Source organism: Tauraco erythrolophus, chromosome 8 (assembly GCF_009769465.1).
Source record: "Tauraco erythrolophus isolate bTauEry1 chromosome 8, bTauEry1.pri, whole genome shotgun sequence".
Lineage (NCBI taxonomy): Eukaryota > Metazoa > Chordata > Aves > Musophagiformes > Musophagidae > Tauraco > Tauraco erythrolophus.
The window spans coordinates 13,728,832-13,791,994 of NC_141472.1; the positions used below are offsets into that span (position 1 = coordinate 13,728,832).

Here is a 63,163-nt window from a genome sequence, read left to right on the forward strand (position 1 = left end):
AATAGCAATTAGGTTGAAGGGACTGTGTGAACAATGAGTAGTTATAGATTAACTTATTTAATGCTTTTGTTGTTTCCTGGAATACCTTTTGTTAACATAGGAAATCAACGTTTTCCTTGGGATTAGAAAGGTGGGGGAGGAGAGGAAGGCTAACATTTGTTGTAAATCTGGGAATACCAAAATGTCAGTGGTATTGCTTCCAGTGTAGTGTGTGACTCTATGGGTACTGTTAAGACTGGAATAATGCTGGGGTAGTGTCTGGTTATCGTGAGTATACATCAGGACATTTAATAGAGGAAACTTGTAAGCATTTTTACGTGTATACATTTTGTGTGTGTACATATATATATATAAATAGTTTAAAATATTGTTCAAGGAAAAATTCACATCTTCTTTGAAGGACTTATATGGGGTGACTTGGTCTTAGAAAATGGAAGGCTGCATTTAATTTCAGTGTTCAGCTTTGGAAGGTTCAGATGGCTCTGGCACATTTAAATCAAGTACTTACCTTCAAGCATATGCATAACCTCACTGACTCGTAAAGTATGCTTACGTGTGCCTTCAATATATGTTAGTCACCTAAGGGCTTGCTACATAAGACTTTAAGTCTGTCTTGCTTTCAGATGAGTATCTGGCTTTATCAGTATTCATTAAAAGCAGTTTACTTCAGGGAGCTCTTTCAGAGCGCTGGTAAAGTTCTTCCCTTCCCCAAGCTCACCATAAACTTGCCAACTCGTCATCATGAGTGCGACTCTTCCCTACATGCTCAGCCAGGGCAGCTCCGGCAACTGTGTTCAGAGTGCCACTGCCCAGGGGCTTCTTCTCTATGTCTGCAGCCGGCAGGGGCTCTGCTGTGCTGTCCTGTCCTGTCCTCTGCGCCCAGCAAGCAGCTGGTGAAAGTCCACGCAGATCCGTGAATTCAAAGGAGTTGCTCCAACCTGTATTTGGTGAAAATCCATTGTGCACATCTATCAATGGTAAACAGGCTCTTCAAAGGTGTCTGAGCTGGAGAGAAGAAAGGACAGTGTGGACTTAAAGCACTTAATAAAAAGAAGGTGAAATGTGAATACTGAATACCTCCAGGACTTTCTTTGAACTTGAGATTTATTCTAAGATTATGAGAATTTACTGTAACAATTACCCTGTACTAGTCTGCTGGTGGAAGTTTGATTCCTTGTGATAATTTTATTTCTTAACATCTAAAACAAGTGTGAATTTGAACACTTACTGACATTCGCTTTTGTCTCCCTGTTCTTACAGTTTAGAGAAACCACTGTGATTGTCACAAGGTATACTACAACATTACATACTTTGCTGTTAGCATTCCCATGCCACACTCTTCTAGCAGTCCGCGTTTGGGCAACCACAGAAGCAAGTTAACTGGCACTGTCTCTTGGCGTGCTGTTTTGAGCTGAAACAGGAGCCAATGTAAATGACTCAAGCCCCTGGCAAGAATGGCTTGGAAGAAAATGCCTAGTTTGTAAAAACTGAAAGTATACTTTTTTGTTTTGCAGGAGTATTGAGTAGATTGTTTTGTACCATTTCACTGCTCTTTATCAATAAGTTTGGCAAGATCCTTCAGTTACTTGAGGAAGAGCAAGATGCTAGTGTTTATTTTGGCAAACGTTGTGGAAAGTGAGTTTTCTCAGCCTGAAGTCTTCTTTCCACATCCCACATCCCTTCCTCCTGTGTATGAGGGGGGGACCATTTTACTGGCCATGTAGCTGAGTCCAGCTATTCTGAGTTGGGCTCAGCTCTGCTAGTGAGATATATGTAGTAAACACGAGAATTTTGGGTGTCTTCAGTTTATGCTGAATCTGAGAGATGCTCTTCAGATCCTCCTCTAGATGCCAGTGTTCCAGCCAGTGGAACATAGGCTCTAGGCTCTTAGCAGTGACTCTGTTGCAGAGTGGGGAGGGTATAGAGCCCTTGGGTGCAGTCCCTAAAGTGGAGAGCATCAGGGTTCAAGCAAGTTGCTACTTTATCCTGAGCAGCCACTGGCAGTTGTGGTATTGATGAAGTGATGCTGGGATTCTTGCCTTTGCAGCTCTGGAGAGGGGAATTGCTTTTACTGGCTCTTAACTGGTTCTAGGAAACTAGTAGGTGGGTTTGAGAGGAAGATAAAAATATTTAGAGAAATTCCCCTTCTGCTCTTAAAAATGACCCAGGAGTTAAAGAACACTTCTAGTGTAGCAGGAGGCTGGTTTGGAACAGGCTTCAGTAGGTGTAGGCTAGAGACATTCCCCTGTCACTGGGCTGCTGGGATGAGTTTTTTCAGCCTCTTCTGTTTGAGCTGTTTTGTTTTGTTTAAATAAACATTTATCAGATGGATTTATAGAACAGGACTCCTCAATTCTTTCAGAAGTTCTGATTTTAATGAATTGATAATTTCCTACTCAGAAATGAAAAATTGTTGGGAGACTTCCTGGCTTATCATATTTCAGCATTTTAGTATTTTTTTGTAGATCAATATAGCTCCTTAATGTGCAGTAGATTTTTTTTACCGTTGGTGCGTCTTTCCACCTTAGGTAAAAGGGTGGTACAAATTGTATGGGTCAAAAAGAAGAGCAATGGGAAGCAGTCACCTCAGCTTTGAACTAAATGTGCATTCGAGCACTCACATCCTTTCAGTGATATACGTGATAGTTGTTCAGGTTGAATTAGATCATGTACCTCAGCAAAGACACAAAACCAAATGGACAGGGAGGTCAAACATGTGATGATACGTATACCAATTGAGGTGGGAAGCTGTTGGCTTCAGATTACTGGTGTTCTGCTTCAAATGGCAGTAGTCATGCAGCTTTAGAGAGGGTCTGACTTGAAAAAAAAAAGTTTGTCTGCTAATGAGTATGGTAAAGAGGATGGGAGGAATTTTCAAAGGTTGTGCCTAAGTCACTTCTGTTCGCTGGGAAACCACTTTTATATCACAAAAATACTGGTTCATGGAGAGGCCTTGTACTGTGCACAAGACTCCCTTCCAGAAATCCGACATTTTTGAATGTGAATTCTAGGTTTTCTTTAAGAAATGTACTGGTAGATGTGTTTAGGGGATGTTTTTCAGTGTTTAGAATGCTAGTTCTTTTTTTAAATAATTGTGCCTATTGTTTTGTTTTCAGGTTTATTTTACTTAAAGTATGAGTATATCAAAAGCATTTTATTATATTCATAGTTTTCACCCATCGAGCTACTACTGAACCAACTAGAGCGTGTTCTTAGAACACTCCAAGTTAAGTAAACCTTTGGTGTTTACTATTTAGCAAAGACTTGATTAGCTTTTCTATGGTAGGATGTTTTGTGACTTCATAAGGTTTGAACACCCCTTCATCCTTACTATCTCTTCCAAATAAAGATGACGGGTGGAAGATTGATCTGCCTTGTAGCTTTATCTTTGTTTTTGCCAACAGTAAGACATAATCCTTTGGTTTTAATTCATGGTATCATTAGAACTACCGTGATTGAATTTAAATGCGATTTAATACAAGTTTGTCAAACAACGGAAGAGAAAGTGAACAGTAATGAGAACTTTACAAGTCTCTGGACTTGTAATTGCTTGCCCACCATGCAAAAAGATGGAGGACCGCTCATCCTAAGCTCATTGCCACCCTAGAGTAGTTGACTGCTATCCTCTGGACTCAGTAAATGGATCGTAATAGACCACACAAAATTAGTCCGTTTGGATATTTTTCTTGTCTGTATTTTTACTGCACAGGTGCAGAATGTGAGGTAATGGATCAAAGGTCTTTTTATGGATGGAAGCCAAGTAGCCACCAAAGGAAGGAGTAGTCTTCATATCGCATGGAAGTAAATAATTGTTTACTAACTGGGTTAAGTACAGAAGGTGACTGCTGGAGTAAGAATGTATGTGTATTGCTATGGAATATATGCATGTATCATTAGAAGAAAAGCAGCTGTGTTCCAATAAGAGGATTACTGGACAGGGGAAATTAATGTCTTTTGTAGTGAAACGTAATGATGCTGTGATGATTCTTTGGCAGACAGTAAAAAATGAGTGCACGTATATACCTGATACGCCTTGTCTCACAGGTTGCTGCAGAACAACCTAGTGGAAGTAGCGTTTCTGAGTACCTGTATGTGCCTGCCTATATATTATGTCGTATTATCAGCAGTTACAGAGTATCTACTTTGTACTGGTACCCATCTGTTGCAACATGGATTCCTGACTTCAACACAGGACTCAGATGTGTCCCCTTCTGTGGCCCAGTTCTTCATTCCAATAATTTGCTGTAATTAAGGCAGAGCTGGCCTTTTGTCAATGTTGTGATTCAAGTGTCTCATATGGCAAAGTTCTTGCGTTTCATTACAAATATGGTAAGAGCAGGGATCACATTTTGCAATGGGAAAATACAAGGAGGTGGCAGAGATGGCTTTAGAATTCAGCCTGAAGCAGTAGTAAAAAGAAAAGTAATTTCTCATGTTTGGTATTCTTGAGCACATTAGGCTAAACTTTTTGAACAAATTGCTCAGAATTGCAAGAAAAATCAGCAAAATGTTACTACGCTATCTTTTTTTTATCATTATTACAAATGTAGGTGTATATTCTGCAGCTGTCTGGGTTTGACTGTTCTTAGTTTTCCTCCCTTGTGAGCCAGAGGCTATGAGAATCACTCTGATGTGTTTCAGTGCAGTGTAAATGCTGCTTACACTGTATTTAAGCTTGAACAGTATTTGCTGCATAAAGGCTGATTCTAAAGGTACCAAAATCTATACTTTCTTAGTTTTGGGTTTTTAAAAAAATTTACCTTCATTTCTCAGATGCAGGATGGTGTTAATGACCTAAATATAAGCAACTGCTTTTGATCCTTCTCAGCCCAAGGTATATTCTACAAAGTTAGCAAGTTCTTATGCTTACACATCTCTGGGATGGTAAATCTGGTGGTAACTGTCACATGGTGTCAGTCACTTGGCATGAGTGAACATCAGCTAGTACAGTGACCCTCACTGATCTTTTGGGGAAGCTGCACTGAAACTTGTGCAAAAGGGTTTGCAAGCAGCCTTTGCTGTTGAAACAAGGGTGTGGTGTTGTCTGTGAACCAAAGATAGGAAATACAGCCAGAATCTTTTGTGATGTCCTTATCAAAAGATATGGTCATATCGCTGAATACTTGTAAACTGTTTGGATGAAACGTTAATGGAGTTTGGGTAAGATGCTGGTCAAGTAGCTTTCTCCTGACCCTCTCTAAAAACTGACATGGTAAGGGCTGGGAACATTCCTCTGCAGGACTCTCTTACAGTGGGGAGCTGCAGCACAGGTATCTGGAGGACCTGAGGATCCATCACACATCACATTGTACTGTTTCCAGCATGAAAACACAGATGCCTGTGGACCCCACGCGTGTAGTGGCCTGTCTTTGCTCATGCACTGGAAATGGGAGAGGGAAGTGAGCTAGCTGACAGGAGAGGGGAAGCACAGGCTCTCGCTGGGTTAATAGCACCATTTCTGCTTAGGAAGAAGAGAGCACAAGATCAAAGAGCATTGTGGTAAGTCAGAATGGAATACAGGACTTACTGGTGCCTAACCATTTTGTTGTGATACTGGTCAGACATCACAGTGTCACTGTGGTACCTGCTTAGAACCATTCCTGCCCTTGGAGAAGTCTGAGAAGACTATGAGACAGGTTTCAAAGAATGCTGACCCACGTGTGAAGGACTGTCCTTCCTCTCATACCCCACTCTCACCTCTGTCCTTTTTATCTTTATAGAAGATAGGTCCATGGTGTCTCAGGTATGGATTTTATAGTGTTAAATAACATAACTGAGTTCCTGATGTGCCATTGTGTATTTTCCAAATTTCTATGCCTTACTGCTTGTTTTCAAGCAAGCAGTCTGCAGGGCTGTAGTATCTCTGAAACATCTGCTTCTTTCTCAAATTGTAATGTCAATCATTCCAGAAATCCTTAGGAAGGAGGTGATAAACGATGGGAGAGCGAAAGCCTCTCTTCTGTAGGAATCCAGACCTACATGTGGAATCAGTGAGACATTTTATTTCCTGCATCCTGTTTCTGGCCCTGCAGCCAATAGGTTTCGGACAGTGTGGTGGCCATCAGGGAATCAGACTGCACTGGCTGAGCAGTCTGGTAAAAAAAACCTATTTCATTCTGTGGTGTGAGACAAGTGTGACCAGGGGTTGGTAGTGGGACTGGGGCTCTGTTAATGGGAGAATATTCTGGAATATGTGTGCACTTCACATACATCTGTTTATGCATGCATTTATAAAGCATTAATTTATAATGACACAGAAGGCTAAAAAGGACGGACAGCTGGGAGGACACTTGTATATGTCTTAGATGCTCTTGACATTGGTTACGTTTATGCATTAGTTTTTTAATTATTGTATTTATCTTTAGACACTAGACTACAGCAGTAGTTCCAACAACATACCCATTGCTGATCTCAAGATAGTGAAGAGACGTGTCCAAGTCTCGGGCTATCTCTAGTAGTTTTGCAACCACAGTGGCAGGGCTTTGTGTGCAACTAAGGATGCTAATTTTTGTAATTAACAATCATATGCATGCTAATGTTTGGCCTTTGACTAATAAGGTACATTTTTTTCTTCTGATATTTAAACAAAAATCTGAGTGAAAGACTAGAAGAATTCTGTTCTGAAATAATTGAATTTCGGAATCACGCTCTTTGCAGTTTTGTCAGTCTTTCTGATACAAAACATTAAAACTGCATCAGAAAAGGTGTGTTCATCCCAGCCTTCACTGCAAATCTCTGGTAGCATCCCTTTACAGTCTAAGTCAAATGTGACATGAAGGCCACATGTCTCTGATTCTACTGGTTGTCTTTACCTAGGGCTTGTGGGGGTCTGCAGGCAAGACAGTGCAATATAATACACATGGGATAGATAGGAATCCCATTTAAAAATGAGATGTGATTCTCTTTTTGTGTGTTGAAACGCTTCATTTTACAAGGCAAGTAAAATGTTCTCATTTGGACGTGTGTAATAGGTATAGAAATAACACCCTCCTGTCAGTATTAGAGATTCGGATGTAACAAGCATCTGAGAGTAATCTTCTGTTTGAGGTATAGTATCAGGAAATTAATGACCCATTATATGAGGAATTCTGTAGGGGTTTGGGTTTTTTTTTTCATTTCTTTTTCATAGAAGTCCTGTTGGTATGATGTGCAGTGACATTTCAGGAGCACAAATACAAGCAAGAGATGTGGAGAAAGACAAAGCATGTAAGATGACATTCAAGTTGAGAAGCCCTCATATACAGTATGTTTTGCGCATTATAAATGTAGTGCTTGTGTTACCTTAATCTTAGCCCCCGCAGAAAATCTTATGTAAAAGATCTTTCTCCAAATGTTTTTTGTGTGCGTACTGTTAGCAACGTGCGAAGCACTGTTCTCCCTGGGCTTTAGGGCTCAGTTGAGGGCTGTATTCTGATGTTCCACAGCTCAGGCAGAAAGAAGCTTCTCTGAAGAGTTCAGGATGAAAATGTAACAGCTCAAATTTAGATCCAAGCCTGGAGCTAAAACTTCTGAACTTCAGTGCGACTATTTTGTTCATAAAATTATTCATGTGCTATAATCTTTTGTCATAGGATTAAAAGTGCAGTAATTGTTCAATACGGAAATTAAACAATCATCAGAGGAAAAATGCCAGGTTAATTCAATAATCAGTTTGTGCTACAATGAGAAAACTAAATTGATTAGCTATTCAGTGTAGCCATAAAGGGTATTTTAAAAATTAGTGCTACACTGACATTTCTTTTTAATGTATCATTTGTATTTTATGTAACACAGCAGTGCTGGACTGAGTTCTATAAATGAGTGTTTTATGCAGGTTATTTCAACTATCTGTCCTTGCAGAAGGTGAATGAAGAATAGCTCCAACTCAATTTTAGCATCTTCATTTTGACAGCTGTAATATTCATATTAAGGAAGAGTCTGAAGTGTAGAGGAATGAGTCCATTTGTAAAAACTGGTATCCTCTTAGTTCTTGATATTAAAAGGGGGAGGGGGAGGAGAAAGGAAGGAGGAGAAGAAACCAAGGGTATGTGTGGCTTGCCAAGTCTTTGTGAACAGCTTGCAGTTGCAAGCTAGCTGACTCAGCACCATGTTCATCAGTGGAAGACTATAATCATAGTAGCACCTGCAGCATACAGCAAAGAAGAGACGAGTCAAATCTGGCAAGGTGTTCTATGAAGTTTTTATGTCTGGTTTTAAACTGAGTCAGAGCATTGCTACAAAGAGTAACATTGGCTAAGAGCTGTAGTGGGGTTTAAACAGCAAATTGAATTTAATTTGACAAATTATTTAGCTGTTATCTTTGAAGCAACGTGAATTGAGAGGTGTGGGGCTTTCAACAAAGATCATTATTGGCATATATTTGCTTTGTACAAGATGCAGTTTAAAATGTAAGGGTTTTTGGCGCAAAATTAGTAAAATACAGCGGAGAAAGCAAACCTGAAGATTTCAGGTAGCAAAGATCTTTTCCTGTTATTTTATTGGTTTTTATAGATCATAGACTTTAAGGCTAGAAGGGTTTGTAGCTCTAGTCCTTCTTATACTTGTTTATGTGCTGTGTGTTGGTTCCTCAAGATCATTTTTTCCCTGTTTTTTTCTTAGTATTGTAATGTGTTGGATCAGATTAAGTGTATTTAAATTGATATGCAAGAGGGCAGGCTTCCATCGGTTGTCCGTAACATTACAAAAACTGCTAGATGGCAGACATAAGGACAATCTAGTCAAATAACTATTCTTTAATATACAGTTATGCATTAAACAGAGAATAATATCTTGACATCTTAAGAGGTGAGACCTTGACAGACTGGAGAGGTGGGCCTGTATGAACCTTATGAAGTTCAACAGGGCCAAGTGAAAGGTCCTGCACATGGGTCGGGGCAATCCCAAGTACAAGTACAGGCTGGGCAGAGAATGGATTGAGAGCAGCCCTGAGGAAAAGGACTTGGGAGTGCTGCTGGACGAGAAGCTCAACATGAGCCAGCAGCGTGCTCTTGCAGCCCAGAAAGCCAGCCGTGTCCTGGGCTGCATCCAAAGAAGTGTGGCCAGCAGGTCGAGGGAGGTGATTCTGCCCCTCTACTCTGCTCTCGTGAGACCCCACCTGGAATACTGCGTTGAGCTCTGGAGTCCCCAACACAAGAAGGACATGGAGCTGGACTGAGTCCGGAGGAGGGCCACAAACATGATCTGAAGGCTGGAGCACCTCTGCTATGAAGACAGGCTGAGAGAGTTGGGGCTGCTCAGCCTGGAGAAGAGAAGGCTCGGAGTGATCTTAGAGCAGCTTTCCAGTACTTAAAGGGGGGCCTACAGGAAAGCTGAGAGGGGACTTTTTACAAGGGTATATAGTGAAAGGACAAGGGCAATGGATTTAAACTGAAAGAGGGGAGATTTAGATTAGATCTAAGAAGAAATTTTCACTCAGAGGGAGTTGAGGCACGGAACAGGTTGCCCAGAGAAGTTGTGGATGCTCCATCCCTGGAAGTGTTCAAGGCCAGGCTGGATGAGGCTTTGGGCAACCTGGTGTAGTGGAAGGTGTCCCTGCCTGTGACAGGGGCGTTGGAACTAGATCCCTTGAGGTCCCTTCCAGCCTAAACCATTCTGTGATTCTATGATCAGCCTAGCATGGTTTTGATGTCACTAGGTAGAAGACATGCATTTCTGAAAGTGGTAAGGGAGGTGAGGACTTGCAGAGCAGTTTTAGAGCGAAGTTTTCTAGTCCGCCATGGGAAATTTGAGGACCTATACTCATGTTCTGTGCCCATTTGACGTGAAATAGCTGACAGCAAAAGACAGGAAGTACATTAAAAAATAAAAAGTTATATAGAGACTACAGACTACAGTCATTTCTCAACACTTTTCTTTAGTTGTTAGAACATACTAAGTATTGGAAATGGAGTTTCCCCAAGCTCATATTCTATGTGATCTTCCTGCCTACTCTGTCCAGGTATTTTATAAGTGTGCTTTTAGCCATTGGGTGAGTTTGACAAAGAAACTGATTTGAGCTCTTTCATCCTTGACTTAAGGAGGTGTGGAGGGGGAACCTTCTGATCTGAGATACCAGCAGACAGTAAGGCATTCAGAGTGACAGAGTGGCCCAGTTGCCAGGAAGAAGTCTTATCGGACATAGTGAGGCTCCAGCTCAGTGTCTTGGCAGAGTGATTGAGCCACTGACTAAAGACAGATATAAGATGTGTGAGTTTTAATAGAGAGTATCTGTTCATGGTATAGTAAAATAGAGATAACAGGAGGAACCTTAGTCATTTCAAGCCTTTTTTTTTTTTAATAACAAGCAATGGAAAGAGTTACTTTTTTCTTCTGACACCTTATTTTTGCGGGTTCTATAATTCAGTGTCTGCTCTTCATCAGACCAAAACTCAAAAATTCATTCCTTTTTCTTCCTCCTATTATCTTTTCCCCATTTACCACAAAAAAGTCACATTATTTTTTAAAATGTTCTTCCTTGAATCTCATCTCTAATTAGAAAACAGATGCATACAAAAATTAATAACGAGATTTAAATGCTGTCAGTGGATGCTGTAATGGAAGCGCTTAGTTTCTGGAGTTTGAACTCCACTGAAGTGCAATGTTTCAAAGCAGGAGTCAAGGGAGGATTGTTTAAGTGCATTAAAAGAGATTTAGAATAATTATGGGAAGTCTTATATCAGTCCGCATAGCATAAGTCTGGAATAGAGAAAAGGAGAGTGTTTCAACTTAAAAACTTGGAAAGATCTAAGATTTCATTCTCATTTATGTACATCTATACCTTCTTATCAGTGTACAATAGAGTTAAATTTGGTGACCAAATCAAGCTTTTATTCCTTTTTGACTTAATCTTTGCTGTAATTCTTTGTGTGTGACTTAAAATGTGAAGATTCCAGCCTGTTTGTCACAGAAATTTAAGGCAGTTGGTTTTGATGGAAGGAGGATTAGGCAACTGGACTCCCTTCCTGATATTAACTCTTCATCATGCGGTGCAGTGTCTCTTAGCCAGCCACATAACTGGAAATAGGAAGCATATTGCAGGGTTTCTTAGTCACATGCAAATTCCATTCATGTGCCTAAGTTTTCAGAGCAGACTTGGAGATTTAACTATACAGACTCTGTTAGTTTCAATAGGAGCTGTGTGGCTAAATCCTCTGAATTAGTTTGGAAAAAACACCCAACCATGCAGCACTTGTCAGCCTGACCTCCTGGCACATTTAGCTGCTTTTTAGGACGGGATCTTCAGACAAGTTTTCTGGCAAAAATTGAGCTTGCTGGTGAATGAGAGTACAGGAGCGATTGAGTTCATCTAAGGTATTCCTCCTCTTTAAAGCCTCAAAGGTATCAAGTAATGATGAATAGAGTCCAAGAGACATGGCTGGGAGAAGCATGATACCCCTTCTATCCAGATTCATGCCTATAAGGCATTTTTAAAAATGTTTTTGCAGAAGTAATCTGAGGAAAGTATGAAATTTGGACTAGCTTTGTTTTTTGGCAAGACTGGGCACTGCTGTGCAGGACCTTAAGTGTTCTCATGTTTCTCTAATGCTTATAGGTAAGCACATGCAATTAGTTTTTATAGGTATAGCTTTGACAGGTTGAGATTAAAACCTCCAAATGAATCTCTTTATTTTTGTGTTTTGTTTTTTTTTTTCTCTTTTTGCAGGCAATATTCTCACCTGAAGAGAGATGGCAGAAATCAATTCTCCTGTAAATATCAAGGAAAAGGTAAGTTCAAGTAACAGTACAGTGCAAACTAAAATGATATTTGCATACATCTTTCATCTCTACTCCTTCAAACACTGTTCACATACTTAACTTGAATATGCATTGATTCTGTCCAGTAAGTTAAGTACACAGGCAGACATTGATAGGATTAGTATATTAATCTTGGCTGGTGAGAAACGTTTTTGCTTTTCTGCAAAGAGGTAATGTTTTGTCAGATAGACTTCTCTTTTTCCTTTGTGATTCCTGTGCATGCTGATGCTGCGGAGAACAGTACTTTGTGATGGTTGCTGCTGCACAAAATAGAACCTTTGAAGAAACCCTTTAGAAAATAATTTTTTCTGACCAAAAATGTCATACCTGTAGTACTTAAAGGCAATTCCTAAAATTATAGGGCCTGAAAAGAGTAGAATGTTTTTCCTGTGTAAGTAGCTCTGCTTTTAACTGCATTCTATGTGCTTGAGTACGTTCTCTCCATATTCTGGCAGTTGCTAGAGCCTCACCACCCTTTCAGGAGCAGTAAAGGACCTAAAGATAATTAGTATACAAATATGAGGTAGGTCAGGAGATATTTTGTGACTCCGAGCAGGCACATTATGAAGAGACAATCTGACCCATAGATACTCCCCACCAGCGTAAACAGGAAACCAGGGCATTTGTCAAAGAATAGGGAAAAAGGACAGAGAGAAGTGTGAAGACTGTAGGAGCATAACGTGATAGGGTTGTATGTTAAAGGAAGACAACATTTTGAGGATTCTCCTCAAAAATCAAGTCTTGTTCTATTTCATGTTAGGAAAGAGAGATGGAGCTTTGCATTTAGGAAGATCCAAAAAGGCTGATGAGTTCCTTGATTTACAGCTTTATTAAGCCCAATGTACCTCTCTGATACAGATTTTAAGGCAGTGTAATTAATGTTAAAGGCCAGAATCCAATTGTATTGGTGAGCCCAAGTTTGTCCAGGCATCAGTGAAAAGCTGATTAGGCCCATTCACTTCATGAAAGATGTAAAAGGAGAAAGGATCAAGACTGATTAAATATCAAGGAAGTATAGAACAGTGAGGGCAATGTGAAACTGAGCAATGTAGTCATCTTTCACTGTATCGTAAGACCAGCCTGTAGCATGTTAACACATCCTGCAGGGAAGCAGGCACGTGAAATATTCTCCTCTTCTCTCTGAGCCTGTTAATGGAACGGAGAAGAATAAAAATTTGTGTATGATTCCTTGGGTTAGCTCTTTTCCTGAGCTGATGCTCAGGAAATTATATAGCAGAAAAAGATTTGCCTGGGGCAAAGGCTCCAAGGTGATCTTAGAGCAGCCTTCCAGTACTTAAAGGGGGCCTACAGGAAAGCTGGAGAGGGATTTTTACAAGGGTGTGTAGTGATAGCACATGGGGCAATGGCTTTAAACTGAAAGAGGGGAGATTTAGATTGGATATAAGGAAGAAATTTTTCACTCAGAGGGTGATGAGGCACTGGAACAGGTTGCCCAGAGAAGTTGTGGATGCCCCATCCCTGGAAGTGTTCAAGGCCAGGTTGGGTGAGGCTTTGGGCAACCTGGTGTAGTGGAGTGTTTCCCTGCCTATAGCAGAGTGGTTGGAACTAGATGATCTTTGAGGTCCCTTCCAACCCAAACCATTCTATGATTTGTGTGTCAACATGATTCTCGGAAACGAGCGTCTTCTATAGTCCTTAATAACAGCACAGGGTTTAAATATTCAATAGCATAATGGATTTTGCAATAGAAAGTAATGTCATCGAATTCTATTCCTAGTGCCTGAGTGCTGGAAGGTAAATTACAGTAACTCTCAAAATGCATCTCAGTAAATCAATTAAAGTTCTGCCTATTTACTGTGTAGCTTGGATTTTTTTTGTTAATATAGTCAGTTTTGCAAGTGCAGGATTTTACAAATCATCTGTTTGTCTTTTGCTAGTTTAAGGCAAAAGGACTTTTATTCACACTAGATATCTGCTATTCCAAGTCTGGTATCTGCTGCAAGTATCTAAATCAAATGTTTATGAGCATATATGTTTTAAGGCAGGAAAATAATTGGATCTACACTCTATTATAAATAGTTCCTCGCTTTGTTCCTATGTCTTCCATCAGTATTTAGTGCCACAAAATCCTTATGCCAAAGTGAAAATCTACATTAACCTCAATTATAATTTTGTTGCAAAATTGCTGGGTTTTATTCTGGAAAATATAGACTAATAACTTACTAAATAGCAGCTTAGTGACTGAACAGCATAAACCTCATGAACTCCACATACATCAGCTGAGAAGCTAGCACACTTAGTTTGTCATTTCACCTGGGTGAGTCTGTCTTGTTTTGAAATGAGATTACCATGGCACAGAACCTCCAGTTGACATCTCATATTTGGTTTACAGTATGGTGGCTTTTTCTGTCAGCAACAAACTGAGTAACCCAAAGCAGCTGTAGCTTTAGAACCCTCTGAGTAAGGCACTAGAAATGTGAGGAAAGGGTTCAACAGGTATGTCCTGCTGAGTTGTCTTTAATTATATTTGCACATAGACTGCTAAATGTAAGGGCTCTATTTGCAGGTTTGAAAAGCAGACATATTTACAGTGTCCTGGTGAGAGAGTCCACATCAAATCCCTTTCTCTCTTAGAAAACTTAGAGCGGCATAGTCATGCTGCATAACATTGAAGCAATGAGTTTAATGTTTACTTTTGTCTACCTATTTAGGGGGAGTATTTATGGGAAATAAAACCAAGATTTATATAAATGTTACTACTTTTGCTGAGCTCCACAAATCTATTTCCATCAACACAAATATAAGCAGGCCTTGTTAAAAAGAACAGAATAGAATACAGTTCCTTCCCAGTTCTCCCTTCCTTCTACCTCAGTGCTTGCAGATCATAATATATTTAAGACTTTAATCCTGCTGAGACTTGAATGAAGCCAAAGGAGCTGTACATCTGCACACAAATACTTATTCTTGTAAGTTTCTGCAAAAGTAGGATACAAGTTTCTCCTTAAAGTGAACATTTTTCTCTGTGACAAAAACGTAGCACAGAGCCCATGAAGTTTTGGCATAAATTGGTTTGGTTTTGTTGTGTTTGTTGTTTTTTTTTTTTTTAAATAGCGACCTTTCCCCATGTTCTCTCCATGATCAGTTCCTAGTTATTCAAGGAAACAAGACCTCTGCCACTGTCGTAAAGATGATGTGAGGCTGAGCAGACATTTTGGACATTATGCTCACAAACGGGCTCTGTAAGACCCTACCCCTAATTTGAGTCATAAGAGAACACTACTGTAGTACTGATGTTTGTATAATTCATGCTTGGCATTTCAGCTGAAATAGATCATAAAGTAAATAGTTCAATGTTCTATTTTATATCTTTTCTTTCCCCTCTCAAGAGATTTACATAAATGTTGGCCTGCAATATCATTAAGGCTAATGGAAGTTTCCTTAGTTGGCAGAGGCTCCTGCAGCTGTGATGCTCTTGTGGGGAGCCAGGACTGTTCCGATTACCATGTTTTCATGCGTATAACCCACAGATTTTCTAGGATAACACAGGCACTGCATTTCCAGCCGCAAGAGTTGTTACATGCCTGCATAGCTAGTCTAGTACAAGCAGAAGTTTACTATCAGGATCTGTCTTGGAATAATTCCCTCTGCCCTGACCCTTGCTATAGCCTTCCTTCACTATGCCACCCTCCCTCTTGCCTCTAATTATACTCGTCTCTGCCTGAAAATACAGTATAACTGAGGACTTGTTTTCTAGTATCAGGTTTTTCAGAGACTGAGGGTCACATGCAGTTCAGATCATATGCACACAAGTTCACTGGATTAAGGGATAAAATGGGCCAAACTCATAGGCTTAAATCCAAAATAATTCCATAAAATTAATGGAAGTATTCAAGCATTAACGTAGTACATCACCAGAAGAGGTGCTGAGATTCTGAATGACAAGGCCTCCAAAGAAGAAGCAATTGGAGCAAGGAATACAAGCGATGTATTGTCTCCTGCAACAATTAGACCCTCTTAGTTTAACAAGAGGAGAGTGAATATTGGGCACTCCCCAGGATAACCATTCAGCTCTGCCACGTGACTTTGGTTTTGATCCAAAGAAATACTGGGAATTGTTCAAACTTCAGGACTTACTGTTGGGCCTTCTTTTTTTTTTTTTTTTTTCATTTATTTATTTGTATGTCTAAACATGTTTGAACAAGTGAGATCTGGTGTTGGTTGGAATTAGCAAAATACACATTCAGATGAAAATAGTTATTTTGGGATTCTGTTAGGAGTGAAGTTTTGCTGAAGTTCTCCTGAAAGTCTTGCTTTTTCATTTGTCATTCCAAGCGTTAGAGCTGTAGGAGAAGATGAGCAGGTTTGTTCCATAAACTGCAAGAAGGAGATTTTGTTCAAATGTGTTTGGGGAGGGGGTTCACATTTTTGTTTACGTTACACTATAACTGTTGTTTTCCTAAGCAAGAGTCAGCATGCAAGGAAAGAGTAGGATTCATAGTGGAAGTACGTGGTATATATGAATATAGCGTGTGAATTTAAAATCATGTTACAAAAGCAGGTTGCTTCTAATTTATGATTTCACTAGATCATCTTAAAACTGACCTTTGCATCTGTTTCTTGCACATGTGTTGAAGTAGATAACTTAGTCCAAAGACCAGCAAAGTTAATCAAAATGCAGTTGTGTCACTTGATGAGCCATTTAACTTGCGTTAAGGGTATTATAGATTCAAGTCTTTAAATAGTGCTGTTATTATTCAAGCAAAACGGTTCTTACTGAGCCAAACTTTTTAATATGTTCTTTCAGAATTCCTGAAATGTCTTGTTTTTCCATTTCATTAGTTTAAAAATTTGAGGGACAAGGATGACATAGTAAATCCATGATGATTGCCTAAAGTAGTTTTACTGCAGCAAGTAGAGTTTGTTTTGTGCTTATTTGGGTTAAATGATCTGAAGGTATCAGTGTGATAAACAGGTCATGTAGTGGAAAAGAGGTGCAGACCTGATCAGAGCTATTGTTTTGCTAAAGGGAGTGTTAACAACACTTACTCAGTGTGTCGTGATGAACTCGGTTAGTAAAGCTTCTGGAAAAATGTCTCCAACATAGGAAACAGACTCTTAAGGCAGCAAAGTGAAATTGTATTTATGAAATATGTTTGTGTAGGAGTTTTCAAAACCTTAAAAAATTCTGCCATGAAGTGTTTTTAAAATGCATTTTCCTGCTTAATGTAGCCAGGACATCTGCTAATGCTAAATTCTTAGATTATAGAAACCAGCAGAGTTCTGCAGACAGCCCTCCTTTCCTGGTCCTCTTGCAGGATTTGGGTCAACTCCTCTTGGAGGCATAACCTACTTGAATGTGGCCTACACTGCTACCTGTCCTCAGTTGCAGCGGGTATACACAGTGTATACGTGTACAAAAAGATTTGTTACTGACATATAGTAAAAATAAAGTAGGAAAATGTCTGTGTATTCATTGATAACCATACTTCTAAATGAATTTAGCTCTTAACTTAGAGAAAATCTGTTGATCTTAATGTTTAGTAAAAAGCAAAGGTGGATCTGTGTTACTGTTCCTAACCAAGCGTAAGTAGGAATATTTCTAACTGAGTAGTGACTGTAATGGTAACTTACTTCAAGGGGATTAGAGCAGCTGTGTTTAGGGGTTTCCGAACAGCCGTGAGCTTTCAGCAAAGAAGTTTAATTTGTCACTATGTCAGAAATATATAAACAAATGCTCTGAACTCCGGATATGTTACTTATTCACCAGAAACATCCTCTTTGAGATGATGCCAAGGGGGAGCAGATGGAGTAGAGCAGCAAACAGGCAGCGATTGATTCCATGTTGTTACAGTTGTCTGGGAACCATTTGAAACTTGACAGAGAACCTAAAGGACTCAGTTGAATACACAGCAATGTCAACTCGGTTCCGGGTGCGGAGTAGGTAATCTGCTGTCAGAACTTTCAGGCAGGCTATATTTCTGTTTGAGCTTGACTTTTCAGGAAAGTCTCATGAGATGGGTGTTCATGAAGACTTTGAGTAAGATACTATGAGAGGTCAGAATTTCAGTGTCGTCCTCTCCTGTGTGCCGTGCCCCTCAGAAGTACCCTGTTAACTGAATTTAATTTTTTTTGTTTAGGTGAGCCAAAAATTTGCCCCAAGTGAGATTGCCTATAGTTTAACAGTAATCCTCAGAAAAATAGTCAAGTATATCTGATCAGACCTTGGGGGGTTTATTTTGGGGTAGAAATAGCTTATCCGAGGGGACTTGGAACCTTTTTAAATTTTTTTATTGCTTCTGGGCAGTCCTGAGCCATTTGTGTAAGAGACTGATAAAACACAACCTCATGACTGTGGAATTCTGGTCTTGAGGCGCACAACCTGGCTCAGATTGCAGCAGCTTTAACAGAGTTAAATGAGTAAGCATTTCAAGCTAAGTGTCTGCTTAAGACTTCAGCTCAGAAAAGTGGTTAAATGTCTACTAAACTGTGAACTAACTTTAGCCTTATTCAGAAGAGTAGCTGGGTCCACAGGAATTAAATGAGGGAAAGCCCAAGAATTTAACTACTGTCAGTGACAGCCTCTCAACTAATGCTGACAGTTATCTGCGGTTCAGAAGGTATGTTACTGAATTCTCTTCATGTCCTGGAATGCTTGTCTAGCATCCAAATGATGACAGAAGTTCACTGGGAATCTACACTGGATAAAGACAGGATGATTCACAAAATTGTTAAAATAGTTGACTTCCCTGTAGTCTGTCTGGTAATGTTGTTGTTCCTATGATCAGGTTTCAGCAAGTAGGGAAAAACTGTTTTCTCCCACATACATGGAAATAAATCTAAGTAAGTTGACTGCTAGGAATTTGTTCTTGCAGACTGTTAGGTATTAATGCAGTATCACTGCATGCTAGGAGATTCTTTGGCTCTTGTACTTTTTTTCATCCTTCAGGATGTTAAATATTTTTTTAAAAGGAACTTGATGAGAAGTCATACAGTACTGGATTTTTCCAGTTCCATAATCTGTTGCTTACATGTTGAGAAGGTGGACATTCTTGGTAAATTTGAGGACTGTAAGTTTAGAGAGATAAAGTTGAGTATTATCTCCTGCACTGGAATACTAACCTATCGCACCTTCACTAAAAAATGAACTCTCTATAGTTTTCTAGATTGGGAAGTGACTGACTTCTGTCAAGCAGCTGGAGGCTTGTAAGCAGTTGAGGTGTACAGCTGTACTGGCAAAAGGGCTGGTTTACTACCTGAACTAGCAGGTGAACCAGAGAGGAGCCAGCATACCTGGGTTGCCAAAATCCAACTCACATCCAGCCCTTTAATATATCTCCCACTTGTCATCTTGTATTTGTCAAGCATTTGTAGAGCTTTGCTGTGCCTCCATTCATCACACTCTGTGATATGTCTCTTATGACCTTCAGCTGTAGAAGCGTATTTGTGTTAGGCTTGTGCTGTAAGGAACGTTATCTACCCCTCCCTCCGGCTTTTTCTTTTGTATCGCTATGTCCCTTTCCAGATATATATGGGACAAGTTCTGCATGTGGAGGCAGACCTAAGCTTCAAACGTAGAAAGCTACATGTATTTTTGAAATCAGAGTGAAAGGACTAAGAAGTGGGTTATCAGGGACCATGAAATTTGCATTTCTAGGCTAAGGCTGTCATCTGGCCTTGTGTCTCTCAACATGCCTTATCCTCCTCCCAGATACACTGTCACATCACAATTTGAGTCATGTAGCTATTTGCCAATAATTTCTGAATGTCCAGAAGTCACTGACTTTTTCATTGCCTGTGTACGATAGTTCCAGTGTATTCTGGATGAAAACATCAGTCAAGCAGCACGTATGGTGGATACCTGATGTCTGACGCACAGTTCTGTCTGTCTTTTGAAATTCCAGAAGAAAATATGGTAACATTATTCCATTTTGTTCCTAAAAATTTTTGAGACAAAGTATTTTATTTCAGAACAAAACCTTTTGGGATTTCTCCTCTATTGGATATCCATGTTTATATCTGCTTTTGTAGTTTCTGAACAAAGCAGTATGTGTGTGTGTATGTGTGTATATATATATGTTGCAAATTTTAGTTTTCATCTATTGTATCCCACATAAGTCACTGCAGAAATCTGGAAAGCAGATTCATTAACAACTTGTAGGTATCCTGGGTATCACAGTGTGCATACACAAGGGAACCAGATTAAGGAAGTGTAAGCAACTTCTGATTGGGAGATTCTGAAGTCCTTCATGCTTTACTGTGCAATCTAATGTTCTAAGGAATTTTTTCATGACAATTCCTAACTTTTTTATTTTCTAAACGGGAAGATAAACAAATGTATATTTCGTACAACAGTCAACAAAGGAAGTTGTTAGGTTTTGGCAATAGAACTGTTGAGCTCTGCAGTACTTTGATGTTCCTTAAACCAACTTTTTTTGTTTATATATAGTCCAACTAAAACTGTGACTGTGTCCACAGTGTTGGTCATATGCTTAGTTTCTTTTCTCTATATTAGCAAGTATTCTTCCTAAGATCATCATCTTGCTTTTTTGGGGTTATTTCCACAGCTAGAATGTTTCCATAACCTTTTTGTATTTAATCGTAGTACTAGACAAATGAAGCACAGTTTAGCTTTTAATTCTGTTTTTTCTATTAATAAAAAAATTCGCTAACAAAGACCATACAGTGCAAACAAAAAGTCTTCAATAGATTCTGTAGTCTAAAACATAGTCTGCCTGGTCAAGTTCTTATTTGTCTGTGTTCTCCACCCCACAGATGTTGTTCTTAATGTCTTTCAGAAATTTCCAAACTGCAGTGTGTGGCGGGTTGCCTGATCATCTGGTGGTCTTGGCCTCATTTTGTTGTTTCCAGATACTTCTTGAGGCTTCCAGACCTTTCATAGCAAAGAAGGACCTGGAAGCCATATGAAATTCCCATACTTATATTTAAAACTGGTTAGAATACACTAGATAATTCCTTTTATTATTTGTCCTGTAAGCAATTGCCACAAGGAGATTATGCAATTCTGAGTAGGCAGAGAGATGATCCACATGATTGTGAAAGAAGAGGGGAGGTTTTTGTGAGAATATGAAGATGTAATCCGCATGGTGGAAATGTTTGGCAACCCAGCAGCTTGAACATAAAATGGACTGCAGCTTGTGGCCTGCTCTACTCTAGTGTCTTTGCCAGCTTTTGTTGTATGGAGCCAGCTCAGTTTATACTGTTGCAGCTTTATAAGAAATAGCATGCCTGTGCCCACAATCAGAAAATGAATATAAACTCCTTTTCAGGTCTTTTTCTGCACATCCTGTTGATTTGATGTGGTTATCACTTGAATGTCTGCAGTGCATAGAGAGCTATACTCACTACTTCCCTCCTCACGCATACACGTCAGCTGAAGAGATAAGCTCGAGCAGACAGAGTTTTTCTGGATAGTGTCTGGCAACAACAGCCGTTGGTTTAAGCGGTCTAGTTGATGGCGTAGCCTGTCTGAACTTCCAACATAAAGTTACCTGTGTTTACTAGAGACTCCAGAGCAGCTAGCTGTGGGTTGGGACCTAGCTTGTTGGCAAGCCTTGCCCAACATTAGACAAATGATTAGATAGGCCTTTGGAAAGGATCCTTGGAAGTGAACAAGCAGTTTAACACCACTGCCCTCCAAATGATGGTTGTGACCTAATTGTCTAAGGCTATACTTGCTACTTGAAATGTATGTGGGCAAATGTGAAGCTGCAGAGATGTGTGATAGGATGAGGACAGGTTTAGAGGTAAACTGTACTAGGCAGATGTACTGAAGTTGTGTGCTGAAGTCAGAAACTAGCCTTCCTTATGCAGTGAAAGAGATGAGCTCATCTAGAAAGCATCCTCCAGAAAGTTTGGCCCTGTGTGGATTTAGCTGAAGCAAGTATCAACCTTTTGCAGTGCTGAAGCTAAGTCCAGCAGGCATTGTGAATCAGAGGCCCTCAGTCACTGTGCATTAACGGAACCTGAAATGTTGTGGCTTATGTTAGTATACAGGACAGGGAAATACAGTGATTGAGGAGTGGGGTGAACATGCTGCAGCAAAAGAAGATTTTTTTGGTCATAAATCTGAGCACTTAAGTGTTCTGAATGAACTTCTGGTGTCTCCACTGATTGAGACTTCTTAAAGGAAATCTAGAAAGATTGTTGTTCAGCATCTAAATGCTCTTACCATGTAAACCTGCCTAGTTCTCTTAAATGGATCTATCTTCATATTATTTTTTTTATAATTATATTCACAGTACAATAAAAAGGCTACCAGTGCTTCACAATCAGAAATAGTGTGACGACGTTGTGATGCAGTAAATAAAGTACACCCTAATCAAGGACGTATTCCCACAGAAAGACAGCAAAGAAGGATGTCCGATAAACATTGCAATACGATAACAAGTTTCTAGTAGTGAATAGGTGCTGGATATCTTGATACAGATGCTTAAAAAGCTGATTTGGCACTGATTGTCGGTGGTTTTTTCAGAGTACTTCCGTAGGCTTTTGTTAGTTTTGCTAATTACATTTACCAAGTATTTTATTTTGATGTACTACTTAGTCAAGCTTTTCTGGCATTAAAACAATATAGTAATTAAGTTTCATGTAACTATTTACTTTGAGCTATGGTACATGGGCATGAGAAAGTAAATAACATGATTCTTGTAGGAATATTTTATTTAAAACATAGTGGGTTGAATTACCATTGGTATAAGCGGATACCTGAAGACAATGCATCAGTAGCAAGTGCTGTGAAATTGAAGCATGGCATGCCAGAATCATCTGTGGGTGTAAGACGTCATCCATCAGCAGAGTTTACTGAAGGAAGCGTTTGGCTTCCTATGTCCTTTGTTCAGGATTTTGTTACACAAGCTTCCTGCTCACACGTACGTATGGAACAGCAAACTGAAATTATGCTGAGCAGCCACTAGACCTTTTAAAATTTACACTGTTTTCTTTTAGCCTGCGACTATTTTCATGCAAAAGTCTGTTTTCCAGATGTCAAAAACCCACCGATCATAACTTCGATGTAGCAAGGCCATGCAACATCGTTGAAGTAGTTGTGTACTCTGTAAGTTTGTGTAGGTGATGTGTGTTGTCAAGTCGCATGGCAGCAGATAGAAATTTAGGAAAGAAACAAGGCCAAATTCTGTCAGTTTAGTTAAACTGATTCTCACACTGTGACTGAGGGTAGGGTTTGGTTCCAGGCTTAGGTCGCTACCAGTTCTATGAAGTTCTCTTGAAGAAATTGTTGTTGTTATTTGCATGGGCCAGGTAAGGAGAGGATGGGTATTGCTTCATACAGATACACTGTTGTGCACTTGTAAGCATGCGGTATATAGCATGCATTTATATAACTTGCATTGGCACAGAGGTACCGTTGTTGTTTAAAGAAGTATCATAAACCCACATGTTATTCTCTTCCTTTTTTTTTCCTTCCAGATCAATGCAATCCGATCAATTGTTCCGAACAAAAAGCAATAATGAGATAGTTCTGGTGTTGCAGCAGTTTGATAACAATGTAGACAAGGCTGTTCAAGCTTTCATGGATGGTGAGTACCATGTACCTTTTTCACTAAGGCATGAGGGATTCAATAATATGCTAAAGTATTCATTGTCTCTAGTGGCTCAAAATATATTCTGTTGTTCTGCTGAAATTCAGATGATTGTGACAGTTCTGGTGGGTTTTTTTATGATTGATCATCCTGTCTGCGTCTTTTCTGCTTCGCAGAATGAGTTTGACATGGCTGTTTATCTTTTCTACCTGACTACCATTTTTCAGTGCTGTTCTTGTTGCAGACGTTCTTTATTCTGCATGAAAGTTAATGGTCTTTAAAGTAAACATGTCAGAATATGATGCAATATTGAAGATATGGTAACTAATAAGAACTTGGGATAGTTCTGAAGCAGTTAACTGGGCCCCTAAACCCCTGAACTTGATGCATACATTGACATTCAACCCTCAATCTGAATTTGCAAATAGCCTTGACATTATAATGGCTGAACCAAGACTCCACTGAAAGTTCGAGCCATTCTAAATCCGTATCTAAGTTTGTATTTTGCATCATGAGACCATCTCTAATAAAAGGTCACTTGTATTTAAATAACACTTTTCTGATAAATATATAATGGCAAGTATTTTGAACTTTCACCAAAGTCTGTAAGAAACCCTTTGCAAGAATAATACCATACTGTGAGCAAAATCTTTGTAGTTTGGGTCTGCTTAAAGATACTAGAAGTTCAGTGGTCTCAAAAGCCCAGTATTTCTTTAACACGCCTCATAGTATTGATTTGCCATCTCCAAGTTGCTTATTTCATATCTGTTTTATTTCAGAATAGTTTTGGTTTTGATTGGATTAGTTTATTTAAAACGTACCAGCCAAAAAGCATCACAATGTACTAGGAATTACTTATGAATATCCTAAAAGCAGATGCAAGAAAATTGGACTATTTACAAATGCATCAGAAATATAGAATCATAGAATGGTTTGGGTTGGAAGGGACCTTAAAGATCATCTAGTTCCAACCCCCTGTATTGGGCAGAGAAATCCTCCACTACACCAGGTTGCCCAAAAGCCTCATCTAACCTGGCCTTGAACACTTCAAGGGATGGGGCATCTACAACTTCTCTGGGCGACATTTCCAGTGCCTCACCACCCTCTGAGTGAAAAATTTCTTCCTAGATCTAATCTAAATCTGCCCTCTTTCAGTTTAAATCCATTGCCTCTTGTCCTATCACTACACACCCTTGTAAAAAGTCCCTCTCTCCAGCTATCCTGTAGGCCCCCTTTAAGTAGTGGTACTGGTGAGCTGCTCTAAGATCAATCCGGAGCCTTCTCTTCTCCAGGCTGAACAGCCCCAACTCCTCTCAGCCTGTCTTCATAGCAGAGGTGCTCCAGCCCTCTGATCATCTTCATGGCCCTCCTCTGGACTCGCTCCAGTAGCTCCATGTCCTTCTTGTGTTGGGGACTCCAGAGCTGAACGCAGTATTCCAGGTGGGGTCTCACAAGAGCGGAGTAGAGGGGCAGAATCCCCTCCCTCGACCTGCTGGCCGTGCTCCTTTTGATGCAGCCCAGGATACGATTTGCTTTCTGGGCTGCCAGTGCACATTGCCGGCTCATGTTGAGCTTCTCGTCCACCAGCACTCCCAAGTCCTTTTCCTCAGGGCTGCTCTCGATCCATTCTCCGCCTAGCCTGTATTTGTGGTTGGGATTGCTCCGATCCACGTGCAGGAGCTTGCGCTTGGCTCTGTTGAACTTCATGAGGTTCTCACACGCCCACCTCTCCAGCCTGTCGAGGTCCCTCTGATGGCATCCCTTCCCTCCAGCATGTCCACAACACCACACAACTTGGTGCCATCTGCAAACTTGCTGAGGGTGCACTTGATCCTACTGTCCATGTCTCCAACAAAGATGTTAAATAGCACTGGTCCCAGTACTGACCCCTGAGGAACACCACTCGTCACAGGCCTCCACGTGGGACATTGAACCATTGACCACAACTCTTTGAGTGCGACCATCCAGCCAATTCCTTATCCACCGAGTGGTCCATCCATCAAAACCCTGTCTTTTCAGTTTAGAGACAAGGATGTCGTGTGTGGGACAGTATCAAAAGCTTTGGATAAGTCCAGGTAGATGACGTCACTTGCTCTTCCCCTATCCATCAATGCTGTAACCTCAGATTCTTCCGTCCAATCTATATGGTGCCTCTTGATTTAGCCATCTGCATAGAAATTGGAGTTTGTGCACACACACACAGAGGAAAATCTGATGGATCCAATGAACAGTAATTTTGTTTTCCTGTAATACACATTCTGGGGAAAATAGTGGAGGGTTGCTCCATGATTATTCAGTAAGTTCCTTTAATTCGATTTATTTTGTCTTAAGTTGCCATTGCTTGCTGGTGGTCTATGAGTTGTTTCCAGAGGAAGAGCTTTCTTAGGCAAGTGTCATCGCCTGCTGTGAGGAAGAAATAGGGCAAAAGCAAGTCTTGAAGAAAAGCAAGTTGTTGTAACCTGAGTTCAGATGATCTTTGCTTACGCTTCACCGGTTTATGAGCATTGTGCCTTGAGTTCAGAAGTCTTTGCAAGTGAGTGTTTGAAAACAGCCCATATTTGTTACTGTCCAGAAACAGAGTGAGAAAAGACCTGTCTATTCAGCTGCCTCTGTGGATAGAATGAATCTAGCACTTCGAGTATCTTTTCACACGAATGACAAAAATTTCTAAGATTGAAACATCACCGTCGCACAGAACACATTGCTGCATGGGGGACAGCCATGCTGAGTGAAAAGGCTGAGCACCTCCATTTAGCGCTTCTCTCAGAGGTGCTGCATGCTGACTCAATAAATGTTCAAATGTAGTTTCCTGAAGCTCCTTTCTTGCTTCCTACCTGAAGTGGCATATAGGTGATGTCTCTATTATGAGTTTACTTCAGTATGTGAAATTTGAGTTAAATAAAATAGTGGTTCCAATGTTTTATTTGCTATGTTAGTGTTTACCTAATTAAGCACAATTAGAAGGTCTGTTCAGCTGCTTTGTAGATGTATTCAAGAAAATATAATGGTGGGTTCAAATGAGGGCTTTGGGACTTGCACAGTTAGTGCATTTTCAACGGGAGGAAACTGGGGTTGTTTGGTGAATCCCTAACATAACCCTCACCGTGCATAGTATTCACAGGGAAACTGATGGAAGCAAAGCTACACCAGCCAACACAAAAAGAGTGTTGGATGATACTGTTGAAAACGGGTTAACAAAGCTGTCAAGTGAAATCTTGTATTTTCAAGCAGCATGTAGTAAAATGGGCAGCAATATCTGGGTTTATTTCATCATACTGAAACATGTATCTGTGAAAAGATAGCATGCCTTTAGGAGAGGGGGTTCTATTTATATGTACATTAGTATGTATGAATATAACTACATGTAGATACGTGTATAATTATACACATAATAGAAATTTTCTTAGTCTTCTGTCTGCATTGTCATGTCATCTAGGAAACAAAATATGGCTTTGATGGATTCCATACACATTTTTTCACAATTTAACAAATTGCACTGTTAGCAAAACACATAATCTCATCTGATGTGGGTGATAGACTCCCCAGATAATCTTGGATCTGGATTATTGTGATAGAAAAATAATTTTTGTACATTTGAAACCTCACGCACCTGGCTGAATACAAGTTGACATCTCATGGTGGTCCGAGAACAGCATTACTTCTTAATACTAATATCATGAAGAGTTCACTGACATGAGTGAGAAGAATGGCTGAATAATGAAACCCATTGGAAAGGATAATGAATGAGTATTTACTGGAGTTGTGCTGTGGTAGTAAAGTGGATTCTTAATTCAAGCAGAATACCTTTAACCTGGTTGCAATTAAAAGGATTATTGTGGCAGATACCCGTAGTAGTTTGGATGACAATTCAGACTGCGTGCTTATCATAAGCATCTGTTTCAACTTAGAGTCCAGAAGAACAAAACGATGTTAACTAGATGCAGAAGAGTTTTCTTCTAACATGGCAGCTAGCACTGGTCTGACCAAAGTTCTGCTTGCTTTGCCCCATGAATTTATCTAACCAACTCATTAGAGCTGCAGACAGAATTTCAAGTATACAAATGGTAATCATTTTTCAATATAGTTTTAACTACTCTTTCTGCAAGGTCTAAGTTTACTGTGTTTGTGTGATGCAGAATTTCTGCAGCAGTCCATGAAATTATTCCTCATTTTTATGTCTTAGGTCTTCTGAATATGACAGACAACACGTAGGAAGTATGTAATAAAATTACCAAGATTTTAAAACTTTCAGAAGCTCTAGAGTCAGGGTGGACTATCTAGTTTACCCAGTGTTTATACTAGGGTGCTGAGATGCTCCTTTTCATGCCAAGAGATTTGAGTGTTGATTTTCTGGGGCTATGCTAGTGCTTTAATTTAGGCACCCACTTAATCACTTTGTGGAATGACGGCCATAGAAAGCAGTAGTGACAAGTAGCCCATCCACTGGACGTGGTGTCATCCAATATAATGGGTAACTAAAAGGAGAAAGGCCAGCAGTTTCTCGTTTTGTTCTCCCACGTAAGAGAATTCGCAACAACAAATAGAAATGCTGCCCAGCTAGGAGACTAGACGCCGTTCTGAAGACACTGTTCTTTTTTGTAGCTGAACTTTTGTTGAAATTCTTTATCTTTCCTTTCTCTAGGCAGCGCAACTCAGGTCTGAAGGAGTGGAATATGACAGGGAAGAAGAAGGTAAGAATTTGATCTTGACTGTCGAAGCATTCAGACCATTTATGTGCTGTCTGTAGTTGAATGTGGTACTTTTATTTTGCCCAGTACTTTGTCTGCCTTTGCTAACATTGGTTGACTTCATTCACACCTGTAGCCAGAATACTTGAGAGCGAGTGTGCGTATTGTTTTTATTCCTATTCATCTGTTGCTGTCTCTGTGTTCTGAGAGAATTTCGGGACAGCACATGTGTGTACATCTGTGTGGGAGCCAGACCCTGGCCAAGTACAGAACAAATCCAAAACAGCCCATGTGCAGAAACACTTTTAATAAGCAGTTGTATCCTGGATGGTCACAGCCACTTACAGTGCTAGAGTTTTTGCTGCTGCCAGGTGTAAAAATAATTTATGCATAGGAGTCATCCATTAGGAGTTGCGTGTTAGTGACACTATCAAGTCAGATACTTCAAGCATATACTTGGGATATGATCATCATTCTTACGTATCTCCAAGCCTGAGGTGTACCAGGAGGCTGCCCTGTGAGTTACTGTCATAGAGGCTCCTCTTTATGGCCAGGAGAGCTACAGTAGCATTGGCCAACCTATGTCCTCTGTGATCACTTTCTTCCTGATCAGAGTGATAGGGTTAGGGTTTGTCTATGTTACTGCGCAGATGTTCCTTGTATGGTTAGGAACTACGTGTCCTGAGTGACTGCAACATTTTGAGCAGCATCTTAGCAGAGGCTCTGTTACCATTTTGCAATGCAAGTATTTTGCGTGGAAGGAAGGGGAAAACCAGTTTGGAGCTTCAGGTTTTATTTGAAACGGTTTATATATTCAGCTGAACGGATGCAATATGGTGCATAGCACAGCATGGCCTGTAAATTGCGTTACACTGATGTCAGTTGTATGGCATTTTAAGAGCGTGGGCAATTTACTGATAATATTTTGAGTTGAGTTGCACTGAGTGATGTCTCTGTTCTTGCAATATTTCTCTGTTTAGAACAATAGAAGAAAAAGAAGCAAATCTAAACAGCAGCAAGGCAATAAAGATCCTAAAAAATAAGAATGGTGGACCTGAGAAGGCATCTCAAGAGCCCCAGGGAATACATGGCTGCCATCTGAATGGATGCTCTAGGGCCAGGTCTTGTACTGGTTCTGCCAATCAGAAACTGGAAGCTGCTTGTCTTGAGAGCAAAGGCTCAGGATTTGTAGAGTCAGCGCTGGTCTGTCCAGAAATCACAGGTCAGTGCCTTTGACACAAGACACCTTTTTAACTAGCAATAGCCAAGCCTCCATTACATAAAGATCATGGTATTTTTATTGCCATAAAGTAGAATATAATAAAAGAAAGAAGCTGGAGATGTGTGTGCAAACTAATGCACATAGCTGTTAAAGTCATGCAAGTAGATCTATATCTGGGCACAATTCATCCTGCAATATGTTTACTTGCAAGATGTCTTTTTTATTCTAGAGACAAAAGGATCAATCTATAATGAGAGGCCCAGCTGATACAGAATATACAGATATAAATACAGAAGAATGCAGGATTAGAAAATGAATTGAGTGTAAAATCTTTGATAGAAGCGATGAAGTCCCTCATCTGGAACAAAGTCAATTGAAACAGTATGAGCTTGAGGCATATTACAGGATTTATTTATTGCCTAGTCCAGACTAGTCCATTTTTTTCTTTTCTCATCTTCCCTGAATAAGCCAGTCACACTAGATCTCCACTGGCTTTCCCTAACAGGGAAGGGAGGAGGGAGGGCCTTTGTGTTGAGGGAGGGCAGTCTGATAGCTTCTTAGTACTTATGTGCTTCTGCGAGAGTGCAGATGCTGATTCTGAAACTCTGGGGGACAGTAACACAGAAAGCTCTTCCTCACTGGATTGTAGTAGGTACGGAGTTACAGTTATATCAACATCAATGAAAATAAACCTTCTCCTCTGGGGGAGAAGATCAGTGAAAGCTTTTTGCCTTCAAGTATCCTTCATAAAGCTCAACTTTAATTGCTGTCAATACTGGTAATGGTTTTTCAGCTCTTCACATTTCAAACTTCTGACAGCTCTAGATTATTGCTGCTGTTAGTATTTTCTTCCTGTGTCTTAAGCAGTATGTCAGACTGCATTAAAAGAACGTTCCTTGAAATCCCTTTTTCCATGATTGCAAGGATGGGACATGCCTTTCTCAGAGGGGAACCAGGGTCTTAGCTCAAAAGCTAGCAGGGCTCATTGGCAGGGCTTTAAACTAGATTTGAAGGGGGAGGAGGAGGAATATCAAGAATGGTAAAGATATGCTGGAAGTACCTGTAGAACGAAGAAGGGAATTCCAGCCAAGAAGTCAGATTCATACCGCTGTCAGCATGGCACCAGTGCCAGCACCGAGGGTCCAGAGGCTGAGGAAGGACTGCAGGTATGTTCAAACGAACTTACACTGGCCGTCCAAGAGAACTCGTCGCTCCAGTCAGCGAGTCGGCTTTGTCAGAGGCCCAGCTGAAGTGTATGTACACCAACGCATGCAACATGGGAAATAAACAGGATGAGCTGGAGATGCGTGCACATGAGCAGGGCTATGACCTTATTGGCATCACGGAGACGTGGTGGGACGACTCCTATGACTGAGTGTCAACATGGAGGGGTATAAGCTTTTTAGAAAGGACAGGAAGGGGAGACGAGGAGGGGGTGTCGCTCTCTACGTCAACAACTGGCTGGAATGCGTGGAGCTTCGCCTGGGGTTGGAGGAGGAGCTGACAGAGAGCTTATGGGTCAAGAATAGAGGACGGGGACGGATAGGCGATGTTACGGTAGGGGTCCTGTTACAGGCCACCTGGCCAGGAGGACAGAGCAGATGAGGCGCTTTATAGACAGATAGGAGCAGCCTCGCGGTCACAAGCCCTGGTCCTCATGGGGGACTTCAACCACCCTGACATCTGTTGGAGAGACAATACGGCAGGGCACAGGCAGTCCAGGAGGTTCCTGAAATGCGTGGATGACAACTTCCTCCTGCAGGTGATAGAGGAGCCGACAAGGAGGGGTGCCATGCTCGACCTTGTGCTCACCAACAGGGAGGGACTGGTGGGCGATGTGAAACTTAAGGATAGCCTTGGCTGCAGTGACCACGACACGGTGGAGTTCAAGATCCACGGGGCAGCAAGGAAACTATACAGCAAGCTCTGTGCCCTAGACTTCAAGAAGGCGTACTTTGGCCTCTTCAAGGACTTGATGGGCAAAGTGCCGTGGGAGGCGGCCCTGGAGGGACGAGGGGCCCAGGAAAGTTGGTCCACATTCAAGGAGCACCTCCTCCAAGCTCAGCTGAGGTGCATCCCGATGAAGAACAAGTCGGGCAAAAAGACCAGGAAGCCCACGTGGATGAGCAAGGAGCTCCTGGACCAACTGAAAATGAAGAGGTTAGCCTATAGAGGGTGGAAGTGGAGACAGATAGCCTGGGAGGAATACAGAGAAGCTGTACGAGTGACCAGGGATCAGGTGAGGAAGGCTAAAGCCCTGAAGGAATTAAATTTGGCAAGGGATATAAAAAGCAATAAGAAAAGCTTCTATAGGTATGTAGGGGACAAAAGGAAGTCCAAGGAGAATGTAGGCCCCCTCCGGAAGGATACTGGTGCTCTGGTTACCCGGGACATAGAGAAGGCTGAGTTACTCACTGACTTTTTTGCCTCAGTCTTCACTGATAAAGCCTCTTGTCTTACTGCCCAAGCTGTGGAAAGAACTAGCAGGGACTGTGAGGATGAACCACTGCCCACTGTACTTGAAGAGCAGGTTCGAGAACATCTGAGGAACTTGAAGGTGCACAAGTCCATGGGACCTGATGAGATCCATCCGCGGGTCCTGAAGGAACTGGCGGATGAAGTTGCCAAGCCACTGGCCATTTTATTTGAGAAGTCGTGGCAGTCTGGCGAGGTCCCTGATGACTAGAGGAGAGGGAACATAACCCCCATATTTAAAAAGGGGAACAAGGAGGACCCGGGCAATTACAGGCCGGTCAGCCTCTCCTCTGTGCCTGGCAAGGTTATGGAGCAGATTCTCCTGGGAACCATGCTAAGGCACATGGAGAGCAAGGAGGTGGTGGGTGACAGCCAACATGGCTTCACCAAAGGCAGATCGTGCCTGACCAACTTAGTGGCCTTTTACGATGGGGTGACAGCATCGGTGGACAAGAGTCGACCAACGGATGTCATCTACCTGGACTTGTGCAAAGCTTTTGACACTGTCCCGCACGACATTCTTCTCTCTAAATTAGAGAGTCATGGGTTTGATGGATGGACCACTCGGTGGATAAGGAATTGGCTCAATGGCCGCACTCAGAGAGTAGTGGTCAACGGCTCGATGTCCAAGTGGAGACCAGTCACGAGTGGCGTCCCTCAGGGGTCCGTGTTGGGCCCGGCCCTCTTCAACATCTTTGTCAGTGACGTGGACAGTGGCATGGAGTGCACCCTCAGCAAGTTTGCCGATGACACCAAGCTGTGTGGTGCCGTCGACACGCTGGAAGGGAGGGATGCCATCCAGAGGGACCTCGACAGGCTGGAGAGGTGGGCCTGTACCAACCTCATGAAGTTTAACCAGGCCAAGTGCAAGGTCCTACATCTGGGTCGTGGCAATCCCAGGCATAAATACAGACTGGGCGGAGAACGGATCGAGAGCAGCCCTGAGGAGAAGGACTTGGGAGTACTGGTGGACGAGAAGCTCAATATGAGCCAGCAATGTGCTCTTGCGGCCCAGAAGGCCAACCGCGTCCTGGGCTGCATCAAGAGGAGCGTGGCCAGCAGGTCGAGGGAGGTGATTCTCCCCCTCTACTCTGCCGTTGTGAGACCTCACTTGGAGTATTGCGTCCAGTTCTGGAGTCCCCAACATAAGAAGGACATGGACCAGTTGGAGAGGGTCCAGAGGAGGGCCACGAAGATGATAAGAGGGCTGGAGCACCTTTCCTATGAGGACAGGCTGAAAGAGTTGGGGCTGTTCAGCCTGGAGAAGAGGAGGCTCCGGGGTGACCTTATAGCGGTCTTCCAGTACCTCAAGGGGGCCTACAAGAAAGATGGGGAGAGGCTGTTCAGGAGGGCCAGTTGTGATAGGACAAGGGTAATGGTTTTAAAAGAGAGGGAGGTAGATTCAGGTTGGATATTAGGAAAAAATTTTTTACCATGAGAGTTGTAGAACACTGGAACAGGTTGCCCAGAGAGGTGGTGGATGCTCCATCCCTGGAGACGTTCAAGGCCAGGTTGGATGAGGCGCTGAGCAACCTGATCTAGTTGGAGATATCCCTGTTCCTTGCAGGGGGGTTGGACTAGATGACCTTTGAAGGTCCCTTCCAGCCCTAACGATTCTATGATTCTATGATTCTAAGTACAGCTCTCAAACCTCATTTTAAAGGAATGTGCCAAATGGATAATTGTCCTGAATGAATTCTCTGCCCCTTACATATGATGGTGGTGGTGCCAACCTCTGGTCAATTAAATCAAAACTCTGCAACATATAGCAACAAAATAGACAAACTACTTGTCAAGAAATTTTGTCTTAAGGCTGATGCCTTGCAAAGGATCAGAAATACTCTCCCCACCTTGCTAAAGACTACCACTTACTTTGGATAGAATATGTCATAAGCCAGGAAGCTCTGCATTTCCATAATACTAAAATTGTGTTCATTGTCCTCATCAAATTTGAAAATTTGGTTGCAGAATACTAAGCTACTGTTTGCTGGGCTGTGTTGGTCATCTTGCATACTTGGGTTTCAAAGTAGCTCGTGTGTCATTTTGGAAGAAACAGTGTCAGTATACTGCAGACAAAAGATGATTAAAAAGTTTTTAGAGCATAACTGTTGTTCTAAATTACTTTCTTTAGGCAAAAAGCTGTGAGTTTGTCATTTGTCTTGACAAGTATACCAAAGCTGCTAATTAAATGCAGTAAATAACGATTTTGCGCTTTAACAACAATTTCAAAAGATCTCATCTTGAGGACAAAACCCAATAGCCCTGGCCTTTCTCTGTGTGTTAGTTAGAAACTAGCACTCTATCAGCTATCTATTGGAGTTTTTTAGCAAGGCCATCCCCAACTGAGAGTAGAAAGAACATTCTTTATAAATTAAAGCTGTCTGCACTAATGTGAGATGCAGCCAGGGTTGCATGAGATTAATGGCGTTTATCTCAGAACAGAGTTCCTGGCTGTGTGTGAGACACTGAACCTTTGATATGTTCAGAGTGCTGCATACCTGGTGTTTCTGGCTTCCACAGATAACATAGGCTTCTTTAGCTTCTTAAGCTATTTCTTACATACCATTTTACATAAAATACTTTTTCTGTTTGCAGACTCACCTTTTAAATGCCATAAACAAAAGCCATTTTAGAAATGTGGGCACTAATGATCCTCCTTGTTCCTTTGGCATTATGCGACTGCCAAGGAAACATACCTAGATGTACTTTACACCCACCCTAGTGCCCAGCCAGGCACAAAGAAGTCACTAGTTGATATCCTGGAGCTGTCCAGGTGGTATCCCTCAGTCCCAGCAGTGTTAATCCCACTCCATGGGCTATAATCCAGCTGTTAATCTGACAAATACCTTTTCTCCAGGCACCACAGAACACCACTTGAGTATAGTGGTGCATAAAAAGCATCTTCAGAACAAACTGTCTTTCATTCATCAGAGTACAAAGATTAGAAAAATCAGTTAACGAAACAAATCACTTTCTATACATGTTTCCTTAACTAAAATTCCCAGTGGCAGTAATAGCTGGCCTTACCTGTCAGTTTTCATAGCCATTCTTTGGCTGCTTTTCCTTGTTTCATCATGCTGGTGTCTTGAATCCCTTTGAAGTCTTAGGAAGAGTAAACCAGGTCATCTTGTGGCAGTCAAACAGGCTCAGGCCTGTTGTTATTTTATCCCTCTGAAGCTGTTGAACCCAGGAGCCTGATCTTGGGCATTGTTTCATTTCCTGCTTGGTCTCTCTTAGCAGCTGCTTTTGATGGAAATCTGTAGTCAGGCAAGGTGAGTATTTCAGGCAGGAATATTTAATCAGTGCTTTTAAAATGCTGATTAAATGATGAACATTTTTGTGTGTGTGAGAAATATATATTTTTCTCTCTGTTAACATTAGAGTCTCATGCTTTCCATAGCAGACTTCTCTAGTTCTGTTCTCTAATATTTGGCAAAGGTTACAATTGGTAGTGCATTTTCTATGTTAGGAGGTATTTTTTCAAACCAACATGGAAAAGTTTTTTGGTTTTCCTCATGGGTTTTTCTTTTTAGACTGTTGAAACATAAATGTGTTCAGATGAGTATTTAATATCCAAAACCATTTTATTTCTGTTCTGTCATTGCTTTCTGAGGTTCTGCAGAATATGTGCCAGTGAAAAAAAACACCTTCATTTTTCCAGTGTATAAACATGAAGTTATTCAAACACGACAATAAGGCTTCATATCTTTCTTAATCTTATAATTCCCTGTTTTCTACCATAATGTTTCTTGCAGACAAAGAACAAGAACACCAGAGAGTATCTGTGGAATTAAACCCAAAGACTATGAATGGAGTAGAACAGCATGAGTCTCTTCAGTCATCAGTTCAACTCCAGTGTAACCTAGGCAGGCCAAAGTCAAAGTCTTCCTCAGTTAAATCATCCAATGCTACAACCCAACTTGAAACAAAGACAGATGATTCGGTCAAAAAAAGAGGTAATTGGATCCTTGGTTGCTGAGGCGATCAGACAGCTGAGACCTCTAGGAAAGAAAGAAAGCACATATGTGAAGAAGAGATGTGTTGGAAAGTGAGAGCAGAATCATGTTCAGCAAAACAAAAATGAGTAGAACAATTTATGGTCTATTTAACATTATATTAAATGAAATTTAAAATAGGTAATTTGAATTAATAGTGCTGTTTTAACATTGATTTGATTTGAGGAATAAATTTAAGCAAAAATGTTTAGAACTGAAGAACGCTACAAAAGGACTATGGAAAAGTTGGATTTATGGACTTCAGTAGGAAAACCACTTTTTCCTAATCTGGGCAAATAACATGTTGAACTATTCCTGCACCTTATTCAGAAAAGCCAAAATCAGGTTTCTGAATTTTGTGCAATTTTGCTTTCTATTTTAGGGCCGAACATTGAAAAATCAGTAAAAGACTTGCAGCGTTGCACTGTTTCTCTAACCAGATATCGTATGATGATCAAGAGGAAGTGGATAATTCAGTGAAGAAGATCAAAGCTGCTTTTGCAGAATTCACAGCTGGTAGGTAAATCAGCTTGAGAGATCCATCAGCACCACCTGAGAAAAGGGAGACTAATCAGGCCACCGGCACTGGTGGGGAGGGATCACTTACACCTTGTTTGTTCACGGTGGTTTGGTTTAATCAAAAAAATTTGTGGTGCCATTAAGTAACTCCTCACCAGCTAGGAGGTAATATATGCATAAGCGTATGTTTACATACATTCATAAAGATAAAGGTGCACTAAACTACAGTTCTTTGAAAAAAACTCACTATGTTTTTCTTTCTTCCATCTTGACCTAATTTTTTTGTAATCACGTTCAGTGGCAGCATATCTGAGCAAATGAAAGCTTTCCAAAAGTCTTGCCTATGGGGTTTTCTGAAGTCTCTTTTACCTCCTTTAAATCTCTTCTTTCTATACTACTTTGATCTTTTCTTTTTTTGGCAGCCAGTCCTTTACTGTCTCTTCATTTCCAGTCATCTTTGCTTCTTATCCTACCATTCTTTTTTTTAATTTCCCTCATGGTTTCTTCTAACTTTCCCATCCATCACTGCATTTCCAGTTCTCATCTCTAGTTCATTCTTTTTCCTCATTCTTTTATCTCTTCTTTTTTTCTAATTTTTTTCCATTACAATTTTAGTTATTCCTGGTCCTCAGTATATATGCCTACACCCTTTGAAAATTTGTAGCAGAAATAATTGCATTAGTAGCAAGTTGCGTATTTTGTATGTATTTGTCATAGAAAAATATTTTCTGGTTTGTTTTACTTGGCCTTTTGTTAAGCATAGATGCCATATAAAACCTGTGTTTTATGCAATGTTGCAGTAAACAGAAAAAAAATGCGTTAAAATGTGCAAGATTCAGTTACAAATCACAGAAGAGTACAAAACCTTTCTCCCTTAATCGTCCACAGTATTTTTCAGTATTTTTATGAGCATATCTTATGAAAGTGCTATAGTATGGGCACAAGTTTAAATCTGGACCTCAGTGGTGTATGCATTGTCTTCAGTGATGCATCTAAAGTGACTTCAGTGGTGCTGGGGCTCCAGTTCTGTATGGGCAGACAGTCCAAGCACCACTGAGCTGATTTAGTGGAAGACTCTGTTGCACTGAGCCACCGGCCTACGTTGCTGTCTAGCAGAGAGAGCTTTTGTTTCTGTCTGTGTACTCCAATGAGCATGGGCTGTGATCATCAGTTGTACTAAACTGTGGTGTTGTCAGGAATGCTCTGGAGCCAGTATAGTGATGTTTGCTTATGAATTAAATTGCAGCAATTGTATTGTTAGTATATAAAAATTAAGTAAAGCTCATCAGCCCTTTGCACCTTTTTTGGTAGTTCTCAGAGATCTTTTAGAGATTTAGAAAAGTTATAAAGTGTTTATAGTTTCTGCTAAGAAGTCTCTGACCTTTTCTCTGAGTAAACTCATAGTTGGGTCTTATTTGCTGTGTAGTTCTCATTTTCTGGCATAACAGTGTTAAAAATATATAATGTCACACATCTAATCTTGTTTGCAGGCAGTCACAGTCAAGTCATTCTTTAAACGATAGTCACTCTGGTCATGGAACAGGCTTAGAACTCTATCATGATCTAAGAATGCAGGGGGAGATGCTACCTTAGTAAATTCAGAACTGAAATTCTTCATTTTTCATGTATTCATGTTTTAGCTTGAAAAACACCAAAGTGTATTGCCTAATGCTAAAATGTGTTACTTAGTAGGTGAGCTTAATAGAGGAAAAGACAAAATTACCCCAAAAGAGTATGTAAATCCAAGTAGACTTAAAGTGATGAAAAATAGTGATGAAAACTTTTGAATAGGTGTCACTTAATTTTACTTCCAACCAGCTTCAATGCCTGAATTATTGGAATGGAGCCTGCCAGCTCTAGAATGCAACAGATCTGTGCTCTGAATATTCAGGCCTCACAAAGGAATTTAATGCATGTGGCATAATGTTGCAACAAGGACAGTATGATGTCAGGACATGTTTATGGAAATCTCAGTGCGGGCTACATTGCTCTTTGGCAGCTCATAAGCCTAATATTTAGGTTTTTCTTCAAATGAATGAAGGGAAGATTTGGTTTAAAGAGTAACGTGCATGACTTAACACCTTTTTTGCTAAAATTAAAAACAGGTTTGGGATATTTCATATGACCTTTTGGCTTAAACTCTTAAAGATGGGAGGTGCTGCCGTTAGTGCCTAATTTACAAGAACTGACTGCCAGCTGCTGTAGATTTGCTAGATTTGAGTAAAAGCCATCAGAACCAGTGAAACGTACAGCTTCAAACCTCAAACAGTCAACAACACATCATATTCCTGGGCTGAATGGTTTAGTTTATCTTATTTACATGGCAGTTTCCTTGCTTCAAAGTTGAACAAAGTATCACCAGTGGTAGCAGGAGGGTAAGGTAATTAAGTGGACGCTTAGCCTCTTGCATATTTATTACCCTTCTTAGGCATGGGAGTTTTGCTGTGGCACAGTCAACTCGTCTATCACGGGAAAATGAAGCAATTTAGCTAAACTGTTGCTCCGAGAATGCTATGGAGCAACGAAAGCAAGGACATGACAACAACGATACCTGGTCTCCTTCGTGATTGTGATTCCAAAGCTTTTTGCAAGTTGCTGCTGGAGGGTGGACTGGTTGAGATGTATAGCAGATAAACACACAACAGCAAGTGCTCCCTGTGGTCAGAACTGCAGGCAATGCCTGAATGGGCTCAATACAGTAACCTAGATGGGAGCTTAACCGGTTCCTGTTACACACAGCTGTCACCACTTAAGGAGTTCTAGTGAAGCTAAGTGAAGTCAGAAGCTTTAATCTTGTGTTGCAGCTGAATGCTGAAACACATACTACTTTCTTTTGTCTCTTGGGTTTGTTTTCTTTTTCTTCCTTTGGCAATAGGAGAAAAGACCCTTTTTGTGTCCTTCTTTTTGCATTTACTATCAAGGTCAAAATCAAAACTGAATTTCAAGAGTCAGTAATCTTTTGGACTTTCTAATAAATATATATTTATTTTTCTTAAATCTTGTCATGATTTTTATCAGTCACAGAAAGGATGAAGAAATGGCAGAGATAACATCATATATCTTCCTCCTACCTCCAGATAGCACATTAAACCATTATGATGGATATAAATGAATAGGACATGTGGCCTAAGATGTCCTGAAAGCTTCAGCAGAAAGATTCACAAGAACTTTTCCTTTTAGCAGCACAAACTGTCAGATGATAGTTGCCAATGGAAGTCTATGTCTCTGTCTGGCTCAGTATTTCACAGCTTGACCTAACTGATGAAGGGAAGTTACGCTGGACATGCTCAGTCAGTACTATGCTGCTATTTAAAAAGTCATCTATCTGGCAAAACACTACATACCACCCTCCCACAATCTAAAAAAGGAGTGGTATAGAGCAGGTGTGCTCTGAACACCTGTAAATGCTTGGAAAAGAAAATGCAATGTTTGCTTCTGCATTTAATGAAATGGGGCTAAAAAACAATCCCAGAAAGATGTTTGTCTAGCAACACTGCAGTGGGCTCACTTCCTCTTCAAGAGCCTCTGAGGAGTTCTTGCCAACTGGAGTCATTCTCTTCATGCCCAGAACAAGTGATAATGACTTGCTTTTATACAGTGCTTTTCATGTCGGAAGTCACTAGAGCATTTTACAGACCATGGGCTGGACGAGGCAGGACACTTTGCTCCATTCTGTGAAAAGTCTTTTGCAGTCTCATGTGGATTGTGCTTCTGCTGTGATCAAGCACTCTCGTGACCTCTGCTCTCGCAAGGCTTTTTGTGGCATTGCCTTCCTCAAGGCTCTGAGAGCACTGGGCAGAGCAAGCTGAAGGACACTGTTTCTCAGACTCGTGTGTGCACCTGAAAGTTATGAAGAAGATCCTTCTAACAGAACTCCTAGAGCCAGTATTTCCTCATTGCATCCAGCTTTAGTGTATGGTTTTCAGGAATGCCTTTGTGTGAGTGAGAACATAAGCTGCTCCACTTACCGCTTGGATGTTAAACATGTCAGAGCAGAGCCATGTCTTGCAGTAGCGTAGGGCTAAGGAAAAGAACATGGCCAAATAGTGCTGAAGTTGCAGTGGAAGGTCAGAAAAGGTGGGTGAACTCCCCTCACTGGAGTGTGCCTGAGATGTTTGTTGCCAAGGTTAAAACCTGTATGCTATAGCTGTATTCTTACTTTTCCACCAAAGAGACTGAATAATGATCTTGTGGACAAAAAGAGAGCCCCAGGAAATCTGACTGAAATATGTAGAGCACGAAAGGAGCCATAGTTCCCCACAACACATCTTCCTAGAAAATAATTTTCTCCATGTTACTGTGTGGATGCCCAATATGTGAACTAAAAGGAAACATCTGCTACTTGCCCATACAGTCTGTTTCCAACCACGAATGGAAAATAGGCTGTAGAAAGTAGTAAGGGCCAAGTTTAATTACACTGCATGCAGAACTGGACCAAAGACAGACAAGCTTCCTCTGCTCTTTGCATCTCAAACACACTGATACATCCAGTGCTTTACAAAGAGCATGAAAACCAACACGGTGATTTTTTTTGAGTGAACAAAACACACTTGAAAGCTCCATCATAGGCTGGATAAAAAGTTGAATCTGACATAATGCTGGAAAAGTGGAGTTTGGCAATACTAAGAATTTTGAAATATATTAAAATACATTCAGGGAACAACTAGAAAGCACGCACTGTATGTTTGGGGAAGATGAGGCAGTTTTTCTGTTGTTTTCTGAGTTAAAATCAAAGCGGAGGAGGGGTTGAATAGGGGAAGAAGTAATTTAAAAGAACATGGTTGTGTCTGTACTAACTCAGTGCCAGATGATGAGCAGCGCTGCCAGTGCTCACAGTTGCATAGCAGTGAGTGAGCGCAGTCATCTCTTCTGGGACCCTGGCTTGACAAACTGTAAAGATGATGGTTTTCTGTTGCCCATAGCCCAGGATCGGTGGCACTAGATGTAGAGCTGCCTGTTTGCATTAGCAATGTGGAAGTATAGAGCATGGGCAGATGCCTGGAAAGGCCAGGACTGGTATTGCTTTACACTGAACAGAGTTCCTGTGCTGTTTCTCTCTGCGTTTCCAGGCAGTCCTCGTTAGCTTTCTGTCTGTCTGCCAGCTGACCTTTGGTAGTCCTTGTGCTTCTAAAGTACAGATTTTCAAATCCTCTTGCAGGTCGTTCTGATATCTGTTTGCCCATCAGTCACGCAATGCAGTCCAAAACCTTGCCAGTGCAGAGAAGAAAAATATGGTCTCCCAAGTATTTAGGTTTTCTTGGGCCCAGCTGGGTTTTCAGGTACCTTCAAAGACCAGTGCTTTTACTGGGGCCCCAGGGCCCTGCCCCGACTGCCTGGGGAGTCTGGGAGGACCCAATCCAACAGCTCTGGCTTCAAGCAGAAGAGGGGCTTGCTCTCTTCTCGCAACCTCTAGCAGTTTGGGATTGCCCTTGCTGTGTATTAGTGGAGAGAACAGATGGAGCTCATGAAATTGGGGGGGGTAGGTTCCGGTGAGATATATAACATCCTCTTCTGGCTCCTTTGTCTTTTACAGATACTTGCTTCATTCCTGTTTTTTTTACTAAGCTTGCAAAGACAGGTTACAAAGGTGAATTACTCTGTCTCTCAGCCTGTTGTTCATACCTTATGGCCTTGCATCTCCCCTTTTCCCTCCTAGTCATTCATAGGTGTGTTTGTCATCCTCAGTAAAATAAGTAAAAAGATTGCTGCTTTTTTGCATGTTTTTATAGGTGAAAAGTGAATACATCCTTTCTGATTGCATTGTTGTCAGACCAAGGAGAAATCTAACTTACTACATGCATATAGGGAATAGTTATGTCAAAAGATTTCAACAGGTGTTAGACCAAAGAGCCAGACTCTTCCCCTTTCTTTGTGGCCACTTTCCAGGGTGCTTTTCGGAAAGCTACCTCTTCTCTGTAGCAGAAGCCCAACAAAAGGGACTACAGTCTTCTGCCTTGCCAGAGTGTTTTTAGGCTAAAGTATATAAAACTAGTGAAATAGTCAGATGCCTCAGTGGCTGGATCAGAATTGAGGCTCAGGGAGAAAATACTTCACAAATTTATGTAAAAACATGCAGAATGCTAAGAAGCCATGGTACAACTCATACTGAGTTGTTAAAACTCTGCCAAATCCAGAGGTGATGCCTTTGTATTTCTAAATAAATAAAATTTAGAAGTGTTCTTTCAGGAAAAGGTTTTCCATGTCAGTTTTCAGCTTAAACAAGTTTTTTATGATCAGGCAATAGATTTCCAATTGTTTGTAAAGAGATCTTAAAAGAAAAATGCAAATGGACTTAAAATTATGATGGCTTGACCAGACCCGACTGTGCTAGCTGGCTGCTAAAGAGAACAATATTAGTGAAGGTAGATAAAGAATAACATAAAATAAACTTGAATAACTGGAAGCAGGCATTTTTAATTTTACTGGATGCTACATTGCAGAGGGAAGGATTTCAGTAAAATTTATTTGTTTTTTCTTTTGTTTATCTGCTTGTTGTCAGACCGTATTCCTGGTCAGAGTGAAAATTCATGTAATCTGGTTTGCTGTGCAAACACTGTGCATGTGCTAATACAGTGATTAAATAACGACCTTCAGCACCATGAACATTTAAAGGCTACTGAGCTAATACTGAAAGAATATAATTTACTGAAGCATTGCAAAATATGTAATGTAACAACAGCTTTTCCTACAGGTTTATCAATATAAAGAAAACTTGGAAGGGTCATTTCTCCAATTACAAAATAGCATGGCTATTCAGTAATCCTATAAAACTTGTAATCACCCATTACAGGTGATTGAGCGTTATATTTACATTCTCATCACATTGTTCTAGTTCCTGGTGCTAAAAGTTTGACAGGGACAGTTCTTTTTGGATTGAGGTGGGGGATTATTTCGTGAAATACGCAATTGGCTTAGAGGTTCTTACCAGTTGTCTTTTCACCCCATCTGAGGGTCAAATATGTTCATGCTAGACAGGGAAACGTGTACATGAAATAAGGCATAATACTTAAAGACCAATGCTGAGCTTATCAGGACTATCTCATGAATTTGCATGTAATCTCAGCTCAGATATAGCAGAGACAGTAACAGTACTAATATCCTCCAAACTTGCTTGAGTTTGTCAGCTGATTGTTAACCATTGCAACTTTAAGGAGCTGCTGGGGTCTGTTCCAAAGCTCACCAACAGAGCAAAGTCACTGGAGAATGGTGTGTTGTATTTTTTTGAAGCCTAAGCTGTCAAATTCCAGCAGTGTCCCACAACTCGCTCCCTTCCTCATGAAAAAAGGACATGAATTGTACCTCAGTGTTCCTGCATCTCACCTGCAGAACCAGACCCCAGAGGATGCCTATGAAAAATAGCTCTTTACCCTTTCCAGATGAAGAGCCTGGCTGCAGTTGTTCAGGATGCCACAGCTGACTGTCTTCCTCAGTCTCCATAACAACATTTATTCTCCAACTATGCACAAAGCTGGTTCAGGGGAGAGTGAAGCTTATTAAATACCTCAGGGAGAAAATTGGCGTGTTGTGGGGTTTAACAGGGTTTTGAAAGGACTCATTTGAATTACGCTCTTAACAGTAACCTCTGTGCCATGCAGCTGTGGCTTACCTTTGTGAGTTGTGTCAGCATGCTTGCCTCCATGTCAGCTCGGTCTTTTTATTTCCCCATCTCTTCAGGCACAATAGGTTTATCATAATGCCTAGAAGAGGCAGAAGGAAAGAGAAGATTCTGGTCATCTGGAAGCCTTGTGATTCTCATGAGTAAAGCTATAAATCAGCCAGCATGGCAATCTGAAGCAGTTTTTCTGAAGAGGCACTAATAACTTTAATCATTTTAGTGGGATTTTGAGGTATTGCAGCTGACTGAAAGTATCTTTTCTTTTTCACTGTGCAAGCACTAAATTTCATGCAGTAAACTAGGGGAAGATTAATTTGTTTCCACTAATGTCAGAACAAATTCAGAATTTGTTCTGAGCATGAAACTGAAATGAAGCAGCTGTCAGCATAATTTACCCCTGTCATTGCTGTACCAGCAACTCCTTGCAGTTTGGCATTTGCAGTTCTTTTGCCATTGTACGCTAGTGTGAATTCTGCCAGCCTGCATAAGTGCAAGGCATGAGTACTGTCCGTTTGACCAGGAACAGGCCACTTATGCTCTTGCCTTCAGAATCGCTTCAGCAAAACAAATCCTAGAGAGCTGCTCTCTCTCCTGCTGCATCTCATATCTCTACAGCATGAACAGTGGCTCTGTGCTAGCCCCATGTGCATGTCCTCTACGTGAAGCATCTGTTTTGCTGTGATCCTTCAACAGAATTGTCTCCTTCCTGAATCCCATCTCAAAATTTCGTCTGGATATTAAAATCAAACAGTGCTGAATCCTGTGTTCCAAACTACAGATGTTCACCTGTGGAGAACCATGATACAGTACTGATAGCTAGAGTTTGGTACCCAGGCCCTGATCCTGAAAAGTGAGGGGTAAGAGAACCAAGAGAGTCAGTCTTTTCAGAAGAGAAGTGTGGCAAAGGGAGACAGAAAAGAAAGAGGTAGTAGTGTTACTCTGTTTTGGCTCCAGCATCAGTCATGGAGTATAAGACCTACTTGATTGAGATCTGTCCTTGAGCCTGGTCAGTGGGAGAAGGGATTTGAGTCTCAGTATTTGCTCCAGTGAGTGTTATAAATGTATCATAAAAAACTGAACACCTATAGCAGAACTGACAGATACTACTACAGCAGGGGATCCTACAGACTGATGGTTAGGGCATGGATTCAGGTACATTCAGAGAGGGAAGAGGTGGTGCCAAGTTGTGTGTTTGTTGGAGGAGTCTCAAATAGTATAAGGAATATACTCAAGTGCTGATGTTGAAGGGAAGGAGAAGGGATGACTGAAGCCTGATAGAACATTAGTGGTGGCAGTAAGCAGAAAAAATTGACAGGGGTATGACCTCTCCGGAACCTCAGCTAAGGAAGCATGTTTGTTTATTTTAACCCTGGTTCCTAACATCTATAGAAGCCCCAAGAGAAACAGCATGACTAGAGAGGAAGAACTTAACAGAATGTTTTCTGAGAGGTGTCTTTAGATCTGAAATGCATTCTATTCCTTGCTCTACTAGAGCTTAAATCTGGTGATACGTGAGTGTGTGAAAAGTTCCTATAGCAGCCAATATCCAATTCTCCACAACACACCAATGGCTGCAGACTGTGCACTGGAGTGTACCAGCTTGATAAAACATTTCGGTATCAAGTGAATACTAAGAAGCATTAAAAGAAAATTCCCAGGAGCTCTTACTGAGCAAAGCTTTGAGCAGTTCTCAATGATGGTCTGATCATGATCATCCTATTGGGGCTGAGTAGAGCATTATTCCACAAAATATATTAAAACCAGTTAAACTTCTCCTGAGTTAAGAAGCTGTTCAGCTTAAGTGGCTTTCTGAGCTCCGTGTGAAAAGAGTGGGATCTTAGGAGGAGCAAGAGAAAAGATTTGATCTATTGGTTTTTCTGTAGTGTTCTTGTCCTTTCTCCTTCTATACCTGTTAGTAGTTAGTTTTCTTTTTGTATTCATTTAATCTTTTTGTTTTCCAGCTTTCTTTTATCATTTTCAGTTGTTTCTAACTTTGCCAAGTTCTTGATGGAAGAAGAGTTGGTCAGTTTTGCACTGACTTGCTCTATTTGACTAGAAAAGAAATCAAATTGATTCCTACTCCATTTACCTTAATAATTGACCCTTATGTGAACAAAGAAGAAACATAGCACTGGTTGGCCTGTGACATTTCTAAAGAAATGCTAACTTCCCCTGTTATTCTGTGACCTATGGCAGTTCATGATTTTTAAGCTGAGAAATGTGGCTGTACACTTCCAAATGAGAATTGGTATGTTCCTTTCCTTTTGTCAAGTGAGAGTCCTTGTCCTCAGCGGTGTCAGTACAGCTGCATTGTCTTCTGGAACAGGCAACTGCATGGATATCTGTCCATTAAAGAAACTTAGTTTATTGTCTTAACTAGTCTCATACTGACAAATTCACTGAACACTTTTTCTCTTGTTTTATTCTTTAGTTTTCACAATGTTAGTTTGTAGTGACAAGAGAAGTACTCAGGTGGTGGTTCTCCATCAAATTCATCAGAGTCCTGGCCTCTGCTACCACAACATCCAAATGCTTTCCTGAAATACTCATCAGAGACCATGCTAAAACATTATAAGTGGAAAACTGTCTAGTAACAGATGAGATCTGACTATGAAATATGATAAATATAGAACTACTATGGCCTTGTTCTCATTCTGGTATTAAAAGTGGTTTTATTTGGCATCAATATAAAATGTTAGGGGCCAAGCACTTTAGCAAGGATTGGTTGTTGGAGTGAGGAGAGGACAGTCATGGAATGAACTGGGCCAAAACACAATTCTGATGAGCTCTGCTGTTGTGAACTTGTTGCTTGAATATTTTTTCTAACCAAAAGTTTACGTTTATATAACTTGTGTAGTACGCTAGGGAGGTACATTTGTAACAGAAACAGCAAATGCAAAAACATGCATACTTTTTAAATTTAGGGGAAAATACTAAAGACCATTAAAATCTCTTTTTTGTGTGTGTGGAGAGTAGAAACAGGTGAGAACTTACAAGATCCGTTTCAGCCTCCTGCTGTGAATGCCAAGGAAGTTTATTATACCATGTAGTTACAAAAGCTAATTGAAAAAAGATTAATTCTGAAAAGCTATCGCTGTTTAGATTAGCAAGCTGGAATCATCACTTGCCTATTTGGAGTCCAAATTTAATGCTTATGCCTGGAGAATATTGAGGGCCAACTGGAACAAGTGTGTCCTTTCATTGTAAGTGTATGCCTCTTAACTGATTTGCTGTACCGTAAAAAAAACCTGCTATTTTATTTCCTCTGATGTATTGATCACACTAAATTGATCTGGCAGGCCAAAACAGTATTTTTAGTCTTGTTTATATGTATGAAACAGAAAAATGTTACGCTGCAATTTTATTGTCTTGCTGCATCCTTTGCCATCAGCCAGCCTGCTTCTGTCCCTCTCGTTGGCACTTGGAAGGCAGCGTAAAGGTAGTAGCCTCACCTCCTCTAAAGGTGTCATGGTTCATTGGTAAAACCCAAGGGTAGGACTCGGCAGAACTTCTGCTGCAAACCTCCTGTATGAGCTCAGTTAATTTATGGGGAAATTTCAAGGGGAAATTTCAAGGAAGGCTGCATGGCATTTGAACATGTTCTAGCTGGTAGATTCTTGGTTGAGTCAGCTGTATATCTGCCGTGTGTTCCTCACGCTGCCCACTCTCTGATCTTTCCCTGTTTTAGTTAACAACTCATCAGTCCTCTCCTCTGTAAGTCTTCTGTCTTTGATTGCTGCCCATTGAACTCTGTAGGGTCTTTCCTTTATTGCTAAGGGCATTCTAGACAAATGTTTTCTTCCTGAGTTTTCTGTAACATCTTCCTTCTGATGGAAGCTAGTTCACGTATAACTCAGTGTCTTCACTGGGCACGAAAGCTTGCATTTAAGAATGATTTTACTGAAAGGGTTGAGAACTCCACTCTTCCCTTGAGTGTGTGACTGGATTTACTCCTGGTGTTTGACCTACTTTTTGTGTTTTCCCCCAGCTGCTTGAGTTTACACGCTTATGCAAACATAAGCATTAACATTCGTGGTGTTTATTAAAAATGAACATGACTAAGAGTAATCTAGTGAAGGGAAAATGGAGAGCACCAGAGCACCATCCACTGGAGAGCATTCTGCAGTGGTGTTATTTCACTGAACCATGTCGCTGGGTTGATAATAGGAACAATTTACCAGACCCCACTATCTGCTCTGAGTAGACCAGCCTGGTCAGTTTGCACTTTGACATCTTAAAAGCGCTGTCAGGGCTCACGCAACAGAGATTTGTGAAAGGAGTGGCACATGAGACCTTTAGGAAGTCCAGGTAAAAGTGGAACCTCACCTTCCTGTTCCTAGAGAGAATGGGGGCAAGGAAGCTGACCTCTGTTAGGGGGATACATTAATGCTTATTTACATCACAAACCATTTTCTTGTTTACCCCAACATATTTTGCAAGGATATATCTATTTAAGGAAGAGAAGGACCTCTTTCCACATGGCTTTAATTCTATTTTATTCTTACTATTGCACTGAGAGCTAAGCTGTATTAACCTGAGTAGCAGCAGTGGTATATCTAGCTTAATTAGGAAAGAGACTGTTTAGTCATTTGAGGACTGCTGTACCCAGGCAGTGCTGAAGAGGTAAATCAGAGTGACGTCTACATCTGTGCGGACACGTGGACAGGCCAGTGAGATGTTTGTGTAAATCAGCATGCACTGATTGTCACTAATTTTTTGTAGTCAAGTCAGTTTGCCTAGCTGTTTATTCAGCTTCCATTTTTTAAGTCTTATTAATTTCAAAACTGTCCATAAGTAAGGTCTGAAGTCTTTGTGTAGTTGTAGCTTTTGATTTTGATGGAGTTGCAGCATGGATTAAATTGTGTTTTTTTTCTTTCTGTTTTTCCTTTTTTAGCATCGTAGACAAAGAAGTGTCATTAATGGCAGAAATTGATAAAGTAAAAGAAGAAGCCAGTAAGTAAAAAAAATACATAGGGAACTTTTTGGAATAGTCATGGAAACGTTTGTTTTCTTTGGTAGCAAATTAAGCAGTACATAAATTTGGTTAGCAGCATTCTAGCATCTTTCATTGTTTATGTACACAATCAAATAAGTCTTCGATATTCCAGGATAGTTTCTCTGTAAGTTTCTGTCTATAAGGATGTGGGTGAAAATTTAGATATTATGAAATTAAGGTAAGCCAAAAGTTCATATGAAGTCAGATCTAAATTATTTATTCCTTCTGCTTACTTTTCAGAGCTTTTTCACCACTCTTTTTTTTTCTCCTTATTTCTATGGTTTGTCAGTTACTTCATTTCCATTTCTTAATCACTGATTGCTTGTTCATGTTACATATACAAGTTAGAATACTGGAAATTACTAGGGGAATAGGTTATTGTGTGGCTTTGCATAGCTTTAAGGATAGTGATCAAGCTTATGAGTTAGAGCAATAAAAAAAAAATTAAAACTAGATTTTTACTGGAATCTGCTTTCTTAATAATCTGTGAGAGTTTATGTGATTCCAGGCTTTCATGTCGTCCCTGTTTTTTGCATAGGTAAGGTATACATACTCTGGTGATGAGCCATGTATTAGGCTACAACAATATCTATCTTATCCCCACCTGAGATATGGTATTCATGGCCCAGTAATGAAAGGGATGTGTTTTAATACAGAGTGCTAAGCAAGAAACTGAGGCGTAATCACAGTGTTGTTAGAATGACACTTTGCCTGACGGATAAAAATACCACTGCTATGTATGCATACAATCCTTTGATTTGTGAAATTAAGGTTCTTCCAAGGAGAATCACAAATATATCTAACATTCTTGAATGCTTAATTTGCATTTAGAACTCTCACTTACTTCACAAATGTATACTAGTTAAATTTTTATTTTAAAAAATAATCTAAATCCTCCATTGCTAGCTAAGTCTCTTGCAGTTGTATATGTGTGGAAACTAAAAGATATGTTTCAGCAAAGTTAGCATTAGTTTGTGTTTGGAATTTTGTATGCTAACTTTCCTAGTACTAACATGGAATAGATGTGGATTTGGAGTTCTGTGTTATTCTGGGAATACAGAGTTACAGGTGGAAACATCAGCAGCTTTTTGATTATCTGCAGAGACCAGGTAGCCATAATCAGCTACAGGGCATACACTCACTCCCAGGAAAACCAATGGTAAAATTCCCATTGATATCAGCAGACATGGATCTAAGCCCTGACTGCATAAACAGAAACATGTTTTGGAAATCTCTTGTCCAGGGCTGATGGTATCGTAGGGCCCCTTCATTAATCTTGGCCAGGTATAGCAGTAATTTTCATGGAAGGTAAACCTAATTCTTCTCTACAGGCGTGGGAAATGCTGCATTTGCCCATGGCAGGTTCTATTTCCCTCCTTTCATGCCAACTCCACATGTGCTGCTGGATGGCCCCTGTACCTGACTTCAGCAGCGTAGTTTCTGCTGTCTCTCAAGGCTGTTGTAGGCTTGTAAAGTGCTTTCAGAAATTTAGGCCGAAAGTTGTTATAGGACTGTAACATGCTAACCAAGTTTATGTTATTATTTATTTTCATATCTCTTTGCTACACTGGAGGACTGTTTTACAGTGGGTAATCTTCCTTTTATTGTCAATACTGGGAAGATTTCCAAATATGACAATTTCTTTTTTTTTAAAAAAATGGATATTTGGCTGGCATCTCATGCAGAGGTAAGGGCCAGTATGAGATGAGATCATATGGTTTGGGCAGTCGCTTCAGCAAAGGGGTTGCTGACCTTGGGGAGAAACAGTATTAGCATTACCTGGAGTAAGCAATAAAGTAGAACTGTTAGACCAAAAAAAACAGCTAGTAAACTGTTCATTTAATCTGAAAAAAGTTTCTCAGAATGTAGACCTGTTGTGTTTTAACCCAGCTGGCAAGCAAACGCCATGCAGCTGCTCACTCACCCTCTCCCACCCTGGGAATGGGAGAGAGAATTTTAGGGGTTAACGTAAAGAGACTTGTGGTTTTCAATAAGAACAATTTAATAATTGAAATAAAATAAAATGAAAAATAATAATGATGGTAATAATAATAGAATATACAAACGAGTGATGCACAGTGCAGATGCACAGTGCAGTTGCTCACTACCTGCTGAGCAATGCCCAGCCCATCTCTGGCTCGCAATCCCAGAGCAGGAGAATCCTGAAACCGCAATGCCAGAAGAGAGCGAGTGAGCTTCATGGCCAACCTTCATCTATATACTGAGCATGACATTGCATGATGTGGAATATCCCGTTGGCCGGTTTGGGCCTAAACCCAAATCGTAAGCCAGGAATTGTAGTTCCATTGCTTGGCTATGCTCCCTCCCAGCTTCTTGTGCACCTGCATACTGACAAAACATTGGATGTTGAAAAGTCCTTGATTTCCTTAGCAAAAACTAAAGACATCAGTATGTAACCAACATTTTTCTCATACCAAATCCCTTACTAAATCCAAACACAGTGCTGTTCTAGCTGCTAAAAAGAAAATTAACTCTATCCCAGCCAAAACCAGGACAAGACCCTATTCCACAAAAATGAAATTAAAAGATCAGCTAGAGAGATAGGTACACACCTATTCTTAGCATAAGTAATAACGTAGGCACTGATTTACCGACAGGGCTAAAGGAACTGTAGCCACCCACTGCCTTCCCTGCCCTGTGTGACACATGCTCCTCCATCCTATGGTTTCGTTGCTGCCACACAGTTGTACAGCTGCCGCTCTGCCTCCCCATGTCTGCCAGACCATGCTGTACTTGGAGAGACACTGGCACGCGTTGCCCAGAGAGGTGATAGATGCCCCATCCCTGGAAACATTCAAGGCCTGGTTGGACGGGGCTCTGAGCAACCTGATCTAGTTGAAGATGTCCCTGCCTGCTGCAGGGGGGTTGGACTAGGTGACCTTCAAAGGTCTCTTCCCACCCAAGTTATTCTATGATACTTTCAAAAGAAGCAGCCATCTGATTAAATAAATGTTAATGAGTTGAGAAACAAACTCTCTGTGGAATGTCATTAATTCTCGCCTGAAAAATGGCATTACAAAGTATGAGCTGGTTAGGTGACTTGCCAAGTCTGCTCTGGAAATTTGTGGCAAAAGAAGGCAAAGAAGCCGAAGTCTCCACAGCTGTAATGAAGTCTGTGGCCTTAGGATAGTTTACAACAACTACCACTCAACCTGACTGTAGCCATAAGTCTTGGACAAAAGACTGTAATTGTTATTATTTTATATTTAGATGCTATCTTTCCTCTCTGCTATAAGTGCTGATCCCACCAGCCAGTTAATCAATTGTTGATTTTATGTTGAGTCATCATGTAGGTAATAGAGTTTGCATATATTTCATTTTCCACCAAAATTGTAATGTCATATTATCCTGCATGTAAGTGGACCATTGCTTTGTGGTTCATGATTAATCTTTTCCTATAAGAATGTAACTATTCACCTCTACCTTATATAAAATATACAAGATGGGCAGTAGTGAATATTTAGTATTTTTTCATAAAGACTATTAGCCTTTATAATACTACTTTGCTGTAGAAATGGCAACTGTGTATGTTCTGTACTTGAAAGCAAAATTGCAATGCTGGTGATTTAAATATAAATGAACAGATTTTTTTCAGGGGAACTGAAATGCATCTGTGTAAATAAAATATAGCATGTCTTCAGCAGTAGGCTGTTGACTCAATGTAATGCTTCTTTCCATGTCTCTATGGAAGGCTCCCTGATTTTGTGCTTAAAAATAAAGCACTGGAAAACTCCAAACAACATGCCTCTGCCCCTGTTTGTTTAAATGTCGAAGGATTAGTTTAACTTTGATTTTGTGACAACTGTCCCACTTCCAGATCTTTTTCAACATCGAGTAGTTCAGTTAAATACACTGATTGACTTAATCTGTACAGGCAGCAAGCATATTGGAAGTCCAGTGGAAGTCGGGGGTCTGAGATGTGTGCGTTTGTCTCACATATGATATACAGCGTTGATGTCCACAGAGTAATGAATCACAGAGTAATTTACCTTCCTAGCATTAATTATTGACTATTGGTATTTGGCAGTGGAAATCCTGACTGCTCGGCAGAAGAAAGCTGAGGAGCTGAAGAGACTGACGGACCTAGCCAGTCAGATGGCCGAAGCACAACTGTCTGAACTCAGGGCTGAGATTAAGGTCGGGCATTCACTTCTGCTTGGGTATTTTAGCTGTTTGCCTAAATGCCAGGAAAGAGCTGTCATGTTAACATGTCCAGGCTGTTCGTTCCTGCTTTGGGCCAAAGGGTAACTAGCTTTCCATGGAGAAAGCATGCCTTCTTAAAGTGTTACAGGTCCTCTGAGCAGTGTACAGACACTATCAGAGAAGCGTCAGCTATCCCCTCATAAGTGGAGCAGGGGAGGTTTTGCTGTTTGTGCATCATTTATCAGACCCAGTTAACAAGTAAACCAGAGAGCTTCAGGTTCAGTGATCAAATGCATATACTCTGATGAAATGACCCACTTCCCCAGTGTGGGAGTGATCCACTCATCACTGGGCTGTGAGACATGTAATTTGGTAAGGGTGGGAAAATACTTGGTTCTCCATAGAGATCCTGTGTATGGGGCAGGATCAAGAGCTTGCTGAGCCTTAAGGTGAACTTAAGATAAGTATTGATTGGTTTCTGTACCATCCATATAGTCTTTTGCTCAGAATGCAAATCACTGTTAACTTGGCTGTATTTTTGCAGCACTTTGTGAGTGAGCGGAAATATGATGAAGAGCTGGGCAGGTCTGCCCGATTTTCCTGTGATACAGAACAGCTGAAGACCCAAATTCAGCTCTGTGGAGAAAGTAAGTGCTGGTGATTTCTCACACCAAAGTTCTCGGAACATAGTGTTCCACATACCTGTTCAGGAAATGGCAGCATAAATAATGGCGTGTGTACTGCCAGTGTGCATGTGTGCAGCAAGCCTGACACGAATGGTGTATCTGGATGCAGCAGTCCTGCTGAACACACACAAGTCAACTTTGCAGTCAGCAAGACGTTAGACTCACTGTACATGTGCTGCGCAGTCCATCTGCATGTGCAGAGTGCCTTCTTTGTCAGAGGTTTCCAGGCATTACTCAGAGTGATTGGAGTTTTCCATCTAAACAGGATTTCCCAGTGGAAATAAAAGTCAGCTCTGGGGAACACTCAAATTTGGTAATTTATGAATGACTGGTAAATCGGAAGCTTCTCTGTGTGAGCATAACGTTATGAGACCAATTCAGATCTCTCTTGCTAGGAGAAGAGGTTCTCCAACCTTAGAACAGTATTCCCTGGGTTTTTCAGGAGATAAAGGTAGTCCCAAATGTTCCTGCTTCCAAATCATCCACCCTTCTGCTTGGAAATTCAGGTTCATTTTCTGCTCCAAGTGACAAGTCCCTGTTGCAAAATATGAGATAGCCTATTTCTCATCTCTGTCATGCTTTTTTTTCAAAAAAAAGTAAATGCTATAATGCTTTGCCCCAAACGTTACCCTGTCCCATGATATCCCACCAGTACCATCACTCAGGAGAAAAACCATTAACACAATACTGAGCTAGTGCATCTTGGCAGAAGGAAAACAATTTTGGGAAGCAAAATAGTTGTTGTTTTCAAGGAGTTACTAGAAACAGAAAAAAGAAAATACCACACAGTCTGCCAATACGATCTTCCATCTGCACAGCTGAAGAACTCACTCCTTTGAGGTGAAACCAGTTTAATTCATTAGACCGTTAAGAATTGCTTTTGCAGAACACTTTGAAGATCCATCTAACCCTGTATCCTCTCTCTCACTGAAGCCAACCCAGGATATTTCAAAGGCAGGCATAAGCTTCCCAGTAATGCATCTAATTGTCCACAGCCACCTCATAGACCCTGTTCATACCCTGAAGCTTAAGAGATTGAAAATTCTGTAAAGATTATCCTGACTAATATAACCACAGCTGCTATTGATACAACCATAGACTGTTTTTTTTAAACTCATTGAACTACTTTCCTAAATAACTTCCAGCTGCAGTTAATTCTGCAAGTTAATTATTTATACCTCATTTCAGTAAAGCATTACTTCAGCATAGTTTGATGCAGTCCTGTTGAAATCACATCAGTGAAGTCAAAAAACCAGCTATTAGCAGAGAAGCAGTGCCATCTTACAAATGATGGATAGTTCACGGGCTGTCTGAAGAACTTGGCTCTCATCCGCCCTCGGTGACCTTAGGTGACCAACTCGTGCTGTTGGCACGTCTTTGATAAGAGCTCTTCAGTGTAAAAGATGTTTCTGTTTGGAGCATCTCACAATGAGGCCCATACCCTTCTAGGGGCCGCAAGTACACCGCAGAGACTGTACCATGCCTATAGCTAAGAACAGCCACTGTTGAGGGCTTTAACAAAAGCAATAACCAAACCCACAGAGCTTGTGCGAAGGAAGGCATGTTCTAGCATGAGAAGAAGGTAGGCAGCATACACTCACAATGCAGGGCAGGAAGAAACAAAAGTCATTGGACTGACATATATCCAGAATACCCAATGGTGAGTTGTACCCTTTCCTTGTACATCTTTTTTGTTAAAAATACATTTAAAAGTACCTGGATTTTTATATGGGCTTCCATGTGCAGCAGTCTATTTCAGACAAGAAAGAGCAGTGGAATTCAGTGACAGCGGCCTTACTGAACTTAGGACAGAAAATTCAGTTCATTGTGCAGAAGATGGCATTGTTTTTCTGAAGAGGACACCTAGTGGGAGAAATAGGTGGTGTTGGCATAAGGAAGAGCCTCAAAAAACCTAACAGATGATGCTCAGTTGCTAAAATTATTCTGCATCTTCTTTCTCTCCACTAAAACTGGAAAAATAGAAGTAACTCTTAGATAAAACAACAGGCATCTCACTGAAGTGAGCCTCTGGTTTGTCATCTGTACTAGAAGGAAACAGGAAAATTCCATAATCAGAAAAATCAGAACAGCAAATGAAGAACTTCAGTAGCCTCAGAGTCCTCTTTGAGACTGCTTAGGGGCCATTGCACAGACGCAGGCAGCCTGAAGAGCTTGTGGAAGTGCAGAGAGGTAGGAATCAAGGATTTGTTTGGTGCACTTCACGTCCAGACATGGAAGTGGTTAAGAAATCAGACGGTCTTAAAATATTAAGAAGCAGGGATCATAAATATACTGAGATGAGCAACAGTGGTTCCTAATGGTGCTGACTGCCGCCATGATCTACATGACGTGGGATTAGTGCATTGCATTCAGTTCCAGTTTTTGTAGATATCCATGGTACAGAAGAACCTTTATTAACCATCTCCTTAGATTGGAATGAGCAATGGGCACTAGACTTTCCTTTTTGTTCTTCTTAAAAAGTATTTAGACATACTAAGGAAGCTTTCATGGCTGTTACCTGTGTTGTAGCTAGTACATATATAGACAGCAAACATCAGCCTCTTCAGCCTTCCAGGATCAAAGAATAATTTGGGATTGAATTTTGTCTATGGTGTCTGCAGGCACAACTTCCTTTGACCTCAAGCAATTGAGAGAGCTACTGGCATACCACTCACTTCCTTCCTGTCTTTCTTCCTTTGTTGCCTGAAGGCTCCTGATAGGAACATTATTGATAGGACAGCAGTGCGTGGGGCAGTCCTGATAGCACATGTGTTCAGCTCAACTGGTTAAAAGTTCGTAAGCAAACCAGTAGGTGCCAGGAATTTTGAGAAGCTTTCTTGGATGACCAAATTCTGGCCTTCTGCCAGGCTTCTCCCAGTTTTAGTGCAGTTCCACCCCACTGGCTCACGATGGCCTAATTCCAGCCCGGGTTATCTAGCTTACTTCAGTATCTAAAGTAAGGCTAGAATGATGCTACCAAAATTAACTGTAAACAGGGTAAGAATACAGCCTTATGTCTAGATGTTGATCATTTAACTGATAACACAGAGTACTTTTTTTACAGTTTCTCATCCAAAGAACAACTATTCCTCAAGAACACCATGTAGTTCAGTGCTGTCTTCAATGACCTCGCATGCAACAACTGGCAAGCAAAATACACACACACGAAAGTCCTCTACTAACGCCAAGAACTCTGACAATAAAACAGCCAGCACTAAAGTACAAAGTCATCTTTCTGCCAATGTTACAGAATCTTCTTCCCAAGGAATCCCAACAAATAAGCAGGTGAGAAACCAGTTATGAACAATTTCAGAAAAATATGCAGCATTGAAAATTGTTAATACAAAATCAAATACTGTTTTGCAGTCCATATATTTAATTAATACATTTTGAAAATGTGTAAGTGTATATTTTCCAGCTTCATTTTCAAGGCAGTGTGAACCCACAAGGCAGAAATACCAGAAATGCCATACCAGCCAAGACCGCCAACTGATGTTCAGAAGTGACTAGTGGCAGTTAATAGACTGAAAAAGAAAAACCCTCCATAACAGCTAATTGCCTTACGTGCTACAATGGAGAAACATTTATACCTGGTCTTTGACAAATGATCAGTTGACGTGCTGTTGAAGCATGATTATTAGATAGACTTTGGAAGTGGAATCTTACCGGCTTTAAAATTGTGTTATTTCAGAAGCCCTACAATACAACGTACAGTATTGTGCTATATTGATAGTTATCTCATTATAAGAACACCTTGGAATGTCCTTGTACCATTGTGCTTAGGTAAAACAGCCACTGAAGTTGGCCTGAATTTTGTCCCAGTAGGGATTTTAGGCTCAAGTAGGTGCCTGAAGGGAAACATAGGGGCGTTACGTAATGTCAGTGCATATATGGAATCAGCTGCCCTGGCAGTCTCACAAATAAAGCAATTCAGCCACTTCCCACTAGGGATCAAAGCTTCCTCTGAGCAAGATAACACAATGGACATCTCTCCCGCCCTGTGGATTCTTGACTTTAATTTACATGTGAATTTCTGTTCTTCCTGCAGTCTTACTGTAGTATTTATGCAACACTTTACTAGGAAAGATATCTTCATGATTTTGGAAAAAAAATCAGTCAGTATCAAGTTCTTCAGTACTTCTTAACTGCTGCTGTTGAGATGTCTGGTATTTCATCCCCTTTTCTGCATTCTCTTGAATCATGGCAGTTTTTAACTTGGCAGCAGCGATGAGCCTGCCAGCTGTATTTCCAGGCTACTCAGATGTAGCGTGTTACTCTTAGTTCAGTTTTTTTAAGTGTGATAAATAGAGAGCTCCAGCAACAATCAAAAGTGTATAGTATTTTCCCTCTCCTAGTTACACTGAAAATTTTATTCTGCAATTTTTGTTAATTCTGATTGCTGTATTTCTTGTCCTGTTGGAAGGATTCAGATAACCTAACAGTTACCCAATTTCTTTCTGGGTAGAATGGGCCTTCTAGCCAGAGACGAAGATTCAACCCCCAGCACCAAAACATCCGGCTCAATGGATCCATTAAGTCACAAGGTGCCAGTAATGAGGCAGATCAAAATAATCTAAAGAGCAGTTCCAAGTCTGAACACAGAAGACAGCAGCATAACAGCTTCAGATCTAAAAATAAAGGAGCTATGAAAAATCAAGAGCCATCCACAACTACAAGGACCACAGAGAATCCAACACATTCAGAAAAGACCCGACGAAAGCATCCTACACCAGACACCGCAGATCACAGGCCTTTCCAAGGCAGTGTTGGCAGGGTGTCACAATGCAACTTATGCCCTGCAAGGATGGAGGTCTCCGCTGACGCCACTGTTCTTTCAGTGCCCGCTGTGACTTTGGTGGCTTAAAATGCCAAGGTGACGGCAGGCAAAGAAATTCAATGTCTTCATTTTAGTTTCTTGCTTGACATGCTTGTTGGTGAAGAAAATAAGTCAGAACATAGTCATTTTAAATCTGTTGCTGCTTAAAACTTGTTGGTATCTTTATTACTAATTATCACAATTAATTCATACTTTCGGGGCTTTGCCAAATACATTCACAGTTATTTTGTCAAGACACTACAGAATCTTACCAAAGCAGCGTTTACTTCTTAGAAAATGAGTTCTAGATTGGAAAAATAAATTGCTAATGAAATTCATAATAGCAAAAACCTGTTGTAGATATGTGGTTATACCAGTCATCATTATTGGTTTTTAGAGCAGCCTGTGTTAGAAGGATCCCAGGAAGTCTGTATGCCGTGGTCTGCAATGAAATCAGATAATCCTGTAGAATTTTTCAGCAAATATCTATAACCCTCTTTCTTTCTGTGCGTGCATACATGTACATGCATGCACACTGTATACACAGAGAGTATTGTTATATACAAGAAGATTTGAAAAAGCAACACATTTGATTTTAGCTTATTATTCCATAATCTGAGATCTTTAAATTCAAGTATAAATTGTATTAAATGTATTGCATATTGGTATTTTTCATTGACAAACTATTTTTATGAGGCTGAGGAAAAATGCTCATTTCTTAAGTTTGGAATGTATATAGTCATGGCTATTCAGATGCATAGCACTATTCTTCATCCTTATCAGCCACTTTTCTATGACTAGTTGGATTTATTTTTTTGCATATAAAAAGTTGCAGGTGTTCTAGACTTGAATCCAAAATATTTTTCTATATTTTTTCTGTAGGAATCATCTGTCCATAATGAGAGCTAAGACTATTAAATCTGTTACAGCAACATGCAGCAGAATGTGGAGGTACATATTTAAGCAGATACTACATCCTTCGGAGTTTTCTATTAAAACAAAAATTTTACTTAGTCTTAATGTTCTGATACTGTATGTCAGAAAATCTGTTTCTTCCAGAAAATTAAAATCTTCTTTCTAAAATATTCTGGTGTTTGCTGCTTTGCAGTGCCTAACCTTTGTGATCTTACACAAATTTTATTTGCTTAATTCAACTGGTATCAGTGGGAGACTTTTCAGCTGAGTTTGGACTGGACTAGGCTTTTGCATTTAGCTAGATTCTAATGCCACAAGTGCAGGGAATGGAACCTCCCTATGAGAGCCCTCTCCATCCTGGACAGACTTGTAATATAAGTTATTGTTTAATATAGTAAGATGCCAGAATCCAGACCCGGCATCAAGCGAACTAGTAGCCTAAGTGTCAGAATGGGAAAGGTTTAAAAGGTCAGTAAGACTGCCTTCCCACTGAGGTCAGTAAGAGCAGGACAGTTGAGTGTCTTTAAAAGTGTATTCCTAGGTTATTGTTTGTTTTGTATTTTTGTTTGCTTTTTACCAATTTTCTAATTTCTGTCAGGTGACTGCACGCTTCCTTAGTACTGACTGGTTTACTTTTCCTCTGAGGCCCTTGAAAAATAATCTCAAAGTGTAGAGTGAGGTGTTTTCCTCACTCTGATAATTTTTGTTTCTCTGGATATCTGTACACAGTTTTCCACATGTGAATATTGGTAAAACCTGATTCTAAAAGGCAAATAACTCATCTTCATCTGGAAGGGTAGTGAAAAAAAAAATAAACATGCATAGGTAAACACTGGCTTTTTTAGCATTGCCAGTACTGCTTCTATCCTAGTTAATTACCTATTAGGCTTTTAAGCTGAATGTTTTGAGTAAATGGAACTGCAATTCCACAATCTGTGTTGTGCATACCCATCAGCTAGATAGCGTTTCAAGATTTATCTGCTGCCTTACAGTTTGACCTGTAACCTCACTGTAAGAGATGCAATTATAATTCCCATGTAGATATTACACAGGAATCTTATTATATTGTCCTTAGATAATTTGTGAAATTTATGTACGTTTGTTCTTGTAGCCACTCCTAAGAAAAATGAAATCTAACTTACCTATAATGACTTTTACTGCTTCCTTATAGCTTCTCCATTTGACAGGATTATTGACAGTTATTTTATTCCATAAGTCAGCTTCTCACAAGCAGGCTTCTGCAAATAAATAAAATCTGTAACATAAGTCATAACTCAGCACAACAGGACCACCTTGCACTCTTCAGTAGCAGCTAACCTTTGGTGTGCTGAAGGCTCAGTATGTAGCAGACCCAGGACTGACAGGCAAACACATTTTCTTTGATGAGAGATGCAAGCATGGATTCGGTTAGGCTGGGGAGAGGGCTGGTTCTGGGAATGCTGCAGTCTTAGCACACTAAGTGTGGTTCAGCATTGCAATATGCATTTTGGCTGCATAATGTGGCTGTGCTCTGAAGCGTAGATGTGTCAGAACGGTATCTTCATCTTTCGTTTCTTGTGTCTCTGCTTGGTATTGTATCTGCCAGTTTCTAGGAGTGCTTTACTGTTCACAATACTTGAAAGTAATCAGATGCTCTTGAGCCTATCTTCTTTTTCTATCTCCTAATTACAGAGCTGGCTACGGGTAACACTCGTTTAATGTAAGGGATTTGTATAGGGGTCAGTGAGGGAATTAAGGGTGGGACTAGGCTTGACTTTCAGGCCAGCCATCTTTTTTTAAAAAGTGCCCTAAATTTGCAAAGCAAATACAGCCGTTTGGCATCACTCAAACACAAACATGGAATTCCCACTGCACTTTGTGTGCTTTTTCAAAAGTGGAAACACGCCTTAAAGGGCAGTACTTTAAACCAGGTTGGATCTGTTTATCTTTTTCTATGTAAGATTAAACCCAGATTAAGGGCAGAAATTAGCAGAGTAAAGGACCAAATAGCAGTTGGAAAACTAAAAAGAGAAAGTAACACAGCCAAGGTATTTGGGAAATTTACATTATTTAGGTGTGTTTGGGGAAAAAAAGGGTTAAAAAAAAAAAATAATCACTTAACGTGTTTGAAAATGTCACCCTGAAAGAGAAACTAATAATTCTAAGGGAAAGGTTGATCTTGTAGCACTTTCCTGGACCCTGTTGTAGAGGAACATCTGGTGTGAGCTTGTATGAATGGCAGTTCTTACTGAGAGTGTTTCCCCATGTAGTGACTGGGCTGCACCACGATTTTATAAATCGGCTGCATTCTTCCTGTCAGTATTCTTGTGACTACAGCAGAGGCACCATGGGATCCAGAGGTCTCAAGTTCCAGTACCACTGCCAGTTACCCACGTGAGGATACAATAAAAGTTTGCCAGAAATTTGGGACAACACGCTATTGTATTATGGCAAACTACTAAAACAAACTGTACTAAAATGTTTGTGTTGTACCAGAGGCTGGAATTGAGTGGAGAGAGAGAGAGGAAAGGGGCAGCTTTGAAAGGGCCAAATCCTTAATGCAAACTCTGGGCACATTACACAGAAGGGCACAGACCCCATGAATTTGCAAAGTAATTTTCAGCCAAGAGTGATCAATTCTGGTATAAACAGCCAGATTTTTTTGGCAAGAAGAAAATTCTGTAAGAGATACCCAGAAAGCAGCAAAGGTCTGTAACATCAGCTGTACCCGTTTCTATTGCTTAACAGCTTTCAATAAAAGCTGTTGCCTAAAACAAATCTAGGTATTTGTGGGGCTTTATTACCACAGAATATTTACAGAGTTTTACTTCTAATCACACTTGGACTCTGTAACTGCAGCTAAGGGACAGACAGCTTCACTCCCAAGTTTTTGATGGCACAACTGGCCTCCTGTTTTTATCAGGTGAGAATTTGTCCTTTGTGGATTGGGAATAACTAAGTAGATGAAATCTGCTTACTCCTGGGTAATGTTAGTATTTCTTTTTAGCCATAGTAGGATTTGAACTACATAATGTTTATTATCTAAGCGATTTAATGTAGGCTGGTTTAAGTGTATTTTTCTGCTCTAGAAGAGCTGGTAGGGAAATAACTGAAATAGTTTGAAAGAAAAAAAAAAAGGTGGCTTTGGTATTTCCATGGCTCTTCAGCTAAAAACAAGCCTGATGAAAACTCTCCCTGAGGATCAGTGGTAACATGTGCCTGTCACATGAAATAATGTCTACTCACTTACATCAAGTACAAACGAGTGCTCCGTACTCTGAAGCGCAGAATTACATCTCTTTGAATCACATTGGTGATAATAGGCCCTCTGCATCATAAGCCTGTGTGTAGTCACGGAGGAGTAACTTTCTAGAAATTTAACCTGGAATCGTATTTTTCTTTTCTCTTTAACCCATGTGATGCCATATCGTTGATGGTTTGGAAAGTCAGTAGTGTGAAAGTGAGAACTGAACAACTGGGAAATCGACAGTGTTTGTGAGAAAAAAAATAATGCATCACACCTACACTGGTGATACGTGTGTCAGCCTTTAGAATGCAGCTATTTGTACTCTAATGATACTAGTATCTAAATTGGAGTATCCTTCTGAACATGGTCTTTTCTGAGCATTACCTCTTCTAAAATGAATGATAATTTTACAAAGATTCAAAGTAAACCATTGTCACACCACTTGACAATGCACGTAATCCCAGCTACAAAACCATAGCTCACCTTTAGTAGCTTCCCCAGTCAAACTATCCAGTACGTAAATGCAATGTATCACAGTTTACCAGTGCAAATGCAGTACCAGCTGGTACTTCCTTGGTTGAGTTAGACACGTGA

At 40.5% G+C, this 63,163-nt stretch overlaps 1 protein-coding gene across 1 annotated transcript; it reads left to right on the plus strand.

The window, feature by feature from the left end:
* The first annotated feature begins 27,894 nt into the window (after window positions 1-27,894).
* On the plus strand, window positions 27,895-58,502 carry SPATS2L (spermatogenesis associated serine rich 2 like). The gene is given in 12 exon segments (XM_086615678.1): window positions 27,895-27,943; window positions 28,921-28,974; window positions 28,976-29,162; window positions 35,393-35,593; window positions 36,015-36,086; window positions 36,089-36,144; window positions 45,784-45,788; window positions 48,661-48,719; window positions 52,811-52,920; window positions 53,471-53,573; window positions 56,677-56,897; window positions 58,078-58,502. Coding segments are annotated over 12 exon segments (1,485 nt in total). The 5' UTR covers window positions 27,895-27,925; the 3' UTR covers window positions 58,477-58,502.
* The last annotated feature ends 4,661 nt before the right edge of the window (window positions 58,503-63,163 follow it).